The sequence below is a fragment of the Clarias gariepinus genome, chromosome 3 (assembly GCF_024256425.1).
Source record: "Clarias gariepinus isolate MV-2021 ecotype Netherlands chromosome 3, CGAR_prim_01v2, whole genome shotgun sequence".
Classification (NCBI taxonomy): domain Eukaryota; kingdom Metazoa; phylum Chordata; class Actinopteri; order Siluriformes; family Clariidae; genus Clarias; species Clarias gariepinus.
The window spans coordinates 35,706,345-35,767,292 of NC_071102.1; the positions used below are offsets into that span (position 1 = coordinate 35,706,345).

A 60,948-nucleotide genomic window follows, 5' to 3' on the forward strand; every position below is an offset into this window, starting at 1 on the left:
CTTTTGTCTTACTCGGTACTTGGGAGAAGTGGTACTCGGTACTTGGAAGCCTTTCATTTAAAAGCAGCCACTGACCAAAGTACAGTATTTGAGCACAAGTCCGATGCCAATTTCTCTTGCAGCTGCTGACAAAAGCTTGAGCAGAAGGGACCATGACCACCTCTTCTTGTGAAGAGAACAAAGTTGGCTAATATCCAATGCAACTACTGTGACATGCCCAAGAGGGGGAGGTAGAAAGCATGTTGTGTGCATACTCCGATTGGAAGTGGTGTGTCACAAAAGCTGTGTCGTGTGACACGATGCAGCTTAATGCTGTTTCCATATCATGATTGGTTTGCTCTATGTGTCTGTTGGTCTGGGGATCGAACTCAGTCATGAGACTTGGTGTGGCGCCTACAAGTTTGAAAAACAACTTCCAGAATTGGGCTAAAAATTAAGGACCCCTTTTGTACATTAACAAGAAAAAAAAACAAGTGTTTCCCTCTGAAAAGACTGTCCAGTAATAAAGTGAAAGGCAATGTGTGACCAAGGAATAGTAAGGAGTCTGTTTGACATTCTTGGATCCCAGACAGTAGGAATGGGAGTAGTTAAACCTTGAGAAGAACAAGGACCAACAGGCTTGGCCTGAATTGAGTCTTTTGGCATGCCTTTTTGCTCTCTCGGCTCAGATCTTATTTGACTGATCAGTTTGTATATTTAAATGGTGACTATTCTGAATGTTCTAAAGGGAAGTTTGGGGTTCCACAACGTTTAGGTTTAGGACTACTGCTATTCATGCTTTACATGCTTCCTCTGGGCAACATAATGCTTTCTCTGGGCAACATAGTTTTCACTGGTATGCTGATGACATATAGTTACAGTATATGTCTGTAAGGATTACTAGAATTTTGGTAGACTTTTGTCTACTCAGTGCTCAGCCTGTATTCTGCTTGTCCCGCCTGGATCCAGGGAACCCCTCAATGAAACACACACAAGTCAGTGCTCAGTGAGAGGTTCAAAGTTTATTGTGGGAGACAGGAGTATATATATATATATATATATGCACGCACACACAAAGAACCTAAAAGGTGGCTGCAGTAGTGTTTACATCTGTTCTGGAGTGTTTATAAAAGATAAGGTGAAGAAGAACAGAAACTTGGGAGTAGCTCTGCATTTACGAGTGTTTAACAGTTTTACGACCCTTAACATAAACTATTATGGAATGTGTTTACTGAAAGTGCAGCTTGTGTCGAGGTAAAAGAAAGAAAAACACTCTGTTCTCATGCACACAGAATATCATGAAACACACAAGTAATTAAATATTTTCTACAATGTCTTAGTAAAACTAGATGAGAAAAGCCAGTCCGATACAGTGGACCCACAGCAAACAAATGTTTGACCCCAGGTTTGCGAATTTTTGAGTTATGGACAAAAATTTTGGCTGGATTTTGCTTTGCCATGCAACAATCAAGCCAGTCGCACGTACTTCTAGTTTGCACACTTCCAAAAAAAAAAGTAGGCGGTTAAAAAAAACAACACTTAATATACCAAACCCAAATGTGAATTATACAGAATGCACAAAATATGACTATTTACAACTATATACTAAATATTTCGGTGTGTAGGGTGTAGGATGTAGTACATATAGTAGTAAGTCCTGTGTACTGTGAGAGTGTGTGCATGTGGGGGTTGCAGGAGTATTGTATTGGCTTGACCAGCTTGAGAGTCAATCTGGGAGCAGGATGATGGAAAAAACACTGTGTTGTAACACTGTCCCAGTGGTGAGTAATCCAATTGTGATGTACTGTATCTGCAAAGAGACAGAAGGATTTACAGTCTTTTGCAGCGCTGGTAAAAACACAACATATGCGTACTGTATAAACAATGATGGAGCGTTAGCCTCAAGTCTTCCCTTTAAACATGGTCAGCTGCCCTCCTTGCAACACCGGGATTTCTCTCATGATTTGGAGAGTAAGTCTTGTGAGAGTAAAATCATGGAACGGATTATAAGGTATATAATAATGTATAAAAAAAATTATCTGCAGCTTTAACCTATTTTGTGGCTTCGCTACGTTATCAAGGTGGACATCAAGCCAAGAAAACAGATCCACTTTTAGCTTTGTTTAAAGCAGCCAGTGCTAAGAGAAATTATAAATTAAGGTTATGTGAGGTTTAAGGTCTACTGTAGGTATTGCATAATTTACTTTATTATGTGTCTATAAGATAACTATAGTGCTTAGTTGAGACAGCTCCTATAGTTTAGGAATTTAATAGTATTGGTAATATTTTGGGTGGCTGAAGTGGATTATCTAGATTAAATTATTTCCTATAGGAAATGTATTTCGCACTACAAAATTTCGCCTTAAGAACTCGCCTCTGGGACTGATTAAATTTGTATGCCGAGGTCCCACTGTAAAGTCAAGCGCAATGTGTGAAGGACATAAGACACAATGGCCTTTCTGCTTCATCATGTACAGCGATAAAAGACCTTGGTTGTAATTATAGATTCCAATCTTTCATTTGAAGCTCATGTAGATAATATTACAAGGATAGCATTGTTTCATCTCAGAAATAATGCCAGGATAAGAAATACATTATTACTGCAGAAAAATTTGTTAATGCTTTTGTCACCTCTAAATTGGATTATAGTAACACCTCACTGTCTGGATGTTCAAGTAGGTGCATAAACAAGCTCTAGTTAGTCCAGAATGCAGGAGCAGAGACTAAAACCAGAAGCTATGAGCACATCACCTCCATTTTATCCACTCTGCTTTGGCGCCCAGTGAAATTTCGCCTTGATTTTAAAATTCAACTACTGACCTATAAAACACTGAATTGCTAGTGAACTACTACTGTCTTGCGATCTGCTCTGCCTACTTAGATCAAAGGATGTAGGCTGCTTGTCAGCACAGCATATCATGAAAACTAGGGCAGGGGACAGAGCTTTTTACTTAAAAATCCCCAAAGTTAAGGAATAGCCTTCCAATTAATGTTCGAGACTCTCAGTGTTTAAGTCCAAGCTAAAAACCTATTTATTTAGCCAAGCATTTTTGGAATTAGATTTGCCTTGGGTAAAGGAACAGGTCTGGGAGACTCATTGACGTAGTATTATGGTGAACTGGTGTGTTTGGATGCTGTCTTCCCAACTCTCATCGATCACTCAGGTGATCAGGTTAACAATGAAATTACTTGTTGCTTTACTTCCCAGGGAGCTCTCATGTCTGTGATTCCCTCTGGTTTACCCTTTTTGTTATGCTCTCTCTTTCATTCTTCTCATGAGTTTTCTAGTCCGAGTTGTTCTTTTTTTTTTTTTTTAACATTGATGTAATACTGTGTTGTTGTTGTTTATATTACCAACTCTATGAGAGTTATGTGACAAAAGAATAAACAATTCGGACCAGAAGACTCATGAGAAGCACTGCTCAATTCTCTTTTCTGTGTATGAAAGTACCGTGACAAAAAAACTAACAATTCGGACCATAGGACAACTAATCTTTCTGTACATAACCTACGGAGGTTTTGCGATGCGTTGAGCAAGCATGCTGAGTAGAAAATTAACAAATCCTCTCTGAGACTACTTGTTCTTCCGAGTCAGGTTAAAGACTTGTTCGAAAAGAACAAATTGTTCTTAAACGACCATCACTAATGTAATACATGTTTAACCAGTCTCGTTTGAATGTGGAAAAAAATCCAATGTGTGCCAACAATCCAAACAATCAAACAGGAGATAAGAATAGAGCACAAGAACAAGATACGGATCAGATTCTGGCAAGAAAGAAACTAGCCAAGTTCATGATGTGGACATGCTAAGATTCCAGTAGGTCTTAGCTCAAAAAAAAACTACCACTAACTTATTTACTGACCAAGATATTACTTTGTTTGATGGGTCAGTAAACTCACCTGATTGATTCTCTATGGTGTATTGTCAAAGGAAAGATGAGAACAAAAAAATCCAGTTTCAATCAAACCACATATGCCAGGTGGTGGGAGTGAAATTCTCCTTCTCTCTCTCTCTTTCTCTCTCTCCTTCTTTCTCTCTCTGCAGGCGCTATTTAACTCCCTTGACTAACTGCAATAGTTCTCACCACTCATCTGTATCTTGCACCAGTGGCGATTTCTTTAAGACTGCAAGGGAAGCTCAGCTTCCCCTATAATGTCACACAATTAATGGTCAAATTATGTACTTTTGTATTAACATTTTATTGACTAAAAATGCGTTCATCTCAAAGACGAGTTCGTTCAGAATCAGTTAGATATAGCAGGTCGGCTGACTTGATTTTCTTCTCATACATTCCCGTAGCGTCACAGTGCATTTCCCCGTTGAAGCCCAGCGTCCATTGACTTCAATGCGGCTGCTTTAAACGTTTTTTTTCAGTGCTTTGAAACTAGACGGTCATTGGATAAACGCTGCGATTATGTCCCGCCCACGGATGCTCAGCGTCTCTGGGGGTGAATGAGGAGCAAATGAGGAGTGGGCTGGCCTGGACTCTGAGCTTCTGCATGATGATTGGAGGAGCTGTTTAAAGGCCGGAACCCCTTTTTTGATTGACAGCATGTCTTAAGTATACATCAGCACTACAGAGATTCAAGTTCAGTCCCATTGTCAGGTTATAGTACAAACTTTCGGATGGCTCCCGCACTTAAATCCAACTAAAAAGTACTGAAAAGAAAACAAAATTTAGGCTTTATATCCCAGCTTACATCTCGCATTCGCGTTCAACTTTACACACATCGGACTGCATTACCACAATGCATCTCCCGCACTGGACTACACTCCCGTAAACAGCTGTCGTAAATCAACCTCGCTCTCTCGCAACAACACGCTCTTTGTCGGCGGTGCCCGTGCGATCGACGACTCATTCATATGAGTAGGAAAAAGATGCAATATTATGGTTTCCGTCATTTTTTATATATTTGCGTCCTGACTGGGCCGGCCCACACTGGCCAGCGGCCCACAGGGAAAACTCCCGGTACTCCAGATGGCCAGTCCGCCACTGCCCATGCGGATTTGCAGGTGAAGTGCTACGATGAACTGCTGCACTCTGTATTGTTTCCTGGTGATATAAACCATTTTTGTTTGTACAAATCATTCTTTAAATAATTAAAAAAAACATATTATAGCCTTCTTGACTTTGCTCAGTGTTTCAGCATTGTAAAGTTAGTTCGTTCATATAATTAAAGTAGCTCGTGGAAGGGAAAACTAGCCAGAATTTACGTACAAATAACATAATGAATTTTATGATTAAGTCCTAATATGAGCTTCCCCTGTTTCAAAAGCTAGCAGCCGCCACTGTCTTGCACCCTTCACAGAACAGCACCTGCCACCACAATGACTAAGATGTTGTATTTCATGGGGATTAAAGATTGCAGTGACTCTATGATAAAAAGTTTTGAACTGTTCTTTGTGTCCTGAACATAGACCATAATGAGTTTGTTATTATTTTTCCGCAGGCTGTGTAATTGTAATATCAGAGATGAAGGCTGTGCAGTTCTGACTTCAGCTCTGACATCAAATCTTTCACACCTAAGTGAACTGGATCTGTCTAAAAATTATCTTGGAGACTCTGGAGTGAAGTACCTCTCAGCTGTACTAGAGAATCCTCATTGTAAGCTAGAGACACTGAGGTAAGATCATCTCTGACGTGACCTACACCTCAGTATTTTTCACACAAATGAGCACATACAGTAGATTGAAATCTGCTGCCATTAGGATGCCTAAGCAGCTTCACACAGGATTTTGCAGCATAGACTATACACACTTGAATACAAGTGAAGCCCAGCACACATTTAGGTCTCATTAAGCTGAATATTTTTTGTTATGCATGTCATGGGCTCAAATTAACAGAAAGTCAGTTATTTTGGGTTGTTTGCAAAATCCACTGAGTGGAATTAAATATACTCCTCCTAGAGGATGTATGCAATTGGCAAAAAATATGACCTCAAGACATTGGGCATGCAAAATAATTAAGTGTTTTTACCATGGCATTCCTTAAACTAAGGATAAGTGGCTAATAACTTACTGAGCTGAGTAACATCATATTGAGTGACATTGAGTGATATCATAGTGTAATGCTTTTTCTTCCAGCATCCAGGATGTTTCAAAAAGCACACAAGTTTTGTGGCAATAAAACAGGTGCTTGGGCCTGATCATCGTTGCTTTCCAACTACAGCAGAACTGTGGATTACAAGCATAATTGGTTCCACAAGCGGGCTCATATTTCAAAATACTCGTACACCAAAGGAAATTTTCCCAAAAGAAATAATAGAAAACCAAATTATTCATTCCACAGCCCGAAAAAAAAAACACAAAAATAATTAATACAAAATATGAAGTAAAAATAAAACAAATTAACCTTTAATTTAACTTTAAAAAGTACAAATAAATCCCGACAAAAAAAGTGTTTCCGTTTATGCGTGCAGGCGCTGTGTGTGTGTAAAGCTGCTTTGTGACAATGACAATTGTTAAATATACAAATAAAATTTCATTAAATTGTGTGTGTGTGTGTGTGTGTGTGTGTGAAGCAAAAGAAAGTCTCATTAGAGAGGTTAAAGATAAATTTTCTCTCTCTCTGTATTAGCCTGCTGTTATGTGTGTACACACACCTAACAGTGGAAGGGGAAACTAGCCAGAATTTACGTACAAATAACCTAACTGTGTGTGTGTGTGTGTGTGTGTGTGTGTGTGTGTGTGTGGCTAAAGTAAGAGGAGAAGAGGAATCAGACCCTACCCCTCCCTCTTCTCATCTTACACAGTAAATCTTCCTCCTCTTTTATTTGAGTTTCACACACACACACACAAACACACATTAACAGAAAGACTGTTTTATCGAAAATATTAGTAAGGAACATTGCAATAATTCTCACGAGTGCACACTAACAGACAAATAAACCTGCACTTACCCTTTAAAAAGAATTACGACAGAGAGAGTGAGTGAGTGAGTGAGTGAGTGAAGGTGAGAGGAGGAGGGTGTGTGTATGTGTGTGTAAAGGAGGAGGAGTGTGTAAAGGGGCACGGTGTCCAATGATGCGCGTACACACACATAATAGCAGGGTGAGACAGAGAGAGAGAAAATGTATCTTTAACCTCTCTAATGAGACTTTCTTTTGCTTTACACACGCTCAAACACGTGTGTTATAATAAACAGTACATGTGCACTGTACACACACGCATACAAACACAAAATAAAAGATGTTTTATGCGCACACATGTGGTCACAATGTTATAGTTAACAGTTCACGCGTGCACGGATGTTAAGCAGGGGAGACGATTACCTACAATTTCACAGCGCAAGAGAGAGAAAAAAAACATTGGCTCAGTTGCGTCAAAACAAGAAGCGCATGTGGGCTACATGATACTCTGTACTCGTAAACCAAGATTTGCTCATTTTTTAAGTAAAAATGTATTAAAAATCTTTGCTCGTCGCAAACTGCGTTACTCACAATGCAAGGTTCCACTGTATATTTTTTCTTTAAAATTACACAAATTAAGGCAGTAGTGACTGTGCTGATGTCTTAACCTAAGAGAGTGAAGAGTGTCATTGTCTCTCTGCAGACTGTCTGACTGTGGTGTCTCAAATGAAGCCTGTGCCGCTCTGACTTCAGCTTTAAGATCAAACTCTACACACCTTAGAATACTGGATCTGTCTGAGAATGATTTCAGAGGTACAAAAGTTAAGTGTCTCTCTGCTGTACTTGGGAATCCTCACTGTAACCTGGAGACACTAAGGTAAGGTTATCTCTCTGAGAGTCCCGTAACCTGCCTCTCAGTAAGAAATGATATCTAATAGTAAACATTAAGCAGATCATTGTGTTCAACCATGTAAATCTATGTAAAAGGTCTGCAGCAGAGATTTATCTAGTCTGTCTTTTGAGTGTTTAAAGAAGACACACACAAGTTGTTTTATTAATCTCTAAATGTACTCAGTCATATACTGAGTTTGGATGTGGTTTGGGATTGTTAATAACTGATGTAAAATGTTTAAGGTCAGTAGGTGTGACATAATAATTTTTTTTTTACTATCTGTTAACATGAGTGCAGAAGTAGTAAAGACAGGATTGCATACCTATAAAAAGGTCCTGTATTTTGAACAAATACCCTACAGGCAATCCACGACTGTGCTCTTGGGCCATGACCCTGCAGTTGTACCACCACCTTTGGCATAAAGATGAAATGGCAGTTTATAGTTTAACAGTCCAATCTAAACTCCTTAGGGTTGTCAATGACAAGTTTATGTGGATTAATATTTGTTGGGTGGCTAATATAAATGACAGGGCTCTGCTTTACTTACAGATATGCCGATATATTTATTTTGCCTAAACTAAGAAAATGTAGAGTATGTCATTGTCTCGCTTTTCAGGTTAGAACACTATGATATCTCAGATGAAGGCTGTGTTGCTCTAACTTCAGCTTTAGGATCAAACCCCTCACACTTGAGAGAACTAGATCTGTCTTGGAATAAACTTGGAAACTCGGGAGTAAAGCGTCTCTCTGTTGTACTGAAGAATACTCACTGTAAACTTGAGAAACTGAGGTAAGAAAATATCTGTGAGAGTCACATGACCTGCTCTTCAGAAAAGACTGTTTAGTTCTATTTTTAAATGAGCTTAAAAAAAGAGTTAGTGTGATCAGAACGCTTACTTCTATCTGGTATGTGGTCCTAGTACTAGTACTTCTGAATTAAAGAAGAACCTAATAGGCATTTAGTGTCTAATATTCTTTACATATTCCTGAACTTTCCAGGCAAGTGTCTCTTATCTGGCTATGTGTCGTCAGCATAACAGTGGCGCATAGATTGAGTGTCTTGAGATTAATTATTTTGATATTAATATTTTTGGGTTAGGAAACAAATCATCAGACATTCTACTATGTATTTTAATATCGCTTTAATATACAAGCATGCTTCCAGAATGAATTATGCTTACAATCCAGGGTTTAACTGTATAGCTGTTCATGACATGGAGGATTTTATATTGACTTATACTGGACAACTGACAGGGTCATGGTCAGGCTTCTCAATCAGAAGGCTAATAACTGCTAGTTTAAGAGATGTATGTATGTGTGTAGCTAATGCTAAGGAAATAATTAAATATAAGATCATTTGTGGTACATTGATTACTAAATTAGAATTTGCCCAGACTTAAGCACTGGTTGAGAATTGGGTATAATGATTATCATGGCTGGAGGATCCCTGCATCTCCTCATATCTAACAGAATAATACTTTCACCTTCTGTGCTTACATTCTGGTGGATGGTGGAACTTTCCAATCATACAGTATGCATTCTGGGTTATTCCACTTTTCTTACAATATTTTTTTTACATTTACAATACTCCATATGCTATTATGTTTTCTTCCCATGCTTCCAAGCACATACATTGAGCAGATATAGATCCATCCTAATAACACAAATTTTCTTCTTAAAACTATGTTTTCCAAACGTTGACATTTTTCTTGATTTAATCAAGTCTTGTGTGTTAAAGTTTACAAGACCAGTGAAAGTCTCAGTACCACTGCCAGCACTACCACTAACACCCACAGACACCTGAAGTTTAATCTCAGTTATTTAAAATATAATAATAACCTTCATATACAAAGACAAAAAGATGTTTCACTTCTCTCTCTCCTTGCTGCTGTGTCCTAAATGGAGAGAGTGAAGAATGTATCATTGTCCCTCTGCAGACTGGGTAATTGTGGTATCTCAGATGAAGGCTGTGCTGCACTAACTTCAGCTTTGAGATCAAACCCCTCACACCTAAGAGAACTGGATCTGTCTAAAAATGAACTCAGGAACTCAGGAGTGAAGTGTCTCTCAGCTGTCCTGATGAATCCTCATTGTCAACTGGAGACACTGCGGTAAGATCTTCTCACATAAACTGCTCCTCAGTAATACACATTGTCTAATAGTGAGACTGAAGCACATCAGGTTTGAGTTTCCCAAAAGCATTGCAGCACAAACATCACTGTTATAGTTAAAACGTTACGCATAAAAGTTGCGTGTAAATGTTGGTGCAGGCCAAACTGAGGGCAAAACTAATATTTTTTCTTTTCTGACATAAAAGGTTGATTATATTTCTGACATATGTTTCCACCACAGCTCATTTGTATCTAATATGCATAAAAATGCAGTAATTCACACAAATTATAAAAAGAAAAAAAAATTAATGTGTCATTGTCTCTTTGCAGAATTTGTGTTTGTGATATCTCAGATGAAGGCTGTGCTGCTCTGAGTTCAGCTCTGAGATCAAACCCCTCACACCTGAGAGAACTGGATCTGTCTTGGAATAAACTCAGAGACTCAGGAGTGAAGTGTCTTTCTGCTGTACTGGGAAATTGTCACTGTAAACTGGAGACACTGAGGTAAGATAAAAATATTTATACAGTGGAACCTTAGATTGCGGGTAATTTGGTCTGCGAGCATTTTGCACAAAATTTTAAGGTAAAATTTAACTTGATGAACAAGCACGGTCTTAATATACGAGTAGTACACATGCGCTTTGTCTGCCAAGCGTCATGTGATTACAAACTGATCCAATGGTTCTTCTCTCATGCGCATTGTGGAATTATGGGTAATTGTCTCCCATACTCAGTCTCAGTGCACATGTGTCACTCGTATAGTCAACTCTTCTCTTGTCTTACTTACACACACAAACACACACACACACACACTGCTCTGTCATGATTCTTTTCAAAGAAAAAGTGCAGGTTCATTTTTTTCTTTACATTTTGTATTAATTATTTTGATATTAATATTTTTGGGTTAGGAAACAAATCATCAGACATTCTACTATGTATTTTAATATCGCTTTAATATACAAGCATGCTTCCAGAATGAATTATGCTTACAATCCAGGGTTTAACTGTATAGCTGTTCATGACCTAAAAAAATCAAGGTAGGGTAGAGTGGAAAGGCAAAAAGATTTTACTGCAAGGAAAAATTGCTGAGGAGAAAGTACATTTTAAACTTAAACTATACATCTAACTATACAAACTATATATAAAATAAAAAAAAATGGTAAGTGTACAAATTTCCAATTTACAAAGTTAAAATAGGAAAAATACTTAAAATATAAAATGTATAAATTAAACGTATAAACTATAAGTTAAACAGCATGTGCAGAATGGGAGTAAGCAGAATGTGCGATTAAAATATGCGTAGTAAAATATGGTAGGCGTAGGCAGCAGATTTGGTGACGCTGTCTCAAAGACAGCAGTGTTTGCAGATTCCTCAACAGCACATTCTACAGTTGCTGCCAGCCGCCCCCACCCAGCTCTCTGTAAGCGGCCTTAGACTGCATTACTGTTACTCTTGACATTACTGTGGGGCTCATTGCTGTTCTCTCTTGTTGTCCTGCCGACCCTCTCAGAGATGCCGGCTGCAGTGAAAAGGTTTATCCCAATCTGTGTCTCCTGACGTGAAAGAGTGAAGTGAGTCATTTCTCTTTGCAGGTTAAAGCTTTGTGATATCTCAGATGAAGGCTGTGCTGCTCTAAGTTCAGCTCTGAGATCAAACCCCTCACACCTGAGAGAACTGGATCTGTCTTGGAATGAACTCAGAAACTCAGGAGTGAAGCGTCTCTCTTCCGTATTAAAGAACCCTCACTGTAACCTGGAGACACTGAGGTGAGATCAAGTCTCTGAGAGTTGCACAACCTGCTTACTCTAGAATAGTAAAACTGAAGCCGATGTTTTAGACCCAACATTAATATTTATGTATTTAGTGTTTGTAGTAGTAGAAGGTGATCAGGGCTTATAATGGACATTTAATGATAAAGTGAGCATCATTTTAAAGATTTTATTACTTTTCCTCTTAGATAAAAGTATCTTAATCTTATATTACTTTTAGGAAACTCAGGCGTGAATTGTTCTTGTAAATTTGGTTAAAATTGAACACTGTTGGCACAGCTCATTTGCATGTAGTGATACCCACACGCTCATGACTTTAATTGAAATGAGCAACAGTATATTCCATATATAAAAGTGCAATAATATAAACTGACAAAGTAAAGAGTGTTGTCTCTCTACAGGTTGTGTAATTGTGATATCTTAGATGAAGGCTGTGCTGCTTTGACATCAGCTTTGAGATCAAACCCCTCCGACCCCTTACACCTGAGAGAACTGGATCTGTCTGGGAATAAACTCATGGACTCACAAAAGAAGCAGCTTTTCAGTCTTAAACTTCAGAAATTGAGGTAAAGTAAAAAGTATGTCAGATTTACAGTGGTGTGAAAAACTATTTGCCCCCTCCCTGATTTCTTATTCTTTTACATGTTCGTCACACAAAATGTTTCTGATCATCAAACACATTTAACTATTAGTCAAAGATGGTTGTGTGAAAAAGTGATTGCCCCCCTTGTTTAAAAATAACTTAACTGTGGTTTATCACACCTAAGTTCAATTTCTGTAGTCACTCCCAGGCCTGATTACTGCCACAACTGTTTCAATCAAGAAATCACTTAAATAGGAGCTACCTGACACAAAGAAGTAGACCAAAAGCACCTCAAAAGCTAGACATTATGCCAAGATCCAAAGAAATTCAGGAACAAATGAGAACAAAAGTAATTGAGATCTACCAGTCTGGTAAAGGTTATAAAGCCATTTCTAAAGCTTTGGGACTCCAAAGAACCACAGTGAGAGCCATTATCCACAAATGGCAAAAACATGGAACAGTGGTGAACCTTCCCAGGAGTGGCCGGCCGACCAAAATTACCCCAAGAGCGCAGAGACAACTCATCCGAGAGGCAGGACAACATCTAAAGAACTGCAGGCCTCACTTGCCTCAATTAAGATCAGTGTTCACGACTCCACCATAAGAAAGACACTGGGCAAAAACGGCCTGCATGGCAGATTTCCAAGGCGCAAACCACTTTTAAGCAAAAAGAACATTACGGCTCGTCTCAATTTTGCTAAAAAACATCTCAATGATTGCCAAAACTTTTGGGAAAATACCTTGTGGACCGGCGAGACAAAAGTTGAACTTTTTGGAAGGTGCGTGTCCCGTTACATCTGGCGTAAAAGTAACACAGCATTTCAAAAAAAGAACATCATACCAACAGTAAAATATGGTGGTGGTAGTGTGATGGTCTGGGGTTGTTTTGCTGCTTCAGGACCTGGAAGGCTTGCTGTAATAGATGGAACCATGAATTCTACTGTCTACCAAAAAATCCTGAAGGAGAATGTCCGGCCATCTGTTCGTCAACTCAAGCTGAAGCGATCTTAGGTGCTGCAGCAGGATAATGACCCAAAACACACCAGCAAATCCACCTCTGAATGGCTGAAGAAAAACAAAATGAAGACTTTGGAGTGGCCTAGTCAAAGTCCTGACCTGAATCCTATTGAGATGTTGTGGCATAAAAAGGCGGTTCATGCTAGAAAACCCTTAAATAAAGCTAAATTACAACAATTCTGCAAAGATGAGTGGGCCAAAATTCCTCCAGAGCGCTGTAAAAGACTCGTTGCAAGTTATCGCAAACGCTTGATTGCAGTTATTGCTGCTAAGGGTGGCCCAACCAGTTATTAGGTTTATGGGGCAATTACCTTTTCACACAGGGCCATGTAGGTTTTGATTTTTTTCCTCCCTAAATAATAAAAACCATCATTTAAAAACTGCATTTTGTGTTTACTTGTGTTATCTTTGACTAATAGTTAAATGTGTTTGATGATCAGAAACATTTTGTGTGACAAGCATGCAAAAGAATAAGAAATCAGGAAGGGGGCAAATAATTTTTCACACCACTGTATATCATATCTCAAATATGTAAAAAGGTAAAATAATGTTGTACTATTTTTGCCACATAAATTTACCTTTGATGTTCAATGCTTACTTTTAGGGTGTGAACTTCAGAATGGGTGAAAAGTACGATGTCTGTGTAAGGTGTGGCATGGAAGGGCTGCTTTGAGTATTTTTAAAACTGGTAATCTGGGATTTTTACTATTGAAATAGCTGTTGTAAATAGCAATACATATTACCTCAACATACTCTTGTTAGTTAATTGTAGGTTTTGGTAAAATTTTAAATATATCAAATTGCTTTATTAATGTTGTCCAGCCTTGTCACTTTCAATACACTTCAACATTGTTAAACAAAGTGTGATCTGTCTTCTGTAACTCTAACTGTAATATACATAAAATGTGAATATAATTATATATTGAATATCTACTGTATACTGTATATACTGTAAGATCCTTCACTTGGGGCTGTAGGATTACAAATTTATAAAATGTTAAATCTAACTTCCAACGTAATAGTATATAAACTGAACAAGTTATGTACATTGGGTTTTACATTTTAAGGTAAAGTTGGTGACATTCTAAGAAGATCAAGTCTTGTACCCCAGGTGTCAGAGACATTAACCTTTTGTCTTTATGTACTTCCTGACCACTGGGTAGGGTCCCAAAGTCAATGTGAATGCTAATCTCAAGGCCAGGCTATGCCTTTTGTCTCTATGAGAATGTAAAGGTTTGGGGGATACTGTCAGGCTGATTAGATTAGCACCTATGCATTTGAAAGCCACTGTTATGCTGATGAGATCAGGGCTGGGGAACTTCCGTTACCAGGCTGACTCCTGTACTAGACTATGCTTTGTTTAGATTGTCTCCACCTCTTTGTATCCCTCCCTCTTGTAAAGTATAAACTCTTTCGAGCTAAGTTTTCGGTCAGACTTGGATGACTACAGCGACGCTCGGCGAGTCCTCAATAAAGAGTAACTTCTGCTTGAATGATATCCCAACGTCTCCTGGTCTCTGAAAAAGTTCCCAACAGTTTTGGTGCCGTGACCCGGATAGAGCTGCTCACCTGAATCCAGATTGAAACTTCAAGCTCAAAGATCTGACTTCATTCCAGACTGAATCTTTTTGTACAAGCAAGGATTGGTGAGTTCCACTCTATCCAAAAGAACCTTTAAGACCAGTACAAATTTGTTATCCTCTGCGCCGTCAGAGAAGAGTTAACATACTGCTGTAGGGTTTGGTTAACTAAGTTATCCTCTAAAAGTTTCTGTTTAGAGATGGTTATCCTCTGTTCAGGCAGGGAAGATTAGCATTAAGTGCTAATATTTTGTGTGTTATCCTCTGTTTTTGGCAGGGAAGATTAGCATTACATGCTAATATTTGTGTGTTATCCTCTGTTTTGGCAGGGAAGATTGGCATTACATGCTAATATTTGTGTGTTATCCTCTGTTTTGGCAGGGAAGGTTAGCATTGCTTGCTAATATTTGTGTGTTTTCCTCTGTTTAGGCAGGGAAGATTAGCCTTATGTGCTAGTATTTGTGTGTTATCCTCTGTTGATCAGAGACGTTTTAGTGTTTCTGTCTTAACAAGCGTATCAAGCCTCTGTTTATCAGAGAAGTTTTAGTGTTTTTTGTTAAAAAGCGTGACCAGCCTCTGTTGATCAGAGAAGTTTTAGTGTCTTTTTTTGATTGTGTGGTAACAAACAGATTTACAAAATGTTTAAACAGAATGCTAGACTGATCCCCACAACTAAAAAAGGTGGTCTTGCGACTCCTTCATGGTCTGATAGTGAATTCAAATCACTGTTAGGAGTGCAGATGAACCTAATAGTAACTGAGAAAGTTAGACAAGAACTAACTCAGAAGTATAAGATCCATCCAGACAAGACGTGGTCGGTAGATGAGTGCAAAAAGGTATTAGGAGCATGCATTCGTAAGAAAAATGTGAAAGGCATTATCTGCTGTCATAGAGAATTTGGTTTAACGCTAAGTACACAACAGTCTCAGCGTATCTCAGAGCTAGAGGAACAGATCCAGGAGCTCCGTGCTAGGGTATCCTCTTTGACGAAGAAACTGAACCGCAACCAAGCGTTAGCAAGAACTAATGTAGATAAAGTTAGTCAGTCTGATAACAACTATCCTGACTTACAAGCTTTCTTTGACCCAGATGTAGCCATTCAGTCAGTAACTGATGTGCCTGTAGATTCAGTAAATGTATGTGGTGCTAGAAAGAGATCTCAGGGAATTGAGGGAATTGCAAGTGTTACTCCCAACTCTTCTGTTGTCGAAGTCCAAACTGTTGCTAAATCACTAGGACCTAAGGATATAGAGAGACTATCCCAGAGCTTACCCTCAGCACGCACTAATTTTTCTGAATTTAGAAGAGCTTTGATCAGTAAAATGCGTCTCTACAACATGTCATTAGAAGAAGTCACACAGCTGATGTCACAAATTCTAACTGAGTCTGAATTCAACCGTTTTGAGTCTGCTGTTACGTCTGAACTACAACATGCCAGTAAAAGTGATGTGAGAGAGGGTGTCTTGAAAATTCTCAAGAACATCATGGGACCCAAAGTAGACTGGTCCAGGATTACCAACTGTGTGCAGAAGAACGAAGAATCTGTAAATGAATACACTGAACGGTTTTGTCAGTCAGCTGTAACTTACAGTGGCATAGTTGAGGATTCGGAAAGTGTGCTGGATGATAAGGGACCCCTAGTCCGCATCTGGTCAGATGGCCTTATAGCCGAGTACAGAAAAGCATTGCCATTCCTAGATATAACTTGGTCTTCCATGACTCTCAGAAGTAATCTTGACAGGTTAGCTGCCTGGGAAAGGGATGCTGATGTTAAGGCAAAGGTGAGAGTAGCAGCAGCTTCGTTTAGCACAACAGACCCAGACCATAGATGGCCTAAAAGAGAAAGCAAATGTAACTACTGTGGAAAACTAGGACATTGGGAGAAAAGGTGTCGGAAGAAGTTGCAAGATGGTAGAAGAAATAGTATGCATAATTCTACTCCTTCTCAGCCTGCCTACAACCCTGAAGTAGTTCCGTCTTTGTCTACTCAAACCTTAGGACAGCTTGCTCAGGCTCTTCTAAGAGCACAACAGGAACAGGAAAAAAACTAATTGTTGGGGCTGTGAGTAGCTACCTTTCCCCTGTAATCCATCACAATGACAAAAGCACTTCTTCTTCTTGGGGAAATTGGTTAGCGAGCCTTACAGCCCCGAACATTGTTTTACAGCGTGCGTCAGTTACTAATCCATCTACATGTATGATGTCTGCAATGACTGAAGTTGTGTTAGAGGATGTAGGAGAAATGACTCACGACTGTGTTACACTTACATACACACCCACAAGTGAAGTAGCAGAAACTCCTATAGAGAATGCAGAATTGGAGTTGTTTGTTGATGGTTCAGCTCAGGTTATTGAAGGCCATAAACGAGCAGGTTATGCAGTAACTTCCATCACTGAAGTGGTAGCTTCAGGTCGTCTTCCAGATCATTTTTCAGCTCAAGCTGCAGAACTAGTAGCCTTAACTAGAGCATGCACGCTAGCTTCAGGGTCAGTTGCAAATATCTACACTGATTCCAGGTATGCATTTGGAGTAATTCATGATTTTGGTGTCATTTGGCAAAGTAGACAGTTTTTAACTTCTGCTGGATCCCCCATTAAGCATGCTGGATTAGTGAAAGATCTAATGTTTGCTATGAAACTTCCAAAGAAATTAGCTGTGATCAAAGTGAAAGCACATCTCACTACTAACACAATGGAAGCTAAAGGTAATGCTCTTGCTGATGTAGCTGCTAAACAAGCTTGTTTCTATGCAACTGTACAAGTGTGTTCAGGTAGTACAGCACAGAAGACCATTCTGCCTCCTGAATCGATCATTGATCTGTACAAAGACGTCCCTCTATATGAAGCATGGACATGGTTGGACAAAGGAGCCACAGTGGATTCATCTGGCTGCTGGACCAAAGGGGGAAAGTATGTCGCTCCCGAATCACTGCTGCCATATTTGGCACAACAAATCCACAATTTGGGTCACAGTGGTCCAGCGACGATGAATCACAGGTTCTCAAATCAATGGTGGAATCCAAAATTCAGAATTGTAGCCATCGAAACAGTCAAGAGATGCGTTACATGTCAGAAAAATAATGATGTGCCAGCAGTAACTACAGCAGCAACACATACTCCAGCTCCACCAGGACCATTTCGTCACTTGCAAGTTGATTACATATCGTTACCTCCTTGTAAAGGAAAAACTGACGTCTTGGTAGTAATAGACAAGTTCTCAAGATGGATAGAAGCTTATCCAACAGGACGTGCTACAGCTGCACATACTGCTAAATGCCTTGTTACTGATTTCATTCCCAGATGGGGATTACCAGATTACATCGACTCAGATCAAGGAACACACTTCACAGGACAGGTAGTCAGGGAAGTGTCTAAAATGTTGAAGATTAAGTGGAATCTTCACTGTCCATACAGACCACAAGCATCAGGACAGGTTGAACGAGCAAACTGAACAATCAAAACCAGGCTAAGCAAAATGCATCAGGAAGGAGTACCATGGGTCGAAGCGCTGCCGGCGGTACTATGTAGTATGAGAGCATCACCTAATAGATCAGTAGGACTGAGCCCTCATGAGATTATTACTGGACGTCCAATGCAAATGCCAGGTGTGATTGATCTTAGAAATGCTGATGTACACTTTGCTTCAGATGCCCTGATTGCTTACTGTGAAAACCTCACGAAGGCAGTACAAAGTGCCAGAGAGAGAGTTGAGTCGTGTTGGCAGACTCCACCAGAAGGTGGACACACAATCATCCCAGGTCAGTGGGTCATGATAAAATCATTTAAGAACAAGCCATTAGAGCCTAAGTGGCACGGACCACATCAAGTGATGTTAATTACAGCAGCTGCAGTGTTGTGTCAGGGAAGGAAAACTTGGACTCACGTGTCACATTGTAAAGTTGTTCCCCCACCTGCAGGGATAGGATAGGACACACGGACCAGTGAGGAGCCCAGGGAAGAACCGAATGCAACAGGCATCGGGGGCCAAACCCTGTGGTGAAGACTCCCTCATAGGCCTTCCCCATTCATTAGTTCATCCTCACCTCACTGTTCTTTAGGTGTCACAGGAATTAAGAAACAGGGAAAGAAGGAACAACAATAGTAGACACAGATTGAACAGAGGATACCACCCTAGGGTTTGAAAAATTTTACAACGGATACTGCTTTGTCGTCTTTTGTTTTCTTTCTTACTCTGTGCAGATACCACTTGATGGCTGTCCCGAGACCCATACACGCTGACCTCGTCACCTACAAAGGAAGCCACAACTTCTGACAGACAACTAGACTCACTACCAAGCCAACTGTCACAGAAGATAAAAAATACACAACGCAGAGTATCAAATACAAGAACTTCAGTCATCCATCAACATGATCAAGATCGCTGGACAAGACATTCTTGATCTTTCAACAAAATTACACCAGATGACTGAGGATAATTCTTCATGGTTCGGAAACATGTTAGGGAAACCCTGGCTGTGGATCAAGGAAATCGCAATTCTGCTCTTGTTTTTCCTACTGGTGTACTATCTATGCATCCACAGTATCAAGTGTTTCATTCAACAAATAACCCACACCCATCAAGAAGAAATGGCCGCTCCAACCAGAAAAGACTATTATCCATAAGAACTTCACAGACACTAGCCAGATGTTTGTTTATATGTCATCATGGCATTCATCACTGCAAGCAACAACAGAACAAGTGCTATGTGCCTGTAACGATCACAAGTTACAAGAATTAAATGTCTAAATTTGTATTTGGTGAGAGTTATTAGAACTCTCAAAGGGGGAACTGTAGGATTACAAATTTATAAAATGTTAAATCTAACTTCCAACGTAATAGTATATAAACTGAACAAGTTATGTACATTGGGTTTTACATTTTAAGGTAAAGTTGGTGACATTCTAAGAAGATCAAGTCTTGTACCCCAGGTGTCAGAGACATTAACCTTTTGTCTTTATGTACTTCCTGACCACTGGGTAGGGTCCCAAAGTCAATGTGAATGCTAATCTCAAGGCCAGGCTATGCCTTTTGTCTCTATGAGAATGTAAAGGTTTGGGGGATACTGTCAGGCTGATTAGATTAGCACCTATGCATTTGAAAGCCACTGTTATGCTGATGAGATCAGGGCTGGGGAACTTCCGTTACCAGGCTGACTCCTGTACTAGACTATGCTTTGTTTAGATTGTCTCCACCTCTTTGTATCCCTCCCTCTTGTAAAGTATAAACTCTTTCGAGCTAAGTTTTCGGTCAGACTTGGATGACTACAGCGACGCTCGGCGAGTCCTCAATAAAGAGTAACTTCTGCTTGAATGATATCCCAACGTCTCCTGGTCTCTGAAAAAGTTCCCAACAGGGCGCACCACAGACACGAGGCATATTTTAATTTTAATATTAATAATTGATATTGTAATTATAGGGTAATTTTATTGAGAAAATTATAAAGGGGTTTTGAGGAGGGAGGGAGTAAGGAAGGAGAGGAAAGGACTAAGGATGTGCACGTGCAGGTTCGGTGGCTGTGCCAGCTGGCAGGTAGTGCAATCGTGGCGGCAGAATGGCAGAAAGGGATCTTAGATCTTAGAGACAACGGTGCTCACAGATTCCTTAACAGCACATTCTACAGTTGTGCCCAGCCGACTCCAGGTAGTCCTCTGTCGACACAGCCTCAGGCTGCATTCTACAGCTGTCAAAACAGACGTCGAAAGGAAAAAGGCCGCTGCCTTACCATTAAGGCCCCCGTTTCCAGTCAGAAGAACTGGCTATACATCCGACGTCACGTTGATAAACCTGTCTATGTCTATGCACTATTGGAACACAGGAGTGAAGACTGTTGGAAATAACCCTCTTTATACCTATGTAGATATTCCATATCTACACTGTATTTGTGATCAATTTAATGGCCGTATACAGTCATTTAAAAAAGTATGATTTCTTTTTTGTCATCACTAAAAAAAAAAAACAGTCTGTAGGGCCAGGAATCCAAATGAAGCAGATGTGCAACCTTTGTTATGTACAGTAACCTGTATGTTGTATAATGATGCTTGTTGAGAGTGAGTAAAGTGAGTAATGATATAATATTCACAAGACACACCTGTGTGTCAAGTCTTTTTTGAGCTTTTGAATCATTCATGGATAAAACAATGTCTACAAAATGCTTTAGAGAATTCTGTGATGGTTGAATTTGGGTCTGTTGGAATATTAATTAATTGGAAAATTAAACACAATAATTTTCATTTCAATTTAGTTTTATTCATATAACACTTTTAACAATGATCATTGTAAAAAAAAAAACAGAATCAAAGAACTTAGTTAGGAAAGGTGTGAGGAAATGCATATAAATTACAATTCAATTTATTGATTCATGGTTAACCTGGCCATCATTCCTTACTATTGTATAAGATATTAATACATATTATTCTTATTACTGTAATAAAGACATTCTGTGGTATTCATTCATGATCATTCATGATGAATGCAAGATCTAAGACATAAGTACAATCAAATACTTGGTTTTGGATGATACAATGAACTATATTAAATGATCACTGACTTGACAAATTTAAAACTTTTGCTTTAAATGATGCATACAATATCAACTATTAATTAAGTTCAAAGTTTATGTTTGAAGATTGGATAATGTAATGTTACTTTTTTGTTATTGTTTTTAAAAAGTCGGATTGTTTTACATAGCTTCTGTTGTCTATAACGAGTGACAAATGAGGAAACATCGTGCAATGTTGATAATGTGTGATCACATATATTACAGACTTTTTTTTTTTAAGTTAAGAGATGAAAGCTCAAAACACAAAATGATTTTGCTACAACACTTGTCTGCATGATGTCTTACACTAACAGTGTGCATTTTTTAAGAATGTCAAGATACAAACAGAAAACTGTGCAATGGGAGCAGAAGATAATATTCCAAAAGGACTAGTTAATATCTGTATTTGAAAAATAAGGAAATATATGTTGCTTTTAATGTTATACAAAACTATTTTTTGTGCATGTTCTTTTAAAATGGTTTATTAGTATTATTAATTTGTGTATCTTTGTAATATTTAACATTGTGTTTCGTTGCCACTATGATATTTATCTCTCTTTTTATATATATGTCGGTTTATTTATAGGCATCTGTAAGAAACTGCAACGGTGTAAAAAAAATTTAAACAATTAGCTGGCGAGTGTGTATGTGTGGGTGAGACTAGCTGGTCGTGTGTGTAAGAAAGAGAGAGGGAGAGAAAGTACACACATGCCAGGTCAGTGAGTGACCATTTCACATCATAACACACAAGCATTCGCACACATGCACACACAAGCACTGATAACTATTATTATTATTGTTGTTGTTGCAGATGTTGTTTTTATTATGCCTGCTTTCCTTCTTATTTTTCAATAGTTTTCACGAGTGTCATTTTATGACTGCAGAGCTAAATGTCTGTACCATACCATGAAAAATATATGCACAAAAAAAAATCACGTTCACATGATGGCATCAATGGTGTGTCTACTGACATCTTCACAGGAAACAATACACACTAGCACACTATACTACCTTTTTTTTTTAAGACAATGGATAACAACTGTTGAAGTGTGTATACTTTTTATGTATCTCTCGCTCTCTCAAAATATATATATATATATATATATATATACAGTATGTACATTTATTACATTTAATATATTTGTAAATATATTTTAGATTTTATAAAATATAACTGAATTGAGTTAAATATTTCAACAGACCCATCTTTAACCATCCTTTCCTGTCTGTCTTTTGATTTGCATGTAAAAAAAAACAGCATGTATAAATTATTATGAATCAATAATTCATATTATTTACTTATTATGCTATTAGTTATTATTGTAGAAAAAATAATAATCACAGTGTACCTATAAGTTATTACACACTGATCTGCCTGATTGCACAGCTTTATGTTCTGTAGACTGGTTAGATTATTCTTAAAGATTACACACTAAACAGAAGAATGAAATATGTCTGTGAAACTGTACAGTACAGTATATATTCAGAGTGTTATGAATGATCTGTGGTTTATTCGGTGGCACGTTGAGTGACTTTAGTAACTGCGTTGCTGTAATCAGGTGATATAAACCAGATCGCACGAACGTCATCATTCCGAACTTTGCCTTTATTTCCCCCGCGCGCTCAGCCCCGCCCCCCGCTAACCCCGCCCTGTGTAACGGACGGGCTCGTTGACGCGGAATGAAACGACCAACGCCGGGTCTACAACGTGATATATGTGCTTCACTCCATAGAGGAATAACATATGTAACTGTTGGTAATAATAATATTAATATTAGTTATTAGTCCACCCCACTTCCTGATCAATCACTTCCCGCTGCAGTCTCCTGTCCATTTACAGTACGGTCCAGCCGTCCCCAGACCGCGTCCTCTCCACCGCCAGACTCCACCTCCTACAGGAGCGGTCGTGGAAAACGTCAAGCTTTAGACACAGTAAAGTCTATAATTGTACAAAACACCCACGGCTGACAAGGTAAGTGATCTCTCTAATAAACACTGTTAGTGTGCGTTTATATTCAGTCAGGCGCGGAGGCAGGGGGTGGCCGGGGGGGGCCAAGGCCACCCCCCGCCGAACCCCGGCCACCCTATTGCCCCCCATCCATCCCCCCCCCCCCCCTGGTCTGACCACAGCCATCCATGCAACCACCCGCGCGACGCGGAACCTTTTTTGTACTGCCACAGCAATGCCGGACACTTTTGTGTGCGCACATCCTGGTACCGCCAGTGGAGTGGAGTTCTTTTACTGTCATTGAGTGGAGCCCGGTGGAGCGGATATATTTCTATGAGTGAAGTGGAGTGGAGTGGAGCGGAGCGGAGAGGAGTCCAATACCACTGGCGGGAATTTGAAAATGCGACGGAACAACAAATAATTACAGGTAATCTTGTTTAAACACTATTAATCTAATACAAAAGAAAAGATAGTAAAAGTATAAGCATTTTCTAACTTCTTTATGCCTCGGTGAATTCGTAATTAAACTGTTTAGTAAGCTACATAAGGCAAAAAAAGAGAAAAAAATAAAATGATGTCACATTTGTCATTCCAACTAAAGACTGACTACTTTTTGAATAATTTGTTGATAGTTTTGGTAACATGATAATTGACTAGCACATCTATTGATGATATATAACTCCTGCAAATAAGTTAAATCAAACAAAATGTGTTAGTTTGTTAAAAGAATGTTATAGTTTGTTAACTTGGGCTGTCAATTTTATTGTTTGCTTTTGTTAATTTTGCAAGTACTAGCTGTAATGATGGTGATGTGCACTGTATCATATCAGAGCAGCAGACATGAAGAGAAAGGCATCAGACATAATTAATTTTTTTTTAATAAAAAAGTTACACTCAAGTATTTCACTTTCGTAAGTACGCTTTATATGTAAATATGTTTACATATTGTAAATACGTTTTTTATGCATTTTGTAAAGTAGTTTGTAATTGTAACTGACTTGATTTGACTCTCACCTGACTTGGAGACTTTTTTTTATAACTAAAATAAAACAACTAATGGTTATAATAAAACAACTGTTTCCTGTATGTTCTTTCTTAAGGAGGTGTGTGGTTTACAGTAGGTGACCTAAATATAGTTCTAATTTATGCCACCCCCAAAATGATCACATAATCATCCTGGCCACCCCACAGAAAATTTCCTGGCTCCGCCACTGTATTCAGTGTGTGTTTAGAAAACAAGAAGCGCTTTTCCACACTGTTAAAATAACTGGTTTTATTTATATAAGGAGAGGAAGAAGACCAAATCCTCATGTAAAGTTTTTAAAGTTGCGTAGTAGACAGTGGCGGTTCTACACTGAATTGCTCCCGGGTGAGACTCCCTCCCTGCCCCAAAATAATAGAAGATGTAATGGATTTAATGGTTATAATGGGAATTGTATTGGTAAGTATAACAATGTCTGCTGGTATATGATGGATTCTATTGGTGGGTGGGATTGTAAATCCTATTGGAAAAGTGCCGGAAAAACACACTACAATAAGGAATTTTGTAATAGTTTACTGGAAAAAGTTAATGGTTCATAACGGTATTTAATAGAAACCATTAGAATTTCTGTGATGGTTTGTATATTAGGCTTTTGTGTTTTTTTAGCAAGGTAACCATACCAAGCATCATAAGCCAGAGGGCTAACAAACCTAAGAGTTAACGTTATACCACTAATTAACATAATGACATGAATACCTTAAGCATACAGAGAGAATATTGTTGCACACCTTTATCTTTTGCCCATTTCTCCTCATCTTCTTTTCTGTTTTTTTTTTTCCCAAACTGGGCACCTGACAGCTTTGGCTTTTTTCTCTCCATCGCTGTGTTTACTTTGTAATCAACGATTCGACAATCAACAGATTTCCCCCAACGCTGTCACTCACGACCAGAAGTCAAGACTAAACCAATTCACCTCCACAATCGTTTTTTATTACCTATTTTTATTAGCCATTTCACACAATTAAATAAATTTAAAAAGTGCAAATTTTTGATGTGTTTATAATATTTTGAAGGAAATTTCCGTTATTTGTAAAAAATAAAAATAAAATAAAAAGTCAGGTGTCACTGACATCATTTAGCCGCCCCACCATGTCCGCTTCATTTGCGAGAGGTGAACTGTACCTCAACCCCCATCTCCTCTCCTCTCCTCTCCGCTCGCTCAGCTTCTGTGTGGCTCCTTTAGCAGCAGGGACAGCACAGGTATCAAAGATCAGTGGTTCTCAAACTTTCAAGCCAACGACTCCTAATTGAAGATCGATAAGATCTCGCGACCCCCACTATCAAAAACAAGCAATAAACATAACAAGCTGTTCACAGTATTTTGACTACATTTACTATACATTAAAATAATTTTGGCTTACCTTTTAATGGGAAGGGTGTACTTGTTTTTTTGCTTGTTGAGCAATCATGTGTTTTGCCGGGCTTCATACTTTCATGAGCATGTTAACAGTAGAGCAAGTGAATACATACTTTATGAATTCTTCCTGATATTTTCAACGTTTCCTACTTTGGTCTGACGGGGTCTTGCTCTTATGCTTGGTCGATGTACATGGTTTCGATGACTCAGGCAAACTGTCCACAATTTTAGATTTGCAAATAACAAATTTATCCATCTCGGCAGTTGCGGTTTTCACGTGCAGTTGTGCGCTGTAGCAATAACTAGTAAGCCAGTCGCTGCACATTGACATCATATCTTTGAGTCGCGAATTTATTTTTTTTAAACACTCAGTTTAAACACTCACACTCAATCAGTGATATCTTTACAAATCAGAAAATATTTATTTATAGCATTTACGTAATACTGAATACTGAAAAGTGTGTATTATAATCACAAAAAAGGACATAATTTTTTAATCCATCTCGCGACCCTCAGTTTGGGAACCACTGTCATAGATAATAGAAAACTGCTTAGCGGCACAGATTATTATTATTTCTTTCGAGTTCGTGTGCCGCCCCCCACGTCATGAAAAAATCCCGGCCTGGGCGGCTGCCCTGTTCACCCATGCCTAAAACCGCCACTTGTAGTAGAAGAAGCAAGTCGCTCGGTAGCGAGTGTGCTTCGGTAAGCTTGTCTGGCGCCAGGAGAGACTCAGTCAAACACACACACGTTGTCTGTCAGAAAGGTCTCTGTTTATTAACAGCAAAAGATGAATTTTTATATGTTTGACCAAACGCCTGTGCCATCGACATATGTTACTACAAAGAACATAAACCCATTGTGAATGTCCTGGTCAGGGGCATTTCTAGGATTTTCAGTTAAGGGGGGCTTAGCCCCCATAGATGTTTAACACTAGAAGCACCGAGCAGCGGTCATTTGACCGCAAGGGGGTAAAAAAAAAAAATACTTCACACTCGATCAATTTCCAGGACCCTCCTTTCATGACTTTTCCTAGTTCTGTGAGCTTAATCACCCTGTATGCTTAAATTTTTAAAATCGCACCAGTAAAAGCCAATATGAAGCTATTTTGCTCTTATTTACGTGAAATCGCTGACAGCTGCGCGCCGGTCATGCCGTTTTCTGTCTTTTCCAACCTGCGATTCTCATTTCTCTCAGCAGATGGCGCAAGGAATCGCGCATACTATCTATGCGTCATTCAGTGCGTATATGTAACTATCTCAGGTTTCATTCCATATATGCAGTTTATATATATATATATATATATATACATGCTTCCGTAAAATATCGACAATTCGCCATTCGTTCTGCCGTTGATAATCAGCGATATTTTATAAGGACATTTAGGGAATTTCGCTTTACTTAATTTCAAACGTTTTGAGAAAGTTTATTAGTCTGTTCATTCTGTTAGAAGCTTCCGTGAAATTATCTCTAAAACAATATTGTTTTACATATTACATATGTAATGGCCCCTCCTGAGGATATAAAGCCTCATTATTAAATTTGTATAAATCAGATCTACCACATCAGATAATAAACTATGCTATGTCATAACCGAAGCAAACACCACGATTATGCCTCGTTTCGTTCAGTGTTGCTAGGCAACGGACCACGCGCCTAATCGGCGGAAACGTGGTTCACTTGGCCGCGGTGTATTATAAACCTGCGGAATGTTTCACTGCTTATGCATAAAAGCGAGGGAAATGTGAAAGTGATGTGTGGCCACTGAATGAGAACTAAATCAAAGATTTCGGTAACTACACTGAGTGTAACATCTGCATAGTGACACTAAACAGCTGAACAACTTCACTTTTCCGTTTACCTCTGAGAAAGAAAAAAAGCTGTATGTTGTTTGTTTATATGTAGAATGTTTATAAAAGTACACGAAGTAGGCGCGCGCACAGACAGACACAAACGCACACACACACACACACACACCTCCCCTGAGCCCTCGGTCAACATCTAATGACCGTCGATATGCAAATGAGCTAAGACGTAGCCTAACGTGGTGTCGTGTCGGATTTCAGCGGTCACGGAGTGGAAAGACTTTGAAGCAGTTGCAGCGTTTTTTTTCATTTACAAAAAGCACAGCGATGAGTTTACGTTGTTTCACTGTTTATGACAACTTCACTTTTCTGTTTACCTCTGAGAAAAAAAAGCTGTATTTTGTTTGTTTATATTTAGAGTAACACCTTCCAACCACCTCTCATAGTCTATTGTTAGTTTTAATGATTTGGCTGAAACTAATTATCACTGCATAAGTACCCCAACACCATTGATCATGAGTTTCAGCTGAAACTAATACTATACATGCAACAGAAAATGTAGATGCAGATTCCAAATGTATAAAGATGCATGCTATATATATATTCCGCTTCAGCGTGTTTCTTAATCTTTCCATATGTGTGTATATATATATATATATATATATATATATATATATATATATATATACTTTTCAAATAAAATCGCTATTACTTGACCCTGAAGTTTAGTTTAGCACACAAAAACTAAAAAGTCCTTTCTGGTAAATCAACTGCATATGTAGTTTATTTACAGCAATTCATTAATAAAATGAATATACATTGTACAGTACAAGGTAAACACGAGAAAGATTAAAAAATAAAAAAACAAACAGTGTCTTATTTTTAGAAACAGCTTATACTGTGCGTGGAGATGCTGAAATCCCTTGCATGTTGCCCCTCAATTTCGTGCTTCCATTTCAAGTGGAGAGATATTTGACCGACAGCTTAGAACAAAAGAACTGTAGGTGTGATCACAACCCCCTCCGAACGACCGTGCCATCAATCACTGACCACCTCAGAAGTTCCCTCCAATGTATGCTGATGTTTTGCAAGTATTTTTGCAAAACTATGGCACTCTATTTAAAGGTGGTTTGAATGTGTTATTCATTTATTTATTCTATACAAGGGCACTAACTACACAGACCAAACTGATACCTTATTGTATTATACTCATCGCTGTGCTTGTTGTAACTGAAAAAACGCTGCAACTGCTTCAGGGGAGGTGTGTGTGTGTGTGTGTGCGCGCGCGCGCTGCAGCCTGCGAATGAATACGCTCAGCCTAGAACAGAGACATGAGGGACATCTAATACCGCATTGTGTAGTGTCCCTTTTGCAGCGGATTTCTCTGCTACCGCAGATCAGTTTATCAACTTGTAATATATTAATTTACAAAATTAACATGTGCAGACATTTACTTGAGGGGGCGCTGCCCCTCTTGCCCCTGAATAGAGCCAGCCTCGATTACACACACATACACACACATATATATAGCATGCATCGAATACACACACACACACACACACACACACACACACATATATATAGCATGCATCTTTATACATTTGGAATCTGCATCATCTACATTTTCTGTTGCATGTATAGAATTAGTTTCAGCTGAAACTCATGATCAATTTTGTTGGGGTACTTATGTAGTAATAATTAGTTTCTGCCAAATCATTAAAACTAACAATAGACTATGAGAGGTGGTTGGAAGGTGTTACTCTAAATGTAAACAAACTAAATACAACTTTTTTTTTTATCAGAGGTAAACGGAAAAGTGAAGTTGTTCAGCTGTTTAGTGTCACTATGTCATAACCAGTGAAACAACGTGGACTCATCGCTGTGCCTGTTGTAACTGAAAACCGCTGCAACTGCTTCAAAGTCTCTCCTCTCCGTGACCGCTGAAATCCGACACGACACCACGTTAGGCTACGTCTTGACTCATTTGCATATCGACGGTCATTAGATGTTGACCGAGGGCTCAGGGGAGGTGTGTGTGTGTGTGTGCGCGCGCCTACTTCGTGTACTTTTATAAACATATAAACAAACAAAATACAGCTTTTTTTCTCAGAGGTAAACGGAAAAGTGAAGGTGTTCAGCTGTTTAGTGTCACTATGCAGATGTTACACTCAGTGTAGTTACCGAAATCTTTGATTTAGTTCTCATTCAGTGGCCACACATCACTTTCACATTTCCCTCGCTTTTATTACATGAACATAAGCAGTGAAACATTCCGCAGGTTTATAATACACCGCGGCAAAGTGAACCGATTAAGCGCGTGGTCCGTTGCCTAGCAACACTGAACGAAACGAGACATATTCGTTGTGTTTGCTTCGGTTCTGATATAGCATAGTTTATTATCTGCTGTGGTAGATCTGATTTATTCAAATTTAATATTGTTTTAGCGATATTTTCACGGAAGCGAGTTCAGAACTAAATCGCTGCTCCTGCTCCATCCGAAACGTTCAGAAGCTTCAAATAGAATGAACAAACTAATAAATTTTCTCCATACGATATAAAATTAAGTAGAGCTTTCCTTTTTGTTATAGTACGAAGCCCCTAGATGGACAAAGGAGAAGAAAAAACGACAGAAAAAGTCATGCCAAAAACTTTGGGTTATAATGCAAAACATGACTTGTTTTTTTTCTGCCGTTTTTCCCCTTTTCCTTTGTCCCATTAGAGACTCTGTAGTAGGTTTTCTCAGTTGAATATAAAAAAAAGATACCGCTTATTATCAACGCGGGAATGAATGGCGCATTGTCCAAGTGCAAGTTGATCTTGGAGCTAAACTATTTTCTTTGGGTGAAAGCGCCATCTAGCGATCATTGTGTGTCAGCAGCAGCTTCCCATTCAAAACAATAGGCGGTCAAATGACCGCTAAACCGCGTTATTAGTAGGTGACACTGGCGCGGCACTTCTAGTGTTAAACACATATTTGGCTTGTTCAGAATCAGTACTCAAATGCGTCTTCTTGATCACACATGCTGTTTACCATATAAACCTTTTTTTATATACAGAAACAATCAGAAAAATTTAACCAGAAAACATAATATACTGTAACTTTAAACTTACATTGATTAACAATATAAACAACCACCTATGAGGCTGGACAGTGGAATAAACTGTGTGGGTGCCAATAATGTCAAACATTTATCTGTTAATTCTTTGACAATACTGCTGCTTTTTGTTGGAAACTGGCAGACATAAAAAATTGTTTCTGATGCAATGACTTCAATCACTGTTGGAAACACAGTGTTAATGTGCCTGAGAGGCTGCCCTTTTAGAACACTGAACTGTAGAACTGAACAGAAAACTGTAGATGGAAGGTTTTTACAAGTCACATGGGAGTAGGTCTCCAAATGAGCAGCAGGTAAGAATAGAACATCTTTTTTTTCATGTGACTTGAAAAACCTTCCATCTACAGTTAAATATAAATATAAAAAAATTGTCATTATGTTATATAGTTTAATTTAGTGTTTTAGCTACATAAATAAGACAGTAGGTTCTCTATTCAACCCCTTAAAATTTCATAGCTACTAGGTTACTTATTCCAATTCATTAATCTAGACAAACATTGTTTTAATGTAATTATGTATAAGGGTTAACCCCTAGAGGGCGACAAACGCCCAGACGTGGTTTGTGTTTTGTTGTAGTTTTGTTTTGAGTTAGACTTAATTTCCCATAGGGCGCCTCGGTCAGATGAAGAGAGCACCTCGGTTCAGAGCACTGAACCGGGGCGAGTCATTAGTTAGATTTGGTATACATAGTCTGTTTAAGTTGAGCCCTGCGTGTAGCATTTGTTATTGTTATTTTGATGATGACTGTTTCTTACAGTGGGTGGACAAGCGCTATGTTACGTTTACCATCGCGGCGTATGGCGACAGCATTTGGGTTTGTGCGTTTGCTGGCTTTTACCGTTGAGTGGCGCTATATAACTATAGCCTGACGCCTCAGACAACAGTACGTTTTCTCCAGGATTAATGAGCCACAGCTCGTCTAGCGCCGCACGTAGTTGCACATAAAATCAAGTGAAACCTTGTAATTAAACGAAATCATAATCACAGTAGTAACATTACAGTTTAAATTTATAATTTAAATTTAATTTAATATTTTTAGGATCGAATTTAAGCAACGTAAAGTTAATACACTGGGCCTTTAGATTTTATTATGTGTAATTAGAAAAGCTACACGTGTAGGGTCTTGTGTCATCTTATATTTTGTGTTCTTTAAATTTGTAGTAGATTTATTAACTGAAATAAATTAAACTAAACGACTATAAAATTTAAACACTGTCAGATTAATGTGGAAAAACTAGATAAACCAATATAAGCTACATAGCCTTTATAAGACTCTACTTTTATTTAGGTGCAGTAACAATGATGAAAAAACTTGATTTTGTAAAATAATTAAAGTAAACAGGGTGGCTGTTCTGTATTGTTTTCGGTGAACTTGAGCGCGTCAGAAAATGAACCGAAACTCCGTGTGGACTCGCCTCACAGACATGAAAAATATATACTTATAGAAAGCGAAATATCTGCTTTTATATAAAATAAAAAAAAAACGGATAAGATTATGTAGGCCTAAATCGTATGAAAATTGTAGGCGCGTTCAGGCAGAGACGACAAGATGACATTATCACCTTCAGCACAGCCGAAACCAAAGAAATCACTAATTTATCACTTAATTATTAAAATGGTCAGAGTAAGTTTCCTTGTTGTTTTTCCCGACGCATTCATAATCATTACTCTACTTCTGCCGGTGCGCTCTGGAAAACTTCATATAAAACATTCTTTTTAGGTGTGCCAGCTGCCACTGTTCTTATACGGCTCTTTATCGGAGTAAATTATTCATCTTGTAACTTTCTGCTTAACATGATACTGTATGTATCATGAGCCATTGATCAGTGACTTATGTAAATGACTCAGTTTAGATGTAAGTAAATGCTGCGCTGTTTGGGGGAGGGACGTGCTAATGACGATTTGGTCTGCTGTGTGTGTGTGTGTGAGAGAGAGAGAGAGAGAGAGAGAGAGGTGTCACCAGGTCTTACATACTCATGAAAAGTCGTAAATTATTTAGTGAAACATAGGCTCTGCTGAAAAAAGGCACATCAGTCATTTTACCCCAAATAAAAGGGGGTAAAATAAATAAACCCAAGATGCGTGTTTCTTAGCCCCACCCCCGTGAACACAGCGTATACAGAGAAAAGCGCGTCCACGAGAGGTTGTGCTCAGATCACTCAGCTTCTGCAGATTTTAAAATTTACAGTGTTACCGTTTTTTTAATCGCTGGAATAGAAGAGATAGAAAGTTTCCTCATCATAACATGCCTTGTATTGTTTTTAATTAGTCTATACACAACCCGTGATTTTTATATATACTCGTACATACTCAGCAAAAAAAGAAATGTCCTCTGACTTTCAACTGTTTTTACTTTAAGTAAACTTAATGTGTAAATATTTTTATGAACACTAAAAGAGTAAACACCATAAGACATAAACTAAAAGTGTCCCTGAATGAAGGGAGGCTCAAAATCAAAAGTACCAGTCAGTATCTGGTGTGGCCACCAGCTACTTGAAGTACTGCAGTTCATCTCCTTCTTATGGACTGCCTATTGCGGACAGTCTGAGCACTGATGGAGGGATTGTGTGTTCCTGGTGTGACTCGGGCAGTTGTTGTGGCCATCCTGTACCTGTTAGCAGGTGTGATATTCGGATGTACCGATCCTGTGCAGGTGTTGTTACACGTGGTCTTCCACTGCGAGGATGATCAGCTGTCCTTCCTGGACAAACATCCCAGGACAAATAGAAATAAGAGCCCCTGATTATACGGCATAAATATTATTAAATATTACAACAAAATTCCTCCGCGCTCGAGAAAACTTTACGCGTGCGGGTGTGCGCTGATTAGGATTAAAGAGGAGGAGATAAACAACGATAGCCCACGTTTAGAAAAGCAGTTTTATTTAGACTATATAAAATAATCCTGCATCTATTTTAAGGCGTCACAATGACGACAAAACTTAATGATTTTGTAAAATAATTGAAGTGAACGCTATTTTGTATTGTTTTCGGTGAACTTGAGCGTGTCAGAAAATGAACCGAAACTCCGTGTATAAGTGAATTATTAAAATGGTCAGAGTCAGTCTCCTTGCTGTTTTTCCCCCAACACTTTATGCGTGCAGCTGAGCACTGATTAGGCTACGTAGGAGGTTAAAGATGAGGATCACGATATGTCACGGCGTGCGTCTGTGATTGGCGTGCGCCCAAAGCTACTATCGCTCCTCGCTCCCTCCGTAGGCTCCCTAGATAGGCGGCAGGTATGTAAAGGGAAGTACGTGATGCGGACATTGGAATTCCGCCTATTGATCCTCGCGCTCCCGTGGCACCTTCATTCCGTGCAGGCGCGCTGCCTCCGCGTGCTCCGTTCTGCCACTTTGCCCACCGCCACCTGTCACCAGCTTTGTACCTGCATGCCAGCATAGCACAGCCCCCGGATTTGCACGTGCACTTCATCCTTTCCCCTTTCTTTCCGTCCTCCCTCCTTTAACCCTTTCCTTCCCTATTTTACCTAAATAAATCATCCCTTTTCCCGTAAGACCTCGCCTTGTGTCCGTGCTTCATGGTGCCGCCCGTGCAAATAGGCTCGAACCCGTTACAGATACCAAACCCCGAGACGAAACCTTATTTAAATTAAATTAACAAATATTGTAAGTAAACAACAGTAGCCCAATTTAGAAATTCTTTCCGAGGCTGCGTTGAGCCGGTGTTATGCGCAGAATGCCGGGAGATTTCCTGAAGCTCAAATCTCCGAAAACTTCACTTCTTCACAATAACAGTAATATTTTAAACATTTTGCAGGCCGCTGTTTGGAGAAAATAGAGAATAAAGAATAAACCAGTTGTTGGGTCGAAATAACCCAACCAGGTGTTCATTTGTAAATGACTCACTACATCTCATATGACCCAACATGAGCAACACAACAATGTGTTTAAAGTACCCGGAATAACCCAGAATTTTGACCCAGCATAAACCACCCAACAATGTGCTAACAGAACACAGCATTTTTAGTGCGTCTTTTTTGAGTTATTGTAATGTTTTATTCTGACAGGCTATTTAACTTGTTATTTCTATATTTAAAGTTTGATGTATTTTTTGATTTATTTTTTACAATAGCAATAAACCAATACAAACAGAGATAGACGTTATAACAGTTCATTCTTCGTACAAATAAAATTATCAGCTAGTGAACTTGATATTCTGTCCAAACAACATTTAACTAATGTTTGTTTTTTTTGACTCATTATTATACAATAAATATCAATATCTTCAGATTTTTCCTTTTTTGTTGTATAAAGTTCTTAGATGTGAAAATTACAATTACTGTAGTATTTCTTCGATACAACATTTTGTTAAGACTTTTTTTTATGACTTAATTCTATTTACAACTGCGTAGAGTGAAAAAAGTCACTTTTAATGACTTTAAATTGCAACTGATTTATTTTGGCTGCTGCCGTTTTCCCACAGGGGTGGGTTTTTTGGTTTTCCTTAATATATCAAATAAAAAGATTACCTGGAACTTCTCGTCTCAGCCTCTGCAGTTATGCCACGCTGACACAAACACCCACAACATGACAGAATGCTACACCGTACCAGTGGCATAGCAGAGGGTTCTCACCTAGATTTTTTTTGGGGGGGTGGGGTAGCAGCGATGATAGCGTTGGAGAGACTTTAGGAGCGGACGGCGGGCAGGACGGGGAAGGGAACTGTACCAGACTTGGTTTGTGTTTTGTTGTAGTTTTGTTTTGAGTTAGACTTAATTTCGCATAGGGCGCCTCGGTCAGGTGAAGAGAGCACGCACCTGAACCGAGGCGAGTCATTAGTTAGATTTGGTATAAATAGTCTGTTAAAGTTGAGTTCGGCGTGTAGCATTTGTTATTGTTATTTTGATGATAGTTGTTTTAGTTTAAAGTAAGATGATATATTAAAGTTCTCTATAGGCTCTAGGAAAAGAGCTTTGTTTTTTTTGGTTTACCTAAATATATCAAATAAAAAGATTACCTGGAACTCCTCGTCCCAGCCTCTGCAGTTATGCCACGCCGACACAGATACCCACAACATGACAAAATAAGCATCTTTTTAATATAATTTTTTTTTGTTTCTATTCATTAAAAAAAGTAAATTTTTCTAAATCAAAGTGACAAAAACTCTACTCTACAATACAATATTTATTACAAAAAAAGATTTTTTTTATCTCTGTAAATCTCACTGTTATGCGGTTAACATGAGTGCACCGAATGCTGTCTGTCACTATTTTTAATCATTTATGTGCATAATTCTATGGTAGTTAATGCCATAGGCACTGTGCAATGTTTTATAAGGTTTTCCAATAAAAACGATTTGTGATTGTTTTATAAAGTAGATTTCAGGTTCATATGTATTAAGGGCTTCGTTTTCACTAGAGGAAACAGCTGGTGTGATGAGGGTGAACACAGCGAAGATTTAACTGAAGATATAAAATAATTCTAACACCTCAAAATGACATTGATATGAAAATATAGTAAATATTCATTAAAATAATAATTCACAAGCACAATATTTACAAATGGGGGATTTGTTTTTAAGGAGAGAAAAAAAATATTTTTCATAATACAAAATGCTTCTTATCTCCCAGGTTTTTTTTTTGTAAATATGCATACGCATCTATAATTGTTTACATTTATACATATAAAGATAAAAAGAAATACATTTGCTAAATACAATTTTATGCCCTTTTATGGATTGTTTAATAACAGGTAAACATATACAGTAAATGTTAAATGGCCAGTTTGCCAAATTATCATAATTACTAGAGATTGGGGAAAAAATGAATTCACTTACTTTTCACTTTTGTGTGTGTGTATACCAATTACTGTATTCCCACACTGACTGCAAAATCATTTTATTATTATTATTTTTGCTGTTATTGTTATTTATATATGTTTGCCCTTAAAGTGTTAAAATTATCGTGTTCCTCTACAATCCTGCAAATATTAATGTTAAAAATATAAATGTACATCTTGTAATAATGTATCTGGTGATTCCTATGCCTAGTAATTGCTATAGTAGACCATAGTGTTCTATTACATACTGTAGTATTTACTCTACTAATATTTACAGCATACCATAGTCATATTTGTATTTTTTATGGTTATATCTGTTTAAATGTTGCTGAAATATGTCATTTGTAAATGGTAAAAAGTGTTAAGGCGTTAAATATCCCTGAAGGATAAAACATTTAAAACTTGTAGTCAGTTATGGCCACCACATTGTTGTTAGGCTGTTGCTATGGCTGATGAGCCATCATAATTAAGTTAGCAACTGCAAACTTAATTAACGTCAGGCTTCATAAAAAGGAAAATAAAATTCACCCTGAACAAACATTGTGTGTGTGTGTCTGTGTGTCTGTGTGTGTGTGTGTGACCAGTGCAACCTACTGTAGATAAGGGTTCAGCAGTAGCCATCTGTGTGTCCATGAAGAGCGACAATGGATTTACCTGTAACCTTTAAAGAGAACAGAGAGTTAACGCCAGGAGACAGGTAACAACCCTTCACTTGTTTCTCTATTCAGCTTATATCTAATGGTTAACCATGTTAATACAACAAGCTTAATCCAGTTTAGGGATAAATTTATTGTTCAAATGATGTAAGTATTATATACATACTGTTTACTTTAGTATAAGCACCGTTACACCTTATAATAAACATAAATAAACATGAATTAAAGACATAATTAAAGTAAAAGCACCATTTGGGGTAAACCATGGAGGTTTAATACAATGATATGACATAAAATTGTTTGGCTGAAGCCATAATGGTTAATTAAAAATTTTAATTCTAGCCTATGGAAATCGGCTGCTTTGCCATGTTCAATAAAATGTGCAATAGTAGTCTGAAAGTATAACCAGTTTGATTTGCTTTGAGTCGTGTCAACTGCAGCGTGGTATTACTAACCAATCTCAGCCCATGGCAAGACAACAGAATGGTTTTAATAAATATGGAAATTACTAATAGTTTTAGAATTTCCGTTTGTAAAGTGTCTTTAGCATCAGTGATTAGCTCATGAGTGATTAACATTAGTTGGGCAGCACTGGGTTCGATTCCCACCTCAGGTCAGTATTTGCATGTTCTCCCTGTGCTTTGTGGTTTCCTCTGATTAATCCGGTTTCCTCCAACAGTCAGAAGACATGCAGATTAGGCTAACTGGTGTTTCCAAATTGTCTATAGTGTATGTGCCCTGCAATACCCTGTCCATGGAAAATAAATAAATGGTTAACATTAGCTTGTCTTTTGCACATTACACTACATTACAGTGGAACCTCGGATTACGAGCATAATTCGTTCCGGAAGCAGGCTTGTATTCCAAAACACTCGTAATTCAAAGCACATTTTCCCATAAGAAATAATAGAAATTAAAATTATTCGTTCCACAGCCCAAAAAAATTAATACATAAAAATAATTAACACAAGATATAAAGTAAAAACAAAACAAATTAACCTGCATGTTACCTTAAAAAAAAGTAAAAATAAATCTTGACCAATAAGTGTTTCCATTTATGTGCACATGCACTGTGTGTGTGTGTTTTTCTCTCTCCTGCGTTGCTGAGTGTGTTATGTGTGTGCGCAAGCGTAATTTGACACTGTGCCGGTTGTGTGAGTGAAGCACCTTCTCTCTGTTTTACACACACACACAAACACATTAAAGGCGAGAGAGAGAAAGAGTGTGTGACCCGGCACGGTGTCAAATTACGCGCGTGCACACACATAGCACACACTCAAAAACTGACACACACTAATGACGAGAGTGTGTGTGCGAACCTGCGCGTAATTTGACACCGCGTAGGTTCGCGCGCACACACTCTCGTCGTTAGTGTGTGTCAGTTTTTGAGTGTGTGCTATGTGTGTGCGTAACACACTCTTTACATAACACACACACTCTGCAGCGCAAAAGAAAGAAAAACACACACACACATAACACACACACACTCAAACACTGACACACAGTAAAGGCGAGAGAGAAAGAGAGCGTGTGTGTGTGTGTGTGTGTGTGTGTGTGTGTGAACCGGCGGTGTCAAATTATGCGCGCACACACATAACACACACACTCTGCAGCGCAAGAGAAAGAAACACACACACGGATTGATTATACCAGTAAGAGACGAGCACTAAGACCCAGCAGGGGAGATGAATACCCGCAGCGCCAGAGAGAGATAAACCGTTGGCTCAGTTGTGATGACGCGACGCTCTGTGTCAAAACAAGAAGCACATGCGTTATACATGATACTCAGAGCTTGTAAACCACGACAACGCTTGTTTTTTAAGTCAAAATTTATTAAAAATCTTTGCTCGTCTTCCGGAACACTCGTAAACCGCGTTACTCGTAATCCGAGGTTCCACTGTATTTCATTTGTCAAATATAACTAACACTACAGCCATATAATATATCAGAACAAATAATATATTTGTATATTGAAATTAAAACACAAACCCACACACTTTTCTGTAGATTTAATCTATGTTGCATGTAAATTAGTTTGACCAATTTAATTTTTTGTTACATGTCTATTACCCTTTCACAGGTGTAAGTCAGCAACCACTGAGCATCTTCTGGATGAATACAAATTAAATCTAATAAAGAAGTTTCAGCACATAAATGATGTGATGACTAACCAGGGAAACCCAATCTACACAGAGCTCTACATCACAGAAGGACATAGTGGAAAAGTCAATAGTGAACATGAGGTGAGACAGATCGAGGCAGCATCCAGGAGAGCAGCAACTGAGGAAAATCCAGTCAACTACAGTGAGATCTTGCGGCCTTCGAGTGGCGCAGTGGTTAAGCGCTCGCCCTATCATCCGGAGATCGCTGGTTCGGACCCCGAGAGAGAGCTGATTGGCCGAGCTTTCTCAGGGGGGAGGGATGAGAGGTACTTGTGCTCCCACATTAATCACGGCTCTACAGCCAATCAGGAGTGGCTAGCGCTTTCCTCCGAGTGTGTTACTCCGCCCCTAACGGTGCGTGAGCGAGCTGTTCGAAAAGATGCGGTCGGCTCGCGTCACGTGGTTTGGAGGAAACACGGGATAGCTTTCGTCCTCCCGACTGAGTGGTTGTAGTAGCCTTGATGTGTGTGGGAGCCTCCTAGTGACGGGGAGGAATTGGCCACGATTAGATTGGGGAGAAAATCGGGGAAAAAAGAATTGGACAGGACTAAATTTATAAAAAAAAAAATGAAAAAAATAAATAAAAAAAAACTACAGTGAGATCTTTAAACTCTTATCTGAAGAAGACAAACCTATCAGATGCGTTCTGACAAAGGGAGTTGCTGGCATTGGAAAAACAGTCTCTGTGCAGAAATTCATTCTAGACTGGGCTGAAGGGAAAACAAATCAGGATGTTCATCTCATATTTCCACTTCCTTTCAGAGAGCTTAATTTGATCAAAGATCAAAAACTGAGTCTGATGGAGCTCTTTTGATTCTATTTAAAAGAGATAAAAGAAACAGACATTTCCAGCTTGGACAAAGTTCTGTTCATCTTTGATGGTTTGGATGAGTGTCGTTTCCCTCTGGATTTTCAAAACACAGATAGATTGTGTGATGTAATTGAATCAGCATCAGTGCCTGTGCTACTGATAAACCTAATCAAAGGGAATCTGCTTCCCTCTGCTCTCATCTGGATCACCTCCAGACCAGCAGCAGCAGATCAAATCCCCTCTGAGTGTGTTGATCGAGTCACAGAGGTACAAGGGTTCAGTGACCCACAGAACGAGGAATATTTCAGGAGGAGGATCAGTAATCAAAGCCTGAGCAACAGAATCATCACACACTTGAATTCATTAAGAAGCCTCTATATCATGTGCCACATCCCAGTCTTCTGCTGGATTTCAGCCACTGTTCTAGAGAGAATGTTGGGTGAAGCAGAGAGTGGAGAGATCCCCAAGACTCTGACTCAAATGTACACACACTTCCTCATCATTCAGACAAACATCATGAAGAAAAAGTACCCAAAGAGCAGAGAGGCAGATAAAGAAATAATCCTGAAACTGGGGAAAGTGGCTTTTCAGCAGCTGATGAAAGTAAACCTGATCTTTTATGAAGAAGACCTAATGGAATGTGGCATTGATGTGGCAGAAGCAACAGTGTATTCAGGAGTGTGTACACAGATCTTCAGAGAGGAATTTGGGCTTCACCAAAGTAAAGTGTACTGTTTTGTTCATCTGAGCATTCAGGAGCATTTTGCAGCTCTGTATGTGCACCTAACCTTCATGAATGAAAAGATAAATGTTCTTCAGCAGAATCTGTTTTCTAAAATGATGATCAAGCTTAGTCTAATCACAATTTCAGATGTACACAAGAGTGCTGTAGATCAGGCTTTACACAGTGAAAATGGACACCTGGACTTCGCTTTCTTCTGGGTCTTTCACAAGAGTCCAATCAGATCCTCTTACCAACCATAGTGACACAAAAAAGAAGTAGTTCTAATAACAAAAAGGAAACTGTTCAATACATTAAAAAGAAGATCAGGGAGAATCCCTTAACAGAGAAATCCATTAATCTGTTCCACTGTCTGAATGAACTGGAAGATAATTCTCTTGTTGAGAAAATCCAGCGCTACTTGCACACTGGAAGATTTAAATGGATGAAACTTTCACTTTCTCAGTGGTCAGCTCTGGTATTTATATTACTGAACTCAGTACAGGATCAGGATGTGTTTGTTCTTAAAAAGTATATCAACACATGTAAGAAATACTGGACACCAGATGAGGTACTTCCGAAGCTCCTGCTTGAGGTTGCAGCATCCAGAAAAGCTGAGTAAGGAATGTGCTGTCACACTGTTACACTATCCTTGCATGCAACCCCTGACAAAATACATAAACACCAGCACAGTTTTTGTTGTGCAAATAAATCACAAATATGAAACAAAGTATTTGGCATCATGAAAGATTAAAAGGGGACATGCCTTAAAAAGTTGTTGTTTGAATCCAGATTAAGACAGGATCTAAACATTCCAATCAATAATTAATTGTGTTAATTAATTGATTATAGTTAATTGAACATGCATGGAACATATTGTTTAAACCCTTTACAATAAAGATCTGTAAAGTTATTTGGATTTTTACAACATAAAAAAAAGGGAACAACTGAACAACTGAAAAAGGGACGTTTCTTTTTTTGCTAAGTATATTTCTAGTTCAGTAAGCTCCATTGTTATACCAAGTAGAGCAAAACTAACCTGTGTAACTTAATATCTGACTTGATATGAAGGGTAACGTTTACTGTATGCACCTAGAACATCCAGCCAGTAAGCTTTTTTATTAGTCCAACCTAGGTAACAAAAAACATGTACAGTGGAACCTTGGATTGTGAGCAAAATCAGTTCTGGAAGTCTGCTCGTATAAGTTAATTTTCCCTTAAGAAATAATAGAAACTCAGCTTGTTCGTTCCACAATTAATTTTACCTTGGAAAAAAGTAAAAATAAATCCTGATGAATAAGTGTTTCCCTTAGTGTGTTTGTGCGCACACTCGCTGTGTATGTATACAGTATGTGTATGTGTGTTTGTGCGCATGTGCTGTGTATGTGTGTGTGTATGTGTGAAGATAAAGTATGGCAAGAGAAAAAATGACTCCCTCCCCCCTCCCTCCTCTCATCTTACACAGTCACCCTAACTCCTATTTTATTTAAAAGTAGGAAGTACTACTGTGTGGGACGACTGAAACAGAAACATTAACGGAAACACTGCTTCATTAGGAAACTTAACAAGAAAATGACCCTTAAGTGTAAAGTAAAAATAAAACAAATTAACCTGCACTTTACCTTTGAAAAGAATCATGACAAAACAGTGTTTTCGTTAGAGCGTGTGTGTGTGTTTGTGTGTGTGAAGGCGAGAGGTGGAGGGAACGGGCACAGTCTAATGTCTAATGACGCGCGCACACACATTAGCGAAATCAGTGCAGGGATACTTGCTTCTGCTTTACATGCGTACACACGTGTTATAATAAACAGTATATGCGCACGTAAAAAGTACATTGTACATTTCCAATTTTAAAAATAACCTGTTTATTAGTGTATACTATTATTGCATCATGCATTGTGGTCTTTCCTTTAGCTTTAAGGAGTGTTATATGACTGAGAAAGGTTGCACAGCTTTGGCCTCAGTACTCAGCTCTGAATTCTCCAATCTGAGAGAACTGGATCTGTCTGGGAATAAACTCAGAGTCTCGGCAGTGAAGTGTCTTTCTGCTGGACTGGAGAATCTTTACTGTAAACTGGAGACACTGAAGTAAGATCATCTCTCTAGCAGTCACATGACCTGCTCCTCAGTAAGATACATCCTCTAATAGTGAGACTGAATCAGAGACTTTAAGTTTAGCATCAAATATTATAAGGAGGAGGATAATTTCCAAGTCATCTCAGTTACACTTATATCATGTTCTTTCTCTGTTTTGATTGAGCAGGGAAAGGTTCAAGGTTAAGTTTCCCAAAAGCATCACAGCTCAAACATATAATTTAATGGTACAGAGATCATCACTTTAAACACACTTATGCTATGTTACTGTTATGTCCTTGGACGTATTTGTTTTTTTTTCTTTATCTTTCTCTGTCCCTCTCAACTCCCCACTTACAAGGAAATGGCTACCACCTGACATCATTGATTGGCTGTGCCCACTGATTGGAGGATGAGAGAGAGCAGTTGGGATTTAAACAACATCGCTAACATGGCCCAGTGTGGCTGAGTGTGTGAGAGAGAGCATGCTGTGAGGATCCTTTCCCACTTTTTGATCCTAAGAATCCTTTTGTTGATTTGTACTTTTGTTAAGTTTCTGAGTAGAGTTGTCTCTTACTTCTGAGCTATATTTATCCTTATAGTTAAGAAAAACACTCTTTGTAAGTAATCATTGTTATTTGTTTATGATGAGGCATTAAGTTTTTTTTTGTAACTGATAATTTAGACTCCGTCCACACAAAGCCGGTGCTTTCCCTATCCGATCAATTTTTTTTTTTGTGAACACGGCGTCGTCTCAAAAAATATCTGCGTACACACGAAACCACTGAAAACGGTGTAGTATATATGCCAGATCAGTATGGGGCGCTGTAATTCTGCCATAGAGATACACTACACGGAGAAAAAGACTTTGAGCATGCGCATAACCTTGCGCACTGGTGTTGTCCATTATCGCTTGTTGCTCATAACAGTTGCATAGAAGCAACAGATTTTGCTGTAATAAAGCTAGTAGGCTTTGTAGCAACACAAACACAATCATGTAGTCCGCCATTATTGTTGTTGCTGTTACGTGTGACCAACCGACATGTGATGACATCATCGTTTCACAAAATATACGGATTGGCCGTACACACGAAGACACAAGGGTGTCGTTTTTAGATTTATTCACTTTGGGACCGGGTTTCAAAAAATAGCGGTTTCAGTCTCCTAAAACGCCGGGTTCGTGTGGAAGAAACGGCAATATGATAAAAAATTTATACGTATACAGCGAAACGCGTCTCCGTGTGGACAGGCCCTTAGTTTGGGGTTTAGTAGGTGTCGTTTTTGTTCGAGTCTGTTTCTTTCCTGGTTGTTAGTTAAGGTTTAGGGTATTTTGATGTACTGTTGTTTCTTTTTCTTTTGGCAGGTTAGTTAGATTCTCAAAACCAGTTATAGGGGTTTTGTTTGTTGTTTTGGCCTGAGCCCCCTCTTGAAGTCTCAAACCCTGTTTAAAGCCTCCTAACAATAAACATGTTAAGTTTTTCTCCTATATTTGTTGTAATGTAAGTTTAATTTTTTCTTTAACCTATGAAGGTTGATGATTGGTCAGCGGTGCTACCAGACACACACACAGCTTCTGCTTTATTTTGTTGTGTGCCGTTTCGCACTAGACGTAAAAATAAGTGGGCTCGTAACACTTACTCTCTCTCTTAGATAATAGGATTTTATCTTTGCAGTGTTCTTCAAAAAGATGCATTGTCCTAAAATTTCAATACTGACTGATTAATCTGATGTATAATGATCAGATCACAATATTAGTTCTGTTTTCTACATATATTTGATGCAAATAAATTTCTCTTTTATTGGAATTGATCCTAAAGTGATATTTCATGACAGTTTTAGTAATGGCATCATAATAATCAGAGATAATTTTTCATTATGAGGTAAAAAGTACGCTTTGTTACTTTGCATGCAGAGTGGAAATAAGTGGTCTCATTTCTGTGTTGTATTTTCAATTATTTATTTGTAAATGTAGTTAAAGCTATATGTTTTTTGTTTAAAGGCAAAGGTCAATTCTGGTTACTCCACTTTGTAATATAAGGACGTAGTTGAATGGGATGTTAACCATGACTTTAATGTCATACTGCAGGATGGAGTTTTGAGTCGTAATATCACTAAAAATCTATAAATACCTCATAAATAAATAAACCTTTGCCAGGTGATTAGGCTTAGAGGGTAACTCAACCTAAGTGATAAGTCTCTCATTTGGGACAGATGGACTACCCAAAGTCTGTTTACCATCTTTTTATGATGTGTTTTTTATTACAGCAAGTGTGATTGCCACTGCTTTTGTTGTACAACGGGTTTTTGTATTTTTAAAATGTCTGTCAGATAGTAGGTCGTTAACATAGAGTTTTTGTCCCTCAACTTTTCTTAGCATCACTCAAAACTGGTTGGAGAGAATACAGTATAATGAAACTTTTGCAGTGCTTTGATATCTGCCTAAAGTTTAACCTGCACCATACTGTAGGTAAAATCAAGATGTTGAATAAAAGCTTGTAATTAACATTTATGTAATGGATTCAATAGTCTACTTTAAAATAAGATACTAATAAGCTACTTTCTCAATGTAAACAAACACCCACACCTATAGATATTAATTTAAAAAGCTAAACTGAATAACCTTATGGGGTGATTAGATAATATTTTCACCACTGAATTAACAGCACTGAAGTGGTACAGTATAAGTAAAATTCAACGCGCTTGAGTAATTATACAGTACATAGACTGACTCTCATACACACACACACACAATAGAATCTATAATTTATTTATTGCTTTCGTACAGTGCCATAAAATTATTTGCCCCTTCCTGTTTATTTATTTATTTTTTGCATATTTGTCACATTTAAATAGATCAGATCATCAAACTAATTTTAATACTATAGAAAGATACCTCGAGTAAATACAAAATGCTTTTTGCATTTTTCAAACATTATGATTTAATTTACCCACTTTTTTGCAGAATTCAGCCACATTTTAGGGTTTAAACTGTTTAAGGTCATGCCACAGCATCTCAATCCCAGGCTCGATTGTCGTCTCTGTGTGCATGGAGTTTGTTTGTTCTCTCCGTGCTTGGTGGGTTTCCTTCGGGTACTCAGGTTTCCTCCAACAGTCCAAAGACATGCAGATTAGGCTAATTGGCGTTCCCAAATTGCCCGTAGAGTGTGAGTGTGTGGATGTGTGTGTGCCCTGCGATGGATTGGCACCCTGTCCAGGGTGTACCCCGCCTCATGCCCTAAGTCTCCTGGAATAGGCTCCAGGTCCCCCGCGAATCTGAATAAAGCAGTATGGAAGATGAGTGGGAAGTGGACTTGCTGTTTTGGATCATTGTCCTGCTACATAATAAAAGTGCGCTTAAGCTTGGGGTCACAAACTGATGGGCAAATATTTTCCTTTAGGATTTTTTGGTAAAAAGCAGAATGCATGATTTCATCAATTATGGGAAGTTGTCCAGGTCCTGAAGACAAAAAAGGCTGTTTCCTTGTTAGTCTGATGTCCTTTTTTTAACTGTTTCCTTGTTAGTCTGATGTCCTTTTTTAAAATGCTGTGTTAGTTTTACGCCAAATGTTAAAACTCTGCACACCTTCCAAAAAGGTTAACTGTTGCCTTATCGGTCCACAAAATATTTGCCCAAATAATCAAGATATTTTTTGGCAAATGTGAGACGAAGCTGTGTTCTTTTTTTGGTCAGCAGTGGCTTTCCCCTTTTGAGGAACTCTCCTCATTTTTGCCCAGTTCCCTTTCAAAGGCTACACTCGGTTCTGCGTGAAAACGCTATGGGGAACATCTTTTTATGTTGCCGGATGTGAAGCATGTGTGTATTAAACGCCAAATTTTGGCCTATATAAACTCTGTAGAGTGACGTCATCTAATTAGACGCACCTGCAGGTTATAAGTACAGGTGAACCGGAAACATTCCTCAGATTTTTTGTCTTCACCGCTTTGTGCGCGTGTGTGTCAACAAGCATACTAAAAATCTAACAGCAAATTTAATTCTTATAAAACTCACCAGACAATAATGTCGGAGTTTAGAGCTAGATGTCCCCCTCCGTGCGATAATTTCCTTTCGGAGGGCGATATGCACACTTTCTGCTTTGAATGTTTGGGTGAGAAGCACGCTCTCGAAGGGCTTAATGGAGAGTGCGAGCACTGTGATCTTCTTCCCATGAGGCTGCTACGCGCGCGCCTCGCGTTCTTTAGGGAGCCACGAGCTGTGCTGCACTCATGTGGATCACAGGCTGACTTGGCCGAAGCACGAGAGACGGAGTCCCCCATTTCTCTCGTCCTCTCCCCGATCCCGAACTCTCTCCTTCCACTTCACGAGCGCACTCCGGTGCTTCTCGTGGGTGCGTTGAAGAGACTCACTCTCCTGCTTCTGTGGAAATGGTAATAGCTTCCTCAGAACGCTCCTCTAAAGAGGAGAGAGAATATGAGGAGCTGCTTGAAGTTATACCGCGTGCAGTTGAACGACTGCATATTGATTGGCCACAGGAGCAAGCTCACCCAAAGCATCACCCAAAATTACACGACAGATTCCTGTCGGGTGGCCAGGAGATGAAGCCACAACGCCGCTCTCTCCCATTCTTTGATGACCTCCACAACGAAATATCTCGTTCTTGGAGGAATCCTTTTTCTTCCCGTATTTTTGTTCCATCGACTTCGTTTTATTCAAATATCGTGGATGCAAAAACACGAGGCTACACCATGATGCCCCCAAATAGAAGAGATGCTTGCGGGCTATCTCTCTCCTGCGGCATCATCTTCATTAAAGAAACCAACACTTCTCTCCAAGCCGTGTAGAACTTCTTCTACCCTTGTAGGGAAAGCGTTTCAAGCAGCATGTCACGCCGGCGCTTCCTTGCACACCATGGCGGTTTTGCGGGCGTACCAGGCTGATCTGCTAAAAGATCTGAGCACGAGCAGCACTGTGAATCAAGAAGCATTCACTGAATTACGCCGGGCTACTGATTTATCCCTGCGTGCGACTAAACAAACAGCGCATGCTATCGGTCGTTCTATGGCCTCTTTGGTAACTGCTAAAAGACACCTATGGCTAAATCTAACAGGCATCAAGGATAAGGACAGAACTTTCCATCTTGATGCTCCTGTTTCACCTTCCAGCCTATTCGGCAATGCTGTTAATATCGGCGCCACTAGGTTTCGAGAGGCTAGGCTGTATGAACAGGCCTTTGGGAAATTTCTCCCATGCCATGCTCGGGAGTCGAGGCCGTCGGTCACCCAGCCTCGACCAGATCTGATTTTCGCCAGGCGAGAGGCGAGAACTGGACTGGGGTACGGCTCGTCGCCCCTCACAGACCGCCTCCAAAAGATCAGATCGCCACACTGTATTCTTCACTAAAAATAAGTCCTGATAGCCTACGCGCTCAGGACTGCGGGGGTGTCGCTCCCCCTTTGTTTCTTAGGGTTGAGACCCAACGCCACGAAAAGCGTGCTCTTTACTGTTCAAAGGACAGCATATTGGGTGCCTCATGGGATTCGATCATAAGCGGGCACAGCTGTCTCCCACTCGTGTCGAATCCATTTTCAACTTTCCTTAAGGAAAGTGCCCTACTACTCTCAGGACAAACGTAACTGCTATTTCAGCCTGTCACGTCCTAATTGATGGGGTTACTGTGGGAAAACACCCCCCCCCCCCTTTTTTTTTAACCACTAGAGTCAGCACATCAGGTTTCTGACGCTTAAGATAGTTTTTCTAATGGCCTTTATCTCTCTAAGAGGATTGGAGATTTGTCAGTCTCCCCATCCTGCCTAGACTTGCCCCTGGGCTAGTTAGGGCCATTTTGCTTCCTTACTGAACTATCTTCTGAAAGTTCCATTAACAACATGCACCCTATTATTTTTTAAGCCTTCTGTCCTCCACCTTTACAGCTTCGGAGCAGGAGAGGCTTCACTTACTGTCCAGTACGTGCTGTTCAGATTTACGTCCACCACATCGGCAAGTCAGAGCAGCTTTTACATGTTTTGTGGCCACAACCGGGGGGCAGTCGCCACTACACAGGGTGAGAGATGCTATTGCCCTCTCCTATGAGGCGCGTGGGCTCACTTCGCCTCTAGAAATCAGGGCTCATTTAACCAAGGGGATCGCCTCATCTATTGCACTAGCAAAAGGTATTCCCCTGCAGCAAGTTTGTGACGCAGAGCGTCTCTCTCCGCACACATTAATTAGATTTTATAGTCTGGATGTTCATGCCACTCCGGGCTCACGAGTCCTCGAGTCAGCTTCCCAGACGTAGTTCTGAGACCTCTCGGCCTTGTGTGCACACGCTACACAACTCAGGGGTCCAGACACTTACTCTCGTTCCCATAGCGTTTTCACGCAGCAGCCTTTGAAAGGGAACGTCTCGGTTTACTTTGCTGTAACCCTGTTCCCTCAAAAGGCGGAAAACAAGATGCTGCGTCCCAATGCCGCACTGCCTCGTGACCGGACGTCCGTTCAGACAAATCAATCTGAGAAATGTTTTCGGTTCACCTGTATTTATAACCTGCAGGTGCGTCTACTCAGATGACGTCACCCTACCGTGGTTATATAGGCCAAAATTTGGCGTGTTTGATACACACATGCTTCACAACCAGCAACATGAAAAGATGTTTCCCATAGCGTTTTCACGCAGCATCTCGTTTCCCCCTTTCAGGGAACAAGGTTACAGCAAAGTAACCCGAGACGTCTCTTTCTTATTGTTAGATCCTGAGCACTGACCTTCACTGAGGCAAGTAACGCCTGCAGGGGAATGTTCACTAGTGTTACATGTTTTCTCCATCCCGTGGTTCACTGTAGTCCCAAAGCCCTAGAAATGGCTTTGTGTTCCTTTCCTGACTGGACTGGTACATGTAAATTAATTTGTTTCTCATCTGTTCTTGATTTGTTTTAGATTCTGTTGCTTGTTTAAATCATTTAGTGCTCTTCACTTTGTCATGAAGTTTCTATTCAAGGTATTTCTTGATTCAACAGGTTTGACAGTAATCAGACCTGCTTGTAATAAGTAAAATTTAACTCAGCATTCCAAAAAGTCACAATTCAGTATGATTTAGCTAGCAAATTAATTTTGTATTTTTTTCCCTTAATAAATTAAATCATAATTTGATTGGGTTATTTTTGTTTAATATTTCTTTTTGATAATCTCATCCATTTAATTTTGAAAAATATGCAAAAAATATCAGTGAAATACCTTTTCCAGGCACTGTATAAATCAGGGCTAGGGATGATCTATGTCATAGCGATGAAAGACTGCAGTGACTCTTTTATAAAAATAAAAATAAATCCTGCTGAACTGATCTATGTGTCCCGAAATGAGAGAGTGAAGAGTGTGTCATTGTCTCTCTGCAGGTTGTATGACTGTGATATCTTAGTGGAAGGATGTGCTGCCCTGACTTCAGCTCTGAGATCAAACCCCTCACAACTGAGAGAACTGGATCTGTCTAGAAATAACCTCAGAGATTCAGGAATGAATGTACTCAAGGATGCACTGAAGAATCCTCACTGTAAACTGAAGACACTGAAGTAAGATCATCACTCTGAGAGTCCAAAGCAGAGGTTTTAGGATCAGCTTTAAATATCCTGAAGATAAATAACATTTCATTTCAGTCCACATTAATGTTTTTCCTAATCTGGTGTAAGGAGATCAGGGATGCTTGCAGCATGAACATAAACCTCTTTCACAAAGCCTATTTAAGATAGTAATATTGCTCTTTATCGCATGTTTCAGATAACGTTATCCAGAACGACTTACATTTTACCCCTTATGACTTATGAGCAAGGGTTAAAGACTTTGCTCAAGGGCCGAACAATGGCAGCTTGCTGGTGCTGGAGATTGAGCCTGGGATCTTCTGATCAGTAATCTAATTCCTTGTCTACTGAGCCACCCCTGGCCTCTCTAACTTGTTGGTTCTTTTCTCACCATGGACTTGATTTATCAAGCTTTTAGTAAAGTTATAAAAGGTTAATTTTTGTTATAATTATGTGTCTATAATGATCAACTGCAATGGGCAAAGTGGGCTTTTGGCACAGCCTATCTGAATGTAATGACACACACACACACACACACACACATCAGGGAGTCTTTCCTTGCTATCATCGCTTCTAGAATGCTCATCAGGGACAAACTGATCATTGTACAGTAATTTATACATATTTTCTCACATTATTTCAACTTATTTTCATTTGATTTAGAAATCATATTTTTCCAACATGAAGTTGGTATGGAAATTTTAATTTCATTCACAACCCACTCTTAAAATCTATTAATGGGGAAGGCATAAAAATGCTTTTCACTGGATTTGACAAGTTAATTGTGTCAAAAGGCTGTTTTCATTTATTCAAATGTCCACACTGACAGGTAAAGTTTCTCAATGTCCATTAAACTGAGTTTCTGTTCCCATTTGAAAGTATGCCAAATGTCATTTTAAAAAAGCAGTTTATTTCCACAGTATATTTTATATATTAAATTGCAGTAATTAATGTGAATTATATAAACTGAGAGTGAAGAGTGTCATTGTCTCTCTGCAGTTTAGATAGATGTGATATCTCAGATGAAGGCTGTGCTGCTCTGAGTTTAGCTCTGAGCTCAAACCCCTCACACCTGAGACAACTCGATCTGTCTACGAATAACCTCAGAGACTCAGGAGTGAAGTGTCTCTCTGCTGTACTGGAGAATCCTCACTGTAAACTAGAGACACTGAGGTAAGATCATCTCTCTGAGAGTCACATGACCAGCTCCCCGGTAAGACACATTTAATATTTAATACATAAATAAAACTTAAACTTGATGAAACTTAGTGAATGACAAAGAACTTAATGTGTCATGAGTTTTTTTCTCAGACAGACATACTGATTTTTTCAAAGAATACAAAGACCGATAGTTTATAATTGACTAACTTACTCCCATCTTATGTTCATAAAAAATATGGAGTGATTGATCTGATTATCTAAAAAAGTAATGTAAATATTATACACTATGTAAATAATAGTGTTTCTTGATCACGACTATGCCCCATGCTAGCACAGAAGTCATCATAACATCTTCCGACCTACAAATTATGCTGCTAAATACTATTAATTTTCATTTTAGGTTGAATGCAATTGCTTTATTTTCATTATTGTTCTCATTATTCCTATTGTTAAAAATGTGAAGTGGTCAAAAAAATAAAAAACATTCTCATGGCTTTATTCCCTGGACCAGATCTAATGCCCACTTTTTAGTAAGTGGACAGGAAATAAGATGCTTGTTTAAAAAAAATTCAAACAAGCATCTCATAATAACCAGATTCTCAGCATCAGCTCCCTTTCGCCTTAGGACTTAGGCAAGCCTAAATCAAATTCAAATTTAAATTTTATTTGTCACATACACAGTCATACACAGTACGGTATGCAGTGAAATGCTTACACGTGACCTTAAAAATGTAAAAACAATTAACAAGAAATAAAGAATTAACAAGAAATAAGAAAGAGAAATAGAAAAGAAACAATAAATAAATAGTTTAACTATAAGAAAGTAGAACAAAATATAAACATTTTCTAAAATATACAAGAAATATAAAGTATATAAGGAAATAAATGAAAAATGTCCAGAAGTGTGCAAATGTGCAATGTGTGTGCAAATGTGCTATGTCCATGATTGTCCTGTCTACAGTGTACTAGGTTGTGTGCACAGATGAATAATGTCCATGAGTGTCTATTTCTGTGCAGTGTTGCAAAAACACGGAGATGATTAGTCTTGTGTGTTAATCTGGTTGAGAGACCGTATCGCCTACGGGAAGAAGCTTCTCCTCAGTCTCTCTGTGTTGGCCTTCAGGGAGCGAAAGCGCTTTCCAGACTGCAACAGAGAGAACAGCCCATTGTTGGGGTGGCTGAGGTCCTTCAAGCTCTTCCTGCCCGTGGTCCAGCACCGCTTGCTGTAGATCAAGTGCAGGTCAGCGGTTCGGTGCGGATGATGCGCTCAGCTGATCGCACCACCCTCTGTAGAGTTCGTCTGTCCTGCATGGTGCTTTTTCCGAACCAGGTCTAGATGTTTTCCATCAGGATGCTCTCTATGGTGCAGAAGTAAAAGTTCCTGAGCACCTTAGAGGGCAGTCTAAAGTCTCTCAAGCACCTGAGGTGGTAGAGACGCTGCCGGGCCTTTTTTTTACCACGGTGTTAATGTGACAGGACCATGACAGGTCCTGCGTGATGTGAACACCGAGGTATCAGTAGCTGTCCACTCTCTCCACTGGGCTCCTGTTGATGACCATTTCTCCATATTTCCAACCTCCTCCAGGTAGGCTGTCTCGTCGTTGTCAGAGAACAGGCCCACCAAGACAGTGTCGTCAGCAAACTTGATGGTGGTGGAGTTCGTAGTGGCTATGCAGTCATAGGTGTACACTGAGTACAGCAGGGGGCTCAGAACCCTCCAGTGCTGAGAGTGAGGGAGGCTGAGACATGTCCGCCCATCCTTACTGCCTGTGGTCTGCCAGTTAGAAGGTTGGAGATCCACCAAGTTGGATCACCATGCTTCTGCCAGTCATTACTATGAATGATAATGTAATCTTAATATGAGCTGGCATACATGGCGTGTTGACCAGGGCTCTGGATATTTATCCTATATCTAAGCATCATCGAGAGCTAACTCTGTGTGGTAAACGCTGGTACAAATCAATTTAATGCCTAATAGTTCATTACATTTTTTAGCATACATGACTTAAAGGTAGGCATTGATTAGTCAAAATCTCTTTTGGAATTTTGACTGGGTAAAGTGAGTCTGCAACACTGCATGCTGAAATATAGACTGTTAACTCTATAAGTAGCAAAAAGTAATGTAGGTAGCACAAAGTAATGCCCACATGCAGTAAGATCTAATCGCACAAGGAGAAAATTTACAGGTCCTAATTTCATACAGTGGTACCTTGGCATAAGAATGGCCCAACTTAAGAATTTTTCCCTAGTTGTCTCGGCATACAAAGCATTTTCGGTATACGAGTGAACAAACCAAGCGGAACCGAATGCGGGCTAAGTTGCATGCATGTCCGAGAGCCATTCAAAATTTGTTTGTATCAGTGTTTTGTTTTGTTTTTTGCTAAATTTAGTGAAGACTTAGCACTATGGATCCCAAGAATGCAAGCAAGAACGATAGCAAAAAGAAAAGGGAGCCACTTTCAGTTTTGTTTTTAAATCAGCTGGTGCCAAGAAGAATCATAAATGAAGGTAAAGTGAGGTTTAATGTCTATTTATTTTATAGTTTACTACATTTACATTTTACATTTCTAAATGTAAAAATATGATTATAGTGTTGGAAATTGGTAATATTTTGGGTGACTGGAACGAATTATCTGCATTTATATTATTTCCTATGGGAAAAAAGCGTTTTCCAATACGAAATTTTAAATGAAAAAGTTTCTGCTGAACTCATCTGTGTCTCCTGACCTAAGAGAGTGAAGAGTGTGTCATTGTCTCTCTGCAGGTTGAGTGGTTGTGAGATCTCAGATGAAGGCTGTTCTGCTCTGACTTCAGCTCTGAGCTCAAACCCCTCACACCTGAGAGAACTGGATCTGTCTTGTAATAAATTTGGAGACTCAGGAGTGATCTGTCTCTGTCCTGTACTGGGGAATCCTAACTGTAAACTGGAGACACTGAGGTGAGATCATCTCCTTGAGAGTCACATGACCTGCTCATTAGTAACACACATTCTCTAATAGTGAGACTTAAGCCAAGATTTTAAGTTTAGCATCAGATATTATAAGGAGGAGGATAATTTCTGAGTCATCTCAGTTATGCTTATATCATGTTCTTTTTACAGTTTTTGTAGTAGTATAAAGATTAGTTTTCCAAAAGCATTGCAGCACAGACTTCATTGTTTAATGGTAGAGCCTGAATCACTTTAAACACTCGAATATCGATCATACTTGTAGCCATGCTTGTAGAAACTTTATACCAAATTGTTCTTGTAAAATAGACCAAATTGAATTTTACTCACACACATACAGTATACACAAAATTAGCCTTAAATAACAATCTTTTAGTAAAGTTTTGTCTAAATGTGTATTTAAGTCAAACCAACCAAAAATGTATTTTGTCATTACAAAGATTGCTGAAATGTTAATTGCATTTGTATTTTAACATCTGTTTTCACACACACACAGGTCCTAATTTATCAGTCTTTATGCAAAGTTGTGTTTAATTGTCCACCAGTGTTGGGTGTAACGCGTTCCTTTGTAATCTAACACGTTAGGTCCGCCATTTAAGTACTCAGTTATTTAGTTACTTTTTAAAAATCTGTTATTTAGACAATTTATGTAATCCATGAGCCAGACAGCCGTGATTCCTAATCCCATAATGTGTGTGTGAAAGTCGTCCTACAAGCCCTGCCCCGATAGCCCCGTCCCCCTCTGTTATTCTTGCTGTTGTACAACTATCTCACCTATGCGGTTTGAATATGCGAGGACCGACACGCGGAAAGATGGAACCTAATCACAGGTCCAAGAAACCGCGTTGGTGAGATAGGGGTATTAGTAATTAACAGATTATGGGCCAAACTTCGCTAAGTGATGATGGTAGAATAATTATTAAGGTCTTGACTAAAACAACATGCACGAGGAATCACAAAGGAGTTTTTATTTTCTGCAATGGAAAAGTACTCGAACTAGTTACTTTTATCAAAAAGTAATGCTGTAATGTTACTTTAAAAAGTAACGTCCCCCAACACTTTTGTCCAAATACCCAACACTCCCCAGTATGTTTCAGACATAATAGTGCAGTAATCTTTGCGAATGACACAACAACATTGAAGAGTGTGTCACTGTCTCTCTGCAGGCTGTTTTGTTGTGATATCTTAGATGAAGGCTGTGCCGCCCTGACTTTAGCTCTCAGCTCAAACCCCTCACACCTGAGAGAACTGAATCTGTCTTGGAATAAATTTGGACACTTAGGAGTGAAGAGTCTCTGTCCTGGACTAGAGAACCCTAACTGTAAACTAGAGACACTGAGGTAAGATCATCTATCTGAGAGTCACATGACCTGCTCCTCAGGTTGCACGTACTGAAATTAAATTATTTTGCTCTGTTCAAAGCACACATTTTACCACACACACACACATTTTGTCAGCCATTCTAATGCAATCTCAGCAATAATCATTATTTAGCAGGATTGTAAGTATTAAGGCCATATCATCGATAGCGCTTCCACTTCTACCAACAACATCAGTGATCTTACTGTAGGTTTAGCACCTATGCTATCAGCACCAGTGTTATATTTAGTATCAGTACAATGATTAGCTTTAATGTCAGGATTGTTTGCAGTTATTATCGTTAGTATTATTGCTGGACACAACACTGACGTTTATGTATTGACGTTACTGCTCACCTGCTAACTGTCTACCCCCCTGCTAGTCCCGTATCTCGGCTTTGTCGGCCCCTGAACTCTCCAGCTGCACTGCTCTGTGTAAACAACTTAACTTTTTATGCCTAAAGTTTGATCATTGGAAACATCTCAGTACTGGGGAACATAATGTAACTGCTCCCACACTGCTTATATTATTGAGGGCTTCATCTTGGTTATTAACAAACAAAAATATCATTATATGACATAAGGATTTAAGATTGCTATGACTCTATTTATAAAAATTCCTGCTAAACTAATATGCATGTTCTGAACCGACAAGGTGAAAAGTGTCTCATTGTCTCTCTGCAGTTTGTGTGGTTGTGATATCACAGATGAAGGCTGTCCTGCTCTGACTTCAGTTCTGAGTTCAAGCCCCTCACACCTGAGAGAACTGGATCTGTCTCAAAATAAAATTACAGATGCAGGAGTGAAGTGTCTCTGTGCTGCCCTGAAGAGTCCTAACTTTAAACTGGAGATACTGAGGTAAGATCATCTCTATGCCAGTCTCATGACCTGCTTTTCAGTTGGACACTGTTGCAGCAGAAGTGTCACCTGCAGACAGGGAGGGGCAGGTGAAATGGCAGGTAAAATGCAATGGTTACACCAGTATGTAGCGCAATTATCAAGATGATATATTTGTGTTTTTTCCTTGGGTTGTCAGGAGCCAATAAAAAAGCCACTGAAAATTAAAGAATTAAGGCAAAAAAACTGAATCATCACAAGCCTTTTTTCCACATTCTCCTTCCCACCAAACCTTTTAAGTGTTAAAATGGTGTCAAAACAAAACCCATAATCTAGGGAAGACAACATCATGAAGTCCACGTCCTTTGATGACTCTCGTTAGTATTAACCAAAGCCACTATTGTCAGCCAAGACACTGTTTACTGCCCACTTTCTGCATGCTCAGAGCATGTTTGTGTATCTTGTTCTTCATCCAGTGAATGAACAGTCTTTAACCCTAAAAAGCCCCTCTCAAGTGTTTGTTTGAAAAGAAATGTTTGCGTGAATGGCTGATCTGATATCACTTAAATACTTGGTGAAGTTTATGTTGTCTGATGTTGTCTGATGTTGTCTGATGGGACCAGACTGACCCTATTCCAGAGTGGCGAACGCGTCAGGGCATGACAATTCTTAGGATGTTTGGGAAATGAAGGATTGTGGGAAATTAAATATTACCTTTTCAACACTCTCTGCCTGGTGCACTGGCACACTGTCACAGCTCTCTCTATATATCTCTCTCTCTTTCTCTGCAAACACAGAGACGTCAATAAAAATGATCAAACTGCATAATAAAAACATCAAATTAAAAATTAATTATTGATAAGAATAAATAAATACATACATAAAACATCAAATAAAACATTGATATGAACATTAAACTGCATAATGAGTCACAGGTGGGAAACATCATATGTTCACCCACCTCTCTGTTTGAAGATGATGCTCGGACACACCCATAGGCTTAGAAAAGAAGTGCATGAAGCAATGCACCCATCAGGCATAGTGTCCACTGTACAAGCCTCCGGAGGCAGTGTTATGATCCGGGGTTGCTTCAGTTTCTTAGGTCTAGACTCAAACATTTATGTGGCAATGAAATAAAATCAGCTGATGACCTGAACTGAATGATCACATCTATGGAGGAGTTCTTCCCTGATGGCACAGGCATATTTCAGGACTCAAATAGTGAAAGTCTGTCTCTGGAAGACCTGAGGAATCATTTTCAGGAAGCATGACCACAGAGTCCTAACCTCAAGCGCATTGAAAGACTTTCGGACATGCTGGTAAAGACGTTATGGAGTGATTTGACTTTGCCGTCATTTATACAAGATCTCAGCCAGAATTTATGTAACTCAAAACTCCAGACAGAAATATAAGACATTGCATAAGGTTATTAAAACACTGTCATGACACATGGGGGCTATTAATTCAAATCAAAGCTAAAGACAATCGAACAAAATTAGAGTCTAGTGATTAGATAGACATACTGCACATCATGAAAACAATACCCAATGCTGACATCAGAAAAACAATGAAGGACAAAAAGGACATAAACATCATATTCGCATATGTAAACAGACGCAAAAAAACACACTAATTAATTTTTTTTTTTTTTACATTTATATAGAGTATTCATACACTGAACAAAAATATGAACGCAAAACTTTTATTTTTGCTCCCATTTTTCATGAGCTGAACTCAAAGATCTGTAACATTTTCTACATACACAAAAGGCACATTACTCTCAAATATTGTTCACAAATCTGTCTAAATCTGTGTTAGTGAGCACTTCTCCTTTGCCGAGATAATCCATCCCATATCACAGGTGTGGCATATCAAGGTGCTGATTAGACAGCATGAAAATTGCACAGGTGTGCCTTAGACTGCCTTTTAAAAGACATGCAATAATGGTATGAACGCTGAATGTTTTTTTTTTTTTAAGATGGAATGTTTTAATAAAGGTAAAGTTCAGGATTGTGTCATTCTGTCTCTGCAGATTGGCATATTGTGACAGGAAGGCTGTGCTGCTCTGTCTTCAGCTCTGGTATCATCACCCTCACCTCTGAAGAATCTGGATCTGTCTAATGATATCCTCTTGTCCTTAGATAGGAGGATCATTTTCAGTATTAGATGTACAGAATGCAAATTATATTTAAACAAGTAATTACTCACTTACTCTCCGTCAATATACTTTATCCTGTATTCAGGGTCGCGGGGGCCTGGAGCCTATCCCAGAAGGCTTAGGGGAAGAGGCAGGGTACACCCTGGACAGGGCACACACACTCATTCACACACTATGGGCAATTAGCCTAATCTGAAGGAGTACCCGGAGTAAATCCACCAAGCACGGTGAGAACATGCAAACTCCATGCACACAGAAACAGCCCACATGGAAAAAACCTCTATAAAACATATATGTTTTAATATAGGTTTGATATAGGTTTTTAATATATGTGACATATATAAAATTGGCCGTTTTCCTATATTATATGTACATATATGTACATATATGCGTACATATATGTGTGCGTGCATATATGTACCTATAGACATATATGTGACATATATAAAATTGGCCGTTTTCCTATATTATATGTACATATATGTACATATATGCGTACATATATACGTGCGTGCATATATGTACCCATATAGACATATATGTGACATATATAAAATTGGCCGTTTTCCTATATTATATGTACATATATATGTACATATATACGTGCATATATGTACCTAGGTGCATATATATGCATCTATATTTTTACCTAGATATTAGTAAAATTATTAAAATCCACAGCTGTTAGACAACATAAATAAAAGCCCAAAATGTAGAAATTTAATTTTTTTATTTTTTTAAGAACAATCAAATAGTAAAAGAACAAAAATAAGACAAAAAAAACTCAACAGGAAGAAAACATATATATATATATTTTAAGGACCTTCTCAGCTTCGTGAGCTTTGAATTGATAGATGTGCCTGTCTGCCCTCGGGTGGCTGCCGGCCACTTCTTCAATGTAGCATCTAGAAAAGACAAAAATAATAAGACAGTATAATAATAATAAATTATTATTTATTAAAACGTTTATAAACATCTGTAAACTCCATAAGGCATTAGCTTAGCCACCGGGAAATATCATGTTTGTGCTACATACAGAAAGGCAGCATGTTAGCATGATTTACCTAAACTATGTAAATGGCATTGAAAGCCAATGTGTCACACAAGCTGACAAGAGCTAGCTGAAGTGAGGAAAATTTTTACTAATATTAGTTTAATATTATCAGAATAAGAGTTATATAAGACTTAATAACTTACCCAGTGTGTCCTCCTGGATTCTCTCTTCAAAATGCTCCCCGTTCGTCGTCAGGGCCACACAGTCTTCTTCTGAGGTAAATGTAAACTCCTCCCACTTTCCAGAACATTCTGAAGAGTTTCCTTGTCAGGGGGCGTGGCCGTGGTATGTAAATTAGCCGGATTGATTTCCGTGTGATTGGCGTGTGGGCGTGTCCTGCCTCGGGTCATTAGCAGATAATGCGACAGAAATTCTAAAATGTGTTTTTTATTTAGTTAGTTCTTAGTTATTGCCTTGATAATAAAAAATATGAGCGCATCATGTATGACAGTTGCCAAAGTGAGATATGAGCTAAAATGACCAGATCCTGCCATGAGCTATATAGGAGACATATCTTGTATGTACATATAGGGCTTATATGTGGATATAAAGAAGCAATACAGGAGACCTATATGGCCTGTATATGCACATATATGCACCTCAATTTTGCCTATATGCAGCATATATATTATCATATATATGCATATATACTGCATATAGGCTTCATATATGCGCATATATCCCCATATAGGTGAGGATAAATGCGCATATATACTGCATATAGGCCTTCATATATGCGCATATATCCTCATATAGGTCAGGATATATGTGAATATATACTGCATATAGGTGAAGATATATGCGCATATATCCTCATATAGGTGAGGATATATGCGCATATATCCTCATATAGGTGAGGATATATGTGCATATATACTGCATATAGGTGAAGATATATGTGCATATATCCTCATATAGGTGAGGATATATGCGCATATATACTGCATATAGGTATCATATATGCGCATATATCCTCATATAGGTGATGTAAACCCAGTAGAAATCTGTCAAGAAACTGTCTTCTGTACATGATTTCTGGAAGCGATCCAGCAGGCATGGATTGAACGTGTGCCACCAAAGTACAACATAGATATCCT

The 60,948-nt window shown here is 38.9% G+C and overlaps 1 protein-coding gene and 1 pseudogene across 4 annotated transcripts in view; both read left to right on the forward strand.

Moving 5' to 3' along the window:
* The window catches only part of LOC128518903 (NACHT, LRR and PYD domains-containing protein 12-like), a 72,199-nt gene extending 58,132 nt beyond the window's left edge, over positions 1-14,067 (forward strand). For all 4 annotated transcript variants that reach the window (XM_053492268.1, XM_053492269.1, XM_053492270.1 and 1 more), the window contains 8 exons: positions 5,431-5,604; positions 7,532-7,705; positions 8,337-8,510; positions 9,658-9,831; positions 10,162-10,335; positions 11,425-11,598; positions 12,003-12,167; positions 13,806-14,067. In XM_053492268.1, the coding sequence (XP_053348243.1) occupies positions 5,431-5,604; positions 7,532-7,705; positions 8,337-8,510; positions 9,658-9,831; positions 10,162-10,335; positions 11,425-11,598; positions 12,003-12,167; positions 13,806-13,812 (1,216 nt within the window). In that variant the 3' untranslated portion in view covers positions 13,813-14,067. The remainder of the gene's footprint in view (positions 1-5,430; positions 5,605-7,531; positions 7,706-8,336; positions 8,511-9,657; positions 9,832-10,161; positions 10,336-11,424; positions 11,599-12,002; positions 12,168-13,805) is intronic.
* Positions 14,068-23,228: 9,161 nt separating this feature from the next.
* Positions 23,229-58,839, forward strand: LOC128518686 (NACHT, LRR and PYD domains-containing protein 12-like; annotated as a pseudogene).
* The last annotated feature ends 2,109 nt before the right edge of the window (positions 58,840-60,948 follow it).